Source organism: Hippopotamus amphibius, chromosome 7, assembly GCF_030028045.1.
Source record: "Hippopotamus amphibius kiboko isolate mHipAmp2 chromosome 7, mHipAmp2.hap2, whole genome shotgun sequence".
Taxonomy (NCBI): domain Eukaryota; kingdom Metazoa; phylum Chordata; class Mammalia; order Artiodactyla; family Hippopotamidae; genus Hippopotamus; species Hippopotamus amphibius.
Genome location: NC_080192.1, coordinates 89,195,104 through 89,266,487, shown reverse-complemented (window position 1 = coordinate 89,266,487; position 71,384 = coordinate 89,195,104). Strand labels below are relative to the sequence as shown.

Below are 71,384 nucleotides of genomic sequence, written 5' to 3'. Positions count from 1 at the left end.
TGGTGAGTCAGATACTGAAGTAGTTTCCTAGGGCTGCTGTAACACAGTTCCATGAACCCAACGGCATTAAACAACAGACGTTCATTCCCTCGTGGTTCTGGAGGCTAGAAGTACGAAAATCAAGATGTGGGCAGGGCCACACTCCCTCCAAAGGCTCTAGAGGGGGATCCGTCCTCACCTCTTCCAGCTTCTGGTGGCACCCGGAGTCCCCCGGCTTGTGACAGCCTGACTCCAATCTCTGCCTCTGCCTTCACATGGCTGTCTTCTCTCTGTGTCTGGGTATCTTCATGTCCTCATATGGCGTGCTCCCCTCCTACCTTCACATCTTCTTTTTAAAAGGACACCAATCATATGGATTAAAGGCCAGGCCTACTCCAATATGGAGTATAGCTTCATCTGCAATGAACCCACTTCCAAATATTCTCAGGTGGCCAGGGTTAAGATGTGAACATAACTTTGCAGGGTATGTTCAATGCGTAACAGCATGGAAAACAGATTTCCTACCCCTGGCCTACCAGGTTTACCACTACATTGTATGGCTGCCCCTCTGTCAGGGCTGGACATCCTGGCTTTGCCTGGCCCCACCCCCAAAACTCCGCTCATCCAGCTTGCTGATAGGAATATCACTACTTAAAGTTGAGTTTGCATTTTAAAGAGGCTCTTAAAAATCAAAGAGTCCATTGACAGCTAAATAAATGGAATCCGTGAAAACTGAGAGACAGAACTTCAAATTCATTGAAAGACAGTGGAGGAGACATTTGAGAAAGTATCCTTCCTGGAATCCCCCATCTTACTTCCTGAGTTTCCACCCTCTACGCAAAGCTCAGACGTGAAGACGGGCCTTGGGGGATAGAAACACACATCTGCATCCCAGAGGATGGACCTTCCCTTCTGCTTCCCACACCTCAGCATCCCCTAGCTGGGGCTTGAGCTGCGGCTGGGCGGTTAGAGAAAGCAGATGGCTGCAAACGCTCCCAGCAGGCTCGCCTTTGTCCTGCGCTGTGGGGCTTGGCTGCACTCGACGGCCCATTCCCCTCCAGTTGCCATCATGACCTAACCAGGCCCACAATGACACAGAAATAGGAGCGCAGGGTCACGGGTTTCTTTCTTGCTGTGGAAGAGTGAGAATGATGGTCTCACGCGTACAGGATGACACCATCTTTGTGGCTGGGACGTGCTGTCTTTTTTTAATGGAGACCACAGGCCTCCGCGGACAAGAACAGGCTGTCAGGTCACCCTGGCCCTGCGGTGTTTATTTTAAAAGCCACGAGAATACATCTGATTCATGTCTTTCATGATTCAGCCTTCCCCGTAATTGTGAGGGAGGAGGTTTGTCTTGAGGCTTCCACTTCCCCCTCCTCCCTCCCCATCTCCCCTTAGTTTCCAGGAGTTGCCAGTTCATCTAAAAGCAGTGGTCGACGCCTTTGTGTTGAGTGACGGAGGAGGTTTGTCTTGAGGCCCACACTCCCCCCTCCCCCAGAAGGCTTCGCACTGTTAGAGAGCAGAGCAGCGAGAGCAACACAGGAAGACAAAGCCTCTTATGTGAACAAGGCGAATTGGGGGGGTGGGGGGGGGCTTCCAGTCAGCCCACCACTGACCCTGCTCAGGAGACAAAACTGCCAGCTGCAGGAGCTCTGGAGGGGGTGCCGGGGGCTGGCAAGCGTGGTGGTGAGTTCAGGGCCCAGGGGACTAAGCCATAAGAACCAGACCCAGGGAAAACATCAGGTTCTTCCTCCAAAACAAACTTCAAAGACAGCAAGCGATAAGACAAAAACTCTGGGTAATGACATGCCTGTGCTTCCTTTCATCTGGGCATCTGGAATCTCTTGAAAGCATTAATTACTCCTTCCTCCTTTTGGATGGAGGAGAAACCATGGGGTTGTCACCATGGCAGGACATCTCAGGTCAGAGCCCTGGGCTGGAGTCAGGAAATGGGGTTCCAGCTTCAGTTCTTGTCAATGTAGCAGTTCTTAGGCAAATACCTTAAGCGGAGCCTTGGTTTTCTTATGTTAAAAATGGAAGGAATAATAATGATGATGATGGTGGTGGTGATGAAATGGTAGCCTCTGTGAACCACTTGCTGGTGTCAGATATTGTGTAAGTGCTGTACCTGCCTTATCTCAGGACGCCAGCACAGTACCTTGGGGGGCAGGTACTGCCATGGAGCCCATTTTGCAAATGAGAAAACTAAGAGCTGGAGAGATTGACTGATTGCTGGTAAGTAGAGTTGCTGGTATGTGAATGCAAGTGTTCCAGCTGGCCAGCCAAGGCTGATAGGCTGATAAGAAAATCTAGTGAGACACAGCATGTGGAGTGCCTGGGGAAGTTCCACATTACACAGACGTATAAGAGATTTTCAGGACCAGGGTTCCAGCTGAGCCACGGTCCTCCCTCCACCACAGGCGGCAGGCTGTTGTCTCTCTGGTCCAACTTCCCTGCTGCTGGTGCTTGTGCAAGATTTAGTCAGATTTCCAGTGGCTTGATGATGTGGGAGGAACAGCATAGAATGTCCTAGATTAAAATGTTATTGTGTTCCTTTTAAAACCCCCACAGGCTTCTGAATCCTTCAGTCTAGGAAAGCCAAACCATTCTACCCTTAATCAGGTCCGGGAAAGCAATCATCAGAGATAACTGAGAAACAATATACTGTGTGTTGCTTTCTAGCCTTGCCCAGGGCATGGGAAACATCCAGGGGTGGGAAAAAAAACCGAGGGTGGGCTGAGCCGTGTCTTTTCTCCTTTTGTTCCTGAAAAGATGATTGATTTTGTAATTAATGATGGTGCACTTTAAATGAGCGACATCAGGCTTCCACAGCTTCAGTGCCTGTGAATAACCAGCCAGGAGAAAACTCTCCAGGGCCCTCACGCCCCCTTCAGTGGGAAAGGCAGCCCCTCCAAGCACACCTTGTTCGATTCCTCCCCCTCCACATGGGTTCACAGGACACCATGCTGGACGCTGCAGTTACCAGAGGTGGAGGATGAGGGGACCCCTGCTGTGTGGCCAGCCACAGGAGCCCACGCTGGAAGGGCAAGGTGGAGAGTAGGAGGCAGGTACAGGATGGTTGGGGCCCAGGATGGTGCCCCGGAGTCCAGCAGGTGAGGCTGGCGGCACGCTTGGGGCCACGGGGACTGGGCAGCCCTTGACGGACCTGAAGCAAGGATGTGAACGGAGGGACTGGATTCGTGGGGGGGAGGGTGCCCCCTGGAGGCCGCGGGGCAGTGTAGCGAGCCTGGGAGGGCTGGCGCAGCCCCAAACCTGGGGAACAGGTCGCAACTAACTCCGTGGGGACCGAGAGGCACATGTTAGTTTTAACTTTTCATCCATTTTCCTGCAAAAGAAACTGCTGCCTATTGAATATTCTATTTAGTTAGAATTTAAGATAAAAAAGCAAGATTTCCTCAAAAAGATTTCCTCTGTGTGATAGTTGTAAGGGTCAAATGCAAACTGGAATAGATGAAATCAAACATTTATCGCGCGATTTTAAGATCTTTATCTTTAAAAAAATTTTGTTGCTTTTGTTCTTCATTTAGGGGTTTACTTGCTGACAATGATAATAAAAGGGGCTTCCCTGGTGGTGCAGCGGTTAAGAATCCGCCTGCCAATGCAGGCGACATGGGTTCGAGCCCTGGTCCGGGAAGATCACACATGCCGCAGAGCATCTAAGTCCGTGCGCCACAACTACTGAGCCTGCGTTCTAGAGCCCGTGAGCCAAAACTATTGAGCTTTGCAACAAGAGAAGCCGCTGCAACAAGAAGCCTGCGCACTACAATGAAGAGTAGCCCCCTGCTCTCTGCAACCACAGAAAGCCCCCACATAGCAACAAAGACCCAATGCAGCCAAAAACAAACAAATAAATTAATTTAAAAAAATAATGATAACAGCTGCAACAGTGAACACCTAGCGCACGATGACATGTCCAGCTGTGTTCTAGAAGCTTTCAACAGATCCAGTTGTTCAATGTCCACAGGAGCCCATTGAGGTGACACCATTATGATCCCCAGTTTACAGGTGAGGAACTTAAGTGATCACTGAGCTGGTAAACGGCAGAGCTGGGACTTGAATCCAAGCACTCTGGCCCCAGACCCCCCTCTCAGCCCCTTACCTGCAATTCATCACCTGACAATTGGAGCTTTCCCTTGGGATTTTTCTAAGTGGATCTAATGGGAAAAAAACTCCCTGGCCTCTTGTGTTATGAAAGCTGCAGGGATAAGAGATGGAGGGTCCTGGAGAAAACATGTCTGCAAAAAAGAAATTGGTGAGTCCAGGCAAAACGGAGGGGTCTGGGGCTGCGCGCTTATCCCAGTTCCCCAGGCTCCTGCCTGCCTTCCCGCACTGCGGCCCTCGGTTTGTTGAGCACCGCCATATCTACCCGGTAAACCCCCTTTTTTGCTTAAGCTGGTTTTAGTCAGGCTCTGGTCACTGGCTGCTAGAGAGCAGTGACCACTACGGCCCCGCCCCCACCCTATCACAGCTGCTGCCAGTTAGGCTCCCGCCCAGCCCTCACCAAGACCCCTGCACCCGTCTCCCACTCCAGTCTGCCCACCGCACAGCAGCCCAACCTGGATAAGGAGGAGCATGGCATCTTCTATGTCCAGAAGTGCAGAAGGCAAGTCACAGCAGGACTGATTTTTGTTATTTGGGGGAAATTCACTTTCCCGTGTCCTTCCAGCCATATACATGGGGGGCAGAGTGCACCTCTTACCCTGGGAAGAGAGTACAACCCAGACGCAGGGACCAGCAGGTATGACCTGTGATCTGCAGAACTTGGGTTGGGGGTGGGGGGGAGAGCCAGGGGTTGTTGGCATCCAGACCTGGGGCATTTATTTAATACATTGAACTTCCTGTCTGACATTAAAATACTCTTTTATTTGAGTCATAAAAAAAAAAAAAAAGACCTGGGGCACTTGGAGAGCAAAGAAACCAAGACAGACCAGTTCTCCCTGCCTCTTTCATTTTTTAATTTTTTTTATTTTTGGCTGCATTGGGTCTTCATTGATATGCGCAGGCTTTCTCTAGTTGTGGCGAGCAGGGGCTACTGTTCATTGTGGTGTGTGGGCTTATTGCGGTGACTTCTCTTGTTGCGGAGCACAGGCTCTAGTAGTTGTGGCATGAGGGCTCAGTAGTTGTGGTGCATGGGCTTAGTTGCTCTGAAGCATGTGGAATCTTCCCAGACCAGGGATTGAACCCATGTCCCCTGCATTGGCAGACGGATTCTTAACCACTGCACCACCAGGGAAGTCCCTCCCTGACTCTTGAAGTGAGGAAAGCACCCTTAGGCAGATTAAAGTGTATGTGACCTAGGTCTGTTGGCTGGAAAGGACAAGCAGGCCCCTAAGGAGAGTGTGGCTGGTGTCCAGAGCCCACAAGAGCCTTAGGGGTTGGTGGGAGCCGAGGTTGGATGCTCTACAGAGTCCAGATCCCCAGCCTAGGGTAGAGCCTTTAGGAACAAGCAGAAAGTCCGTGACCTCTGTGGGGACTGGGCCAGTGTGGGAGCATCATTGCAGCTGTAATCAAGTGATATCAAAGCCACGTCGAGCCGCAGCAAAAGTCACAGTGGCAGAAGTGGACTCATGTCTCTCTAGCTGTCTTCCTTGTGTTTGAGTGCCAGACTTCAGACCCGGTCCACCCCGGGTGCTAGGACAGTTCTAGATAGAGACGGCTGGGGCCGGCCTGAAGAGGGCAATGCTGGCCTTTCTGCCAACACGATTACATGTAGATTAAATGATCAATGGGAAGAAAATGAGACATGGTCACATCTGTACCCCAAGCTTAGTTACGGCTCGTGGGTGACATTTATAGACAATCCAGTGAGGTTACAGGCCCAGAGCTAGAGGCCAGGGCAGCAAATGCTGCTGCCAGCAGTAGCAGTAACAACCTCTGCCAGGCGGAGGCTGGGATGGGGCCTTCAAAGGAGCCTCGGTGTTGGGGAGATGGCTAAAGGATAAGATGAAGGTGCCTCTCTACGTGTCACCAGGAAGTAGCCACTCAAAAATGCCACCTGTGGAAAATAAGCTGTGATGCTGGGCCGGAGCACCCCTGGGTGATCTGATAAAGGCAGTGTTCTGGCCCTACAAGGGGGACAGTCAGATGGGCAGTGAACCAACCACCAGGCCTGTATTTATCATGCCAAGAATGAGAGGGAGAGAATTGAAATGCTCACCATTAAGATTTTAGTGCCGTGAGAGGCTTCCATGTCTCCCTGCATTTCAGTATCACCGAAAGAAACTCAGGGGAAGGCAAAGGTCCCTTGGTGCCTCAACAACCCGGCAAATCCAGCAGCCCTCTTAGCCCAGACCTTGGCAAGTCCTCCCTCATAACAACACACTTCCAGCCAAGCCCGTGGTGAGCTTTGTCTTGTTAATGAATGGGACTAAGGCTACCTTACAGCCTTCTCAGGAGCTTTGCAGAGGGTCCTGCTGCTTCCCTGCCCTCCTTAGGACTTCTGCCCTTAGACCCCAACAAGGGGGCCGCTGGCCTGGGTCCTGCACTGACACTTTCTCTGGCCTTGTCCTCCATGGGGGTGGAGTATAGCAGGGCCAAAAGGACACGCCCATTGGTGCTACCCCATGCTCTGGAAATCCAGGACCCCAGAATTTCCTGCCCCAACAGCCCCTGACCCACTTCTGGTGTCTGCACAGTTTCTTCCCAGAGCTCACATTCCCAAGGACTTACAGAGTGGCCAAAGGGCAGCTGTTTGCACGGAGGGTGTGGACAGAGCCTGAACGTGAGGTCTAGGTGTCCGCACGTGTGCACACAAGGACACTTGTGGCATGGAATGGACCCCACATTGGGAAGAAAAGGCTTAGGCTTAGGTTAGAGACTGGGGATCAGCTCTACCTACACTGTCATTTTATGTATTTGTTTTTTCGCCGGACTCCAGTGAGCCTGAGAATTCTAAATCTAAACAAATTCTAATTCTAAATTCTAAACCTGGCCTTCCATCCTATTATGAATGTATATTTATAAAGGCAGGAATTTAGAACCTATGTAACTGAAAAAGTTTAATTATATAGGATGTGAGCTCTGGTGTACTCTGACCCTGCACTCTCAAAGGTCCAGAGCAGTTATGTTGGTCAGGGGTGCCCCTTGTTGGCACTGCTGAGATTGTAGGAGGCAAAGACCACCTCTAGAGAGAAGGGGCTCCTGTTGCACGCTCCGAAGTCAGGATCTTCTGAATGGATAAAACAATGGAAACTGAGATCATCAATTTTAACTTTATTTAGAATGATGCTAAAGGTGTGTGAGTATGATGTGTGTGTGTGTGTGTGTGTGTGTCTGTGCCTGTGAATGTGTGTGGTTGTGTGTATGTTTATGGGGGGGTGTATGTGGAAGGGGGTGGGGGTGTGTGTGTGTTTATGTCCATGCATTAGTTTTTTTTTTTAATTAATTAATTAATTCATTTATTTATTATTTTATTGGCTGTGTTGGGTCTTTTTTGCTGTGCGCGGGCTTTCTTTTTAGTTGCGGTGAGTGGGGGCTACTCTTCATTGCAGTGCGCAAGCTCCTCATTGCCGTGGCTTCTCTTGTTGCAGAGCATGGGCTCTAGGTGCGTGGGCTTCAGTAGTTGCAGCACATGGGCTCAATAGTTGTGGCACACGGGCTTAGTTGCTCCGTGGCATGTGGGATCTTCCTGGAGCAGGGATCAAACCCGTGTCCCCTGCATTGGCAGGCGGATTCCTAACCACTGCGCCACCTAGGAAGCCCCAGGCATTAGTTTTAACAATAGCAGAAGATGTCCTTTAGAAGTCTGAAATAGTGAAAATTTTATGGTGTCCCTCGAGGTATCATTCAAAATTAATCTTAAATCACCAAAAATTAGTCCCCCCAAATTCTGTGTTTTTTCCCCCCATATTGATTATTTCTTCATTTTACAGATGAGAAAACAGTAGCTTAGAGCTGTTAAGTGACTTGCCCAAGGGCACAGAGCTCATGAGCCCAGGGCCAGGATTCAGTTCAAGCAGCGTGGCTCCAGAGCTCTGGAACCCTACTCACTATTGTGCGTGGCTTCTTGGCCAGGAGAACAGATTCCGATGAGCTGGGCCATCGTGCAGGCTGCCCAAAAAGGTGGGGACTCTAGAAGCCAGGCAGTGAGTACTGGATATTAGATAAGTGTTAAGGGGTGCTCAGAAATCAGATAAGTTCTTAGGTTTTAGATAAGTAAGGAGGCTCACAGCTCATCCTTGATCCCTTTGCTGGTGACCAAAAGGGACTAAGGCCCATGACAGCACTGCTGGGGGTTGCCTGCCAAAACATGGAACAGCACTGCACTGCTTAGGGCTGTTTCTGCGTTGGCAATGGAGAAAGGAAATGTCGCCTCCCGGTGGACATCTTTGGTAGTGTCAGTAGGAGGCCTGCCAGCCTTAGCAGGTATGGCGCAGGTGGCAAGGGCAAGGAGGCTTTCTTGTGTCCTAGTGGATGATCATTTTCAACTGTCTTAAAAACCATTGTTTCATATATTTTATCCATTTCTTTTTGTTTCTTTAGGCAGGATAAATGTCTCTGTTACTCCATCTTAGCTGAATTTCCAATGACTCACTTTCTGTTGTTATTTTTCTCTTCAATGATTTGGAAGCTATAATTGCCTTTTAATGAAGATTATCTCTAAATTCTTATAAATCATCTCTAAGGTCATAACTTTATATGTAACTGAACCAGTATTCCCATAACGGTCTTAACAATGAAATAATCTATTAGGTCCCTCTCATCAATAATGATAAACAGCATATTTTACTTCCCTGCTGTTCATGTGTGTGTATGTATTTCAATAACTACTTTTTAAATAACTGCTTTAAGTTTGTTAAAAACAATGAAAAACCAGACTTAGGTATAAACTTATCTGATTTAATTGCTCAAGACCATTTTTCATCCCATGTCCTTCCCATTCTTGAGTTATTTACTTACATTGACTTCCCAATCAACTAGACACATGATTGGCTAATTATTTTGAGTGCTGGACTTGGGATGCTTACCTGTCTAAACATATCTTTATGCTCTCCTCATTCATCAACAATATTCAACCTTCTGCTGACTGCCTATGCCTCGTTTTAAAATATGGCATTGTTTTTCATCATCAAAAAAAATTTTTTTTCTTGATTTAAAGTGCTTCCTGGACTTCCTAGGTGGCGCAGTGGTAAAGAATCCGCCTGCCAATGCAGGGGACACGGGTTTGAGCCCTGCCCTGGGAAGATTCCACATGCCACGGAGCAACTAAGCCTGTGCGCCTAAAAAAAATAAATAAAAAATAAAATAAAATAAAGTGCTTCCTTTTCATGACTGGCTGGTCTTTCCTGGTAAGTGGGTATTAATAAATATTTTCTTAACCTTCTTCCTGCTTTTTGCAGTAACTCACCTACATTGAAGAGCATGCCTTCCCATTTCTCAGACTGGCTCCTGCTTTTGAACTACTAAATCCTTACCACACTATTTTTCTCCGTGCTTATTCCTGAAAGAGTCCCATCTCTATCCAATTAAAGACGGTTCCCATCAGAGATGTGTAGCTCCCTGTCCAAAGGTCCAAAGGAAGAGAAAAGGAAAGATTTCTGTTTCTAATGGTTACATTTTGTCAGATTAGAGATTATCTGTGTGGCAGCAGTGGAATCTGCAAAACTTGGCTGAAAATTTCCTTTTTCATATTTATTAGAGTAGCTGGCATTGGGGGAGGGGTCCCTAGCACCCTGACTCTTCTCAGGATCCTGGTGCTGGGGCATGCCCTCTCTCCCTTCCTTACCAGGACCTTCCAGTTATGTGAACCCTGCACCCGGCTCTCTGCCTTGAGGCCAGGCTTGTCCACGCTCCCCCCACCCCCACCCTCGCATTTCCCCAGTGTCCCGGGCGTCCCTCACTGTTATCAGCTTTCTGGCTTCCACTGCGGGTCCTTTCATCTTCCTCGCCAGGCAGGCTCTCCATTCTCACGTGATTGGTTGACCCTAAGTCTTCCCTCCAGCACTACATACGCTGAAGAAATGTCTCAGCGTTTCTGGCCGGTAGAGGGCACTCTGCTCCCATGGTTGGACGCCTTTACTCCCCGCAGCAGAAAGCGGGGCGGGGGGGGGGGCGGCGGTGAGGAGTTGTCCAACCTGTGCATTTGCATCAGCGCCTTCAGGGGCAGCCGGCCTCGTAAAGTGATGTCAGCACACTGACTGTGGCCCTTGGCCTCATCAGTGCACACAACTGTGCGACGACAGAGCTGAGACGTTGTGTCGCTTACAGTTTCCTTAGTGACTTCAGGAGAGGAGAAACTGATGGCTTTGGGACGGGGGGAACCTCGGCTCCTGGCGGCAGCCTGTGGGGGCTTCGGGGCACCTGGATGCAGGAGGAGACTGCATTTTGGGAACAGATGGGACGGGGAGTGATGATCGAATCCGCTTCCGTGTAGGTGTCTTTGCTCAGGACACTGGGCAGGGGGCGGTAGTGGGAAGAGCTTGGTTACCTAGAAGACCTCGGTTTGAATTTGGGCTTCACCACGTATTCACCTGCGGCTCATGACAGTTTTCTAATTTCTGAGCCTGTTTCCTCACCTGTAAGATGGGTAATGATAAGAGGCTCACCCTTCTGGTTTTATGGGGATTAAATGAGGTGCTACATGTAACACACTGAGCCGCTGACTGATGTGTGCGCACCCTCCACAAACACTGGGCTCCTTATCTGAGTAAAGAGCTGGAAGGGGGCAAAATGGCTCTTTCCTCCTCTTCTTTCTCTCCCCTAGTACTTCTGTTCCCCTTTCGCCCTTTGGGGTGACATCTTAGCTCTCCCCGGGCCTCTGATCCTGGCCTGACCCCTCTTTCTGTTCCAGCCTCTGAATCTGCTCCTGCTGCTTCCCTCTGGGGACCACCTACATGTTTGTTTCTCCAACCCCCTCCCCATCCCAACCTATCTAAATTGACCTTCCTCCACAGAGCTGTTTGCAAATCCCCACGGCCTTCCCTTCACAGAGGACTGTGGCATTTTATTATCTCCCTCCCCAATCAGAACTCAATGATTCACAGGTCCAGCTTTCCACGCGTGAGGTTTCCAGGATAAAAGTTTCCATACGTGGGGCCCCTCTCTGGCTTCTGCTCCCCAGGGAGCTGGAAGAACTGGGTGGCCAACAGAGATGGGTCACGCACTGGGAAGCCAAGCACGGTAGATTTACTAGGGTAATATCTGCAAGGTGAGAAAACAGCACGTACATACAGAAATCCACCGACAGAGATACCGCCCGGCATCACAAACACCAAAGCAGTGGGGGTGGGGTGGGGGGGAGGCTCAGGAAGTGGCTTTGGAAAGTTCTCTTGAAAATCCAAGGGCAGCTTTGGTGCTCAGAGATTCAAACAGAAAACTGTACAAAACCAACCCATAAATATATATATATATTATATATGTGTGTGTATACATATAAAATTGCAAAATAAAAGCCCAAGAAACTAATCAATCTGCACATCAGTGGCTCAAAAAGTGTTAGCGTAAAGGCAAAACCATTTGTGGGGAGGATGCATGATCCGGGGGGCTGGCATTTCAGGAGCAGAAAGAGTACTTACACGGAACCCCTATTGGACACGTCACAATACTAGGAAAGCTAAACACAGACCATGTATGTGCAAGGGAAGACGATTGTCAGACACAGACAATTCACCGAAACCATCCACAGCTTTAGAGAAGACTACACTCTACCTAGACCCCCCCGCCCCCGCCAGGTGAGCCAGGCTCGGGACTATTTCTGCTCCCTCCCCTACCTCTTCCTGGGAGAGGGCGTGGGACGCAGCGGTGTAGTGTAGATTACAGGAATTTAAAGGTGGAGCAGCCGCAGAGATCAATCACCCACAAAGCGGGACCGATAGGCATGGGGTGGAGCCGAAATGTGGGGGTTGGGGTACCCAAAACCTATTCCCATTTACGAAGGCTCTGACGTCCTTAAACGGAGCCCCTGTCCTTGGTCCAACTGTCTTCCTCCTTCTGGGTCACTTGAAAAGAGACCTGGCCTTTGAGCTTCTCAGAATTATACAAGATGATTTGCTGGAGGGGAGAAGAGTTTAGGGTTTTCCTTGCTATTCTCCTACCACCCCCTAAGCCCTCAAAACGTTTTCTTCACACTACTTAGAGAAAGGGGATTTGCCAAGTCACAGCTGGCCTCATCCTGCTGCTTGGAAATAGTGGGTCAGAAAAATCAGGGGCCAGCTACACAGGGAAAGCTACTGGTCTTCCCTGCAGCGAGACTCTGACTCCAGCTACACCCGAGCCCCTCCTTGTGTCAGTAACGGCAACCACTTCTCTTCCATCTTCAGGCCCCAGTGTCTCATAGTGACGACCCAACTTTAGGGGCAATCTTGAAGGCAAAGGGCACCAAACATCAATTTGACAAAACTTCCTACCACCTAAGTACAAACCAATGCGAACCATAGCGTCTGTATTTTTAAGAAAACCCCCAACCAGAGATTCTTCCTAATCAGTCCTAAAAAGAGAAGCCTGTCTATGTAAAAATGATGAAAGGTGCTTTCTCCACTCAAGAGGGACACCCCGCCTGAAACCCCCACACTGAGTCCTGGGTGAGGTGGCGTCCCACCGTGGGAGGCTGAAGAGGGTTGGGAGTGCATCAGTGACAGGACTCTACGTGTGGCCTCTTAGTTCTGGCAAAGAGGAGGCCACGTCTATGTGCACAGGTTGCTTAGACGGGGCACCTGGAACTCATCACTGTGCACTGTGCGTGCTTTTTCATGTTGCGGCACCAGTGGAGCTGCCCACAGATAACAACCAATGAGCGTACATCATCAGTCAGTTCAGGCCTCTGACTTTTTAAAGTATCCCTCTTAGAAGAGATGTGGAGCAGTGATGATCTAATGTCCCATCAGGTTTTGAATTGTGGGGGGCCCTGCGCTTTCTGCGGGGGTGGAGAGCATAGACTTGTCCCCTCCTTCATTTCTTCTTAGACTATTTGAACGTTATCGTCTTAGAGAGTTGGCTTGGGCTCATATGGTAGCGAAGATTTTAAAAGACCTGCTTCCTTTGTGCTCAGAGAGGCAACTGCAATGTGGCAGCCACCTCAAGGGCTGCTGCTGACCTGCGCGAGTCCCTCGGGAAGGGCTGTTCAATAGTCAGAAATGGAATACTCCTGCCTGGAGCTGAAGCAGAAGAGTCACACTCGTGCAAAAGATGGCCCAGAGGCCGAAGGTAGGCTATGTGCCTCTCTACCCCTCTTCATACCTCCATGGAGAAATCCATACTTCCTTTTCATCTTTTAGGCTTTCAGAAGTGAATTGTGCTGTTGGGCGAATGCTTCTTCCAAATCCACGGCAACCAGAGAAGTGGCCTCATGGCACTTCTCCCTGTGTTGACAAGGGCAGTAGCCTCTGTGACGACAGTGCCTAATGACATCCGTGTGACTGTCTTGCCACATTCAGGAGTGAGTGACACTGCTGGACAGGGGGCAGGATGCAAGGCTCAGTGTACACAATCAGTGGTATACGGGTGATGCTTTCCAGTGGGGTTCTTACTGGACCCAGGCTTCTCATCCAAATCCCCTCAAGTCCTTTAAAAAGAATGTACCTGTCTGCAGAGGAAGAGCCCCATTTTCCTTACAAGAGTGTTGAGGGAGGTTATTTTTATCTGTATAACCTGGGCAAAGTCAGACAGTGACTTGGGTCACCTCCAGACCAGGAGGCTCTTAACAGAGCCCAGATCTGGGCTGTTCTCCTGGCAGTGCTTTTTGCAAAGTTTGAGGAAAGGTCATATGGTGTGGATGGTTCTCACATGTCACTGTTGGGTGCCAGCCGCCAGTGCACGGAGAATCACTGGCTCCAAGCTTGCATCTCTGTAACAGCCTCTGCCTGCTCACTCCCACCCGTGCCGGTCTTTCCAAGGAAACAGGCTCAGAAACCTCTCCACTCTCCAGCTTAGCATCCATGACACGGCACACTTGTCCACATTTCCTCATCCTTTCCTGCAGCATCTCCAAGCTTTAGTAGAAACCATCCTATCACCTAACGATTCTGAGCTCCCCATATGTACGTTTTTCTCCAGACAGATACTGGCCAACTTTTATTCGGAGCCAGAGAATATGTCCCTTCCTCTCACCCTGAAAGACTGTGGTCTCGTTTGGATGCCACATCTGCTTCAGCAGCACTCAGCGCACAGCCTCGAGTCTGGAGCCATGCCAGCCACATCCTACACAAGGGGAGGAGAAGTGGGCAGGGTGACTCGACAGCTCTCCCAGCAACTCTCCGCCAAGACGAAACAGAACCGGAAACTGCACTGAGCACTAGCTCTTTGGATACTCCCTCTCCTTGTCGAAAAGCTCTCTTAAGATGCCTCATCCAAAGAATTGTACGGGAATGAATTCTGGCCTACAAGCTCACTATCTGCTCTAAAGGAAAAGGCAGCGTCAGGCAGGCCACCAAATCCTTTCCAGTGCTGATGCTTCCGAAAGGCCTCCTCGTGGAGACTTTCCACGCCTCCAGGGCTGTCCCCTCCACTCGTTCTCCCCGCTCAGCCACCAAAGGAAATTTTCTAAAATGCAACCTGCTCACGATCTACCCTGACCAGAAGCCTTCAGCAGCTCCAAACCCTGTCCGTGATAAAGTCTAGCTCCCCCACACCTTCTACAAGTTTCCTTATGATCCACCCCTGCCCACCCACGAAGTGAACCCCATCGTCCGCCTCACACTTTCTGTCCTGGCAGCACTGAATTACTCCATGGCCGCATCTTGGCGTTTCACGCTTCCATGCTTTGGCACCTGTTCTTCCCTCATCACCGATGTCCTGCTAATCCTCTTGTTCTCCTGGAAAATTCCTCTTTGTTTTGAAAACCTAACTCAACCATCACTCCTTTCAGGAAAGTTCCTCTGGCCCAGAAGATAGTAAATCAATGCCTCCTTACACCGCCTCTGCACCCTTGCCCATCCTGTAACTTGTTTACCTGCCTCCTAGACGTAGGAACCTCCCCCGAGCAGGGACGACGTCCGGCACCTCAAGCCTGGCCCATGACCAAAGCTCGTGTGTGGTTTTTGCACGCATGAGGAAAGGACAGATGGATGGATGTGAGGTGGCCCCGTGGCATAAACTCCTGCAAAATTTGTTTAAAGCAAAGAGTCCGTCGACATCATCTCTGAGCTACAACCATTCAAACACAAAGAGCTGCATCAGTGGTTGTGTCCACTCTACCTTTCTCTGAACACTGCCTGCCACGCATTATTCCGGCCATGGCGATTGTTTTCTTTTAATGTCAGCATCATGCCTGCCGCTTAGTGGATGCTTGACACATATTGGAATGAATGAATGACTGTGAAGTCTTTTTTTTTTAAAAGAAGGCATCAAAGGAGTGGCTTTGAAAGGCATTTCCTGTATCACAGACTTTCTGACTTGAGTTATCCATCACAAGACTCGATCAGAAGCAAAACAGAGACGGGGGTCTGGGTAGCAGCTAGGAATCTGCTCTAGGGACACACAGTATTGGATTTTGCTTAGTCACGTGTCAGTTTCCTTTCTTCTCTAGAAACAGCCCAGCTATGATGGTGTTTCCTACCCCAAGCAGAAGTCTCTGGCCTCTCGGGTCCACACTGGCCCCGCCACAGCCCACATTCACCAGGACTAACTGTGCACTGATCGGGCAGAACCACGGGTGGTTTCCTACCTTTGCTTCAAGTGCTAACATTGTGCAGTGGAGAGCAGGCACAGAAATGAAATGGTCCAGGACACTAAAACCACCACCCTTGGGGGTTAAAGTTTTCTGATCATCACAGCTGCTAAGTGCAAAGGCTCTGGACGTGGATGGACCTGGGTTCAAATCCAGGCTCTGAATCTTTCTAGCCAAGTCACTGGAACAAGTCAATTATCCTTTGGGGGAATCAGTTCTTTTACCCATACAATGAGAATAATCTCACTCACATTACAGGATTATGGCGAGGGTTAAAGATATAGTGTATGTGAAGCCTGCACAGTGTGTGTATGTGTGTGTGTGTCTGTAGTAAGTGCTCAAAAATGGAAAACTATGATTAAGAACTTTCAAAAATACTTTGACAATATTCAGAGCAGAGAGGGAAAATATTCTTTGAAGACACTGTGCTTTAAAGAGGATGGATTGTCTATTTTTTAGGAGCCAATGATGCTTATAAATCAATGCCCCAGGGAAGAGTATGAAAAGATAGGGATGGCATTTAAAACAATAGCTGTGACTTCTCACAGGACCCAGGATGGATGGACAGACAGTGACAGGGCCGGGGACACCCAAGCCTTTCTCTGAGAGCTGGTCCAAGAGGATTGATCCTAAAGGGCTCCCCTCATTCTCCTCTGCTGGACCCAAAGTGACTTGAGTCAGAACTCAGAGGAGCCAAGGTAAAGGGTAAGATGCCAGTTTCGGGCTGTGAGCTGGAGCTTCTAGGTTTAAGGGAAGGTCAGGGGACCCCTCATGCTGGACCGGGGGGGAGACAGGGTGAGTCGCCTTGCTCCGAGTGTCAGGCAATGCTTGAAAGGCATCGCATATCCGTGCTGTCCTGATCCTCCTTGTACAACCCAAAGCCAACAGAGGACTGAAATTTCCCCAAATTTCGGCCCTGCACATGAGATAAGGTTTTTCTAAGCTAAATTTGGTTTCAGTTTTGAAGCGCCTGAGATGCACGATTCAAATGGGTCAAGTTCCTGGCTTCTGCTATTGATCAACCCATCCCTCCACCCCATGGCTGACCGGGCTGCCCTCGGGTCTGCCCGCTCTTACAACAGTTCCGGCCTCGTTCCAGAGGTTCCATGAAGAAAGCTCAGGGTTAGTGGTTGGGGAAGCACGAGCTAAGCCATGAGCCCTTGGGAACAAGGATTAACTTCCAGTGGAGGGGATGGGTCCGCTTGTGTGGTCGCCGTGCGCAGCAGGGCAGTTACCCCATGGCACAGAGAAGAGAGATTTCTATACGTAGTGACAGCTCCGTCAGCAGGAGACTGGGTCCCCGCAAGGACAAGGACCTTGCTCAGGGAGGCCTCGACCTGTCTGATTTGGGTCTGAGTTGTGAGGGCTTGCGGCCGCCTTTGGCCCCCTGCCCTGGGCTCAGATCGGGGCAGCATCCTCACGAGGGCGGCCCACAGCCAGGCAGTGTCGCGTAGTGGAAAGGGCACTGGCCTGGGAGCCAGGAGACCTGAATTCTAGTGCAGGCTCTGCCACAAACTAGCTGTGTGACCTTGGGCAAGTCACCTGATTTCCGTGGGGCAACTGTGAAATGAGGGGTTGGCAGGGCAATCGCTAAGCTTCCCATCAGAATGTGATCCAGGGCCTATCCGACCCCTCCTCGGTCCGTGCTTCCAGGGACAGAGATGGGAGAAGGGGGGCGGGGAGGGCGCAGATGGGAGCCCTGTGGGGCTGCGAATCAGGACTCCACTTTCTCCTTCTTTTTGCTCTTCTTCAGGAAGGATGGGGTGCGGAATTTCTTCTTCTTCTTTGAGGGAGACTTGGAAGGCGAGCCCTCTGGGGACATGGGGCCGCTGGTGACGGATTCGGTTTTGTCCTTCGAGGTATCGACGTCCGTGTCGGCGGTGGTGGTCATCTGGCTGAGGCCTTTGCTGAGGACGTCCTCTGCCGTCTGCTCATCCTCCCTGCCGTTGACCACCACGCCTTCGGGCTGCGTTGTTTCTGGCTCTGTGGTGGTTTGGCTTGTCTCCGTCTTCTTAGTGTCTTCTAGAAAAAATCCAAAGACATGACCCATGAGATTTCGTTCAGGTGAGAGCTTCAACCTGGGGCTCACGGAACCATTGCTAGGCAATTCTATGAAGGAAGTCTAGAGCAATGAGGGGGTGGGCTGACATTGGAAGAGGAAGCGGGTAGGCAGGGTTCTCTCCCAAGCAGGAGAGAACGGGCCCTTGGCAGCCCAGGGGCTCTGGGCTCCTGTCTACAAATGTCAGGAGGTAATGATCTCTGAACAGGGCAGCAGCCCAGCGAGGGCCAGGTTGGGAGCTTTCCTGGGTACTGACAGAACAAGGGAAGAGTTGTGGGCTACAGTGAGGCTGTAGGGAGAGGAGGGCGGTGTTGAGGACAGCTCAGGGGAGGCAACTGGTTCAGTTTCCCCAGTAAAAATACGGAAATGACATGTTTTCATACCCATTTCATTTCCTACACCAGTGAGGAGCTTTTGAAAAATGGGGGGTATCTTCCCAGTAGGCAGAGAGGGGCAGGCAGAGAGAGGGTGGACCCCACAGATCGCCACCCTGTTCAAGGCCAGAAAGGAGACCCTCGCACCCTTTCTCCCCCTCCCCACTTTCACCCCACCCTGCTTCCACTCAAGCTTTGAAATGCCTGGGTGGGGAGGGGGGAAAATTCTAAAACCGTAGGCTTTGAAAAGTAGAAAGGAAGGGAGAGATCATCTAGCTCCACCCCATTTTACAGATAGGAAAACTGAGTAAAAGAGTAAAAGCAGGCAGACCTCAGTTTCTTGCTGTCCCAGCTTAGTGTTCTTTTCACTGCTTGAAACTGAGAGGGGTGTGTGTGGGTGGGCTTGTGTGTGAGTGCGAGTGATATCACGTCCCAAGAAGGCGGGAGTGTGGGTACTGGGGAAGGTGGGACTGGTGTCGCTTATAGACAAAGCGGGGCAAGATAGACATCTTGGGAAAAGGCTAGGGTTCTTCACGGGGTAAAGACTGGAGATATGTCTGGTTACGTGGAAGATGGGACAGAGGGGTGTAAATCTGGGGACAGTTAGAATGGGCTAGTTTATCTGGGCAAGCCAAAGTCCTCTCTGACAACTCCTGAGGACTGTCCCCTCAGTACTGAAGACCTTGGCCCCGGCTCCCTTTCTTCCTACTGTCTGGTCCACATCCTGCCGTCATCCAGCTATCAAGTCCTCTAATGCCCTTGATTCCTATGGGCCTTACTGCCCTCCCTCCTACCGTGCACTCCCATGGTCATCACCGGCCATCCTCTTGAACACAGTAAACCAGTCCAGACACAACCCTCCACCTGACTGCTCTCCTCTGCTCTCTTCACCTGCTTTTGGCCTCATCAACCCTCTGGTCCCTGGACCCCTCCCTGCCATTGCAGCCTGCTTCCCTCTGTCTGGACTGCCCTTCTCTCTCTCCTCTGTGTCCCCAACCTTCACCCACGTGATCAATCAGCCTGAGTGTTACCCTCCCCTTAAAGTCTCTCCTGGTTCCACCCCTGCTTCCAGGCAGAATTTGTCACTCCTTCCTTTTGGCCCCCACTAGATAAATTTCCATCACAGTAACTGTAAAACAATCACTTCCTTTTTATGCCGATCTCCCCCCTCAAAACTGAAATAAATCAGGCAAGACTGTGTTTAATTACTTCTGTGACTAGCTTCCAGGAGGTACTCAAAAAAATGGCTGTGGAATGCATGAATGGTTGAATGCATAAGTGAACAAGTGAACATACGAGTGGCTTTATTCTAACCAAGCTAACACCATTCCTCATCTTCTTTCTTCCGTCCCGGCCTGAGCCTCCTATGCTGAACTGGACCCAACCTTGTAAACAAACAGCAGCCCTGTGTGCTGGCCTCTGGCTCCTGTACCTGTTCTCCTGCTCCCACTCTCGGCCTCCTGGGCTCTGGTACCTCCCATGGCCCCTCACTGGATGACCCATGAGGACGTGTTTCTCAGGTCTCACCCTCCAGGTGACTTTGTTACCTGCCTTCTAGCTCCATGAACACCGCCGAGGAGTAGAGGGCTCCCCACTTCTGTCCAGGTGCCGTTTCCTGCCCTGGGGTGACAGGCATCCTCGCCCCAACAGCGCCCTCCACCCACACCCGCCCCTTCAGCCTCACCCACAACCACAGCCCTGCTGCGTCTTGCCTTAGGAGAGCACACCCAGCGTGCTTCTCCCCACCCAGAAAACGAGGCCACAGCGAGCACACCCCCAGCAGCTCCCAGAGCTCCCATACCACTAGTCGTTCGGGGAGCAGCAGCTAAGGGAAAGTGGAGCTGGGAGGCACCATGGGCCCTGGAGGAGTCAGGTCCCAGACTGAGGTCACCACAACCTCGGCTGGAGGGGAGAGAGACCATGGGAGGGTGCGGTTGGCCAGGAGGATGGACAGCAGGTCAAGGCTCTAGAAATAAATACATATCGGGCCCCAGTAAGGAAAGTATCAAGGACCACCTCTGAGAGCCCAGATCCCTCCTTTGTCAACAGCCCATGACAATTAAGGTCAGAACTACATGGGTCTTCAGCTATTTGAAGGGCCCCAGGAGCTGCGGCAGATGGGAACCCACTTTCTAGCATCCCCTGAGAAGAACCACTGGCTTTCTCTCCTAGATGGGGCACTTGGAGCTCTGGGAGTAGGAGACAGGTGCAGGGTGGATGGAATGCGGTGGAGGCTGGCAAATTGGGGCTCTATCCAAGGATGGTGGCCAGGAAGCATGAGGAATAGGGATAATGGATTTGGAACAAGACTGGACTTGGCAGCCAGGGTCCATATCCACATCCTTGTGGCTCAGAAAGAGCTGAAAGGCTTGCAGAGGCTGGAGGAGGAAGGGAGGTGCTCTGGTAGGGAGGTGCTGAGCTTGTTTGGGTGCCTACCTCTCAGACTGCATTTCTCACTATCCTTCAGCATCCAAACACTTGTCTCTCAGTCCTCCAATGTCCTGTTCCAGAAATGGCACTCCCTGGACAGCCCACTCTGTCAATCCAAGTATACATCTCCCCAAGGTCTGGTTCAAGCCTCCCTTGACATTGGACAGTGATTTTGCCCTTCTCTAAACCTACTATCAATATACCAATTTTACACTCGAGTGTGGTCCCCTCCCACACTGAATCTGGGCTGGCCCTGTGGCTCGGAGGAACCAACAGAATGCAGAGGAAGTGCCACTGAGCCAGCCTCAGGCCCAAGAATTAAGAAGGCCTAGCAGCTTCTGCTTTTGTAGTTTGGGGAGCCTTAAGGCACCATGTATAAAATCCAACTACCTTGATGGAAACACAGATGGAGAGGCCACACGGAGAGGACCTACAATCACATGGAGAGACAGACAGACAGACAGACAGAGAAAGAGGCCCAGCCATTCCACTGTCCCAGCTGAGCCCAGCCTTCCAGTTGCCTCTGCCAAGGCACCTGACATGTGAGTGCACCATCTTGGAAGTTCTAGCTTAGGCACCCAGATGACTGCAGCCCCAGCTGACATCAGTGGAGCAGAAGAACCATCCCACTGAGCCTAGTCAACCCACAGAAGAACTAACTTCCATAAACCAGTTCTCATTAAGTGCTATAATTTAATAATTATCTACTTCTGCATAACAAATCACTCCAAGACATAGTGGCTTAAAACAGCAAGCAGCATAGTATCTTTCACAGTCCTGAGAACACAGTATACAATGCGAACTCACTTATGAAAGCACATTACAAGGTCCCTTTGTATTTATGAGCTCATTTTATCCTGATAACAACGCTGTGAGTTAGGAAAGGCAAGGATTCATGTTAATCCCCCATTCTGCAGTGTTGTTATGTAACTTATTTGAGATGGCTAAATTTGTAAGTGACAGAGCTGATCTTCTGATGTTGAATGCAGGGCTATTTCTTTGCAGGCTTGGCCAGTGCTCCAGAGGGGCCCCGAGGGGATGGAGTGAGCAGGGGCAGGGGCAGTCAGGAGCCAGTCACAGAGAAGGTGATGACAGAGATGGCCAGATGTGAGGGAAAAGGACTGGGAAGACTCCTTCAGAGAGGCTGAGGGTGTAGGAGTCAGGGAGACAGATGAGGTGTGACACTGAGGTGACTTAGCACAAGAGGATTTGAGAGCATGGTGACAAATGGTGAAAAAGCCCTTCCTGATCTGATGGGTGAACTACATGTAAAAGTGCAGATGCCGCTTGTGGGGGGTGGGGTGCAGCCCTGTCGCCCTGAAGAGCTGAGTAAGTCACTGGGCAGCTGGCCAAGGCCACCTAGCTCCGCTGCACACCGGTCATCCCAGACAGTTCCAGCTGGTGCCCCATCACACAGGGTGGCTCCAAGGAGGTTCACACACCCAACTCTATGTTATAGGAAGACTCTTTTTCTAACAACCCAACTGAGGTGTGCCTCTCCATGGAGCACAGATTTGCGCCAGAGAGAAGAAGGGATCCTGCTGCAGTGGGAACGATGTCAGGCGGTGGGAAAGCAGTGGTCCCACCCCTCACACCCCCCTCCTTCCACCCTCTGTTCCACTGAATAGCAGAGGTCACTCCAAGGGGCTCCCATCCCTTGTCCCACTCCTGCGGGCTCGCCTTCCTGCAGCTGGTGCAGCAATGTTGCAGATGGAGTCAGGCCAGGTGCTCTCTGCATCCCGATAAGGCAGTTGGTCCCCAAGGCCATTCAGGCTCTGGCTCCCAGCCCTAGAAGGGGTCACGGGCTCCTTACAGGGGCCCATGCACTAGGAAAGGGGGGTGCAGATGTGCTCCTGAGGGCCACAAGCCCTCCAGCACAGGGGGCACTCAGCAGCTGGCCTCACAGCCCATTCACTATAAGGGCTTGTTGCTTGTGAGTGGCATGTCCCGTGTGAGTACGGGAGTGTGTTGGTGCACGAGTATGTCCTATGTGTGTCTATCCTAGAGGGATACCTAGACCATGCACAGCACATGTGGAGTTGGTCATGACCTTTATGGTCAGGAAACCTTCCAAAGGCAGGGCTGTGAGCTGCAAAAGAAAAAACTGAGGAGAAACACATTTCCTTTGAAAAAGTCCTCCCACCCCCATTGCACATGTTGGAGTGAGTTAGTAAACGGCCTCTCTATACTTACTACAGAGATAAGTATTCAGAATCAGAGGAAACTCCTTTGATGAAGGCACAAATGGGAAGAGAAAGGAAGACATTGTGGAGACAGGTTGACAACACCACGATGAGACACAATGGACACAGTCATGGGACATCCACGTGGGGCTCTGGCCTCAAGCAGATGGGTTTCCTCTGGCAACGCTGGGCCTGTGCTCAAGGCAGCGATTCACTTACGGAGGGACTGTTGGCATGGGGTCCAGCCCTCCTTGGTGAGGGCTGGGGCAGGGGGTGGTACCCAGGGAAGGAGGGTTCATGCCCCGGAATGATTCCAGGAGCTCATTAAAGACCCTTTCATGATCCAGGAGGTTTGGACTATAATATTATCCAATATACGTATATTATTAATCATAACCACAATTAGATTTTATATTTAAATCATGCTTTTACTCTTTCCAAGTACGTTTTCCATACCTTACCTTATGTATATAAGAACCTTCAAAAGGGAAAATAACTGTAGCCCCATGTGACAGACAAGGAAACGGAGGCATGGAGATTATCTGATTTTCTAAAATCAGCTGTTGAGTTGTTATCAGTTAGCAGTTGTGTCTAGCACTCAGTTCTCTAAACTAGCTCCTAATGAAGTGGTTTTCAACCTGGGCTACACATTAGATTCGCCTGGAAAGATCTTACAACTCCAGGCTGCACTCCCCCGCCCCCACTGCTAGACCACTGTACTCAGAAACCACTGGGGTGGGACCCCGGCAGGCAACAGGGATTGTAAAGCTCCCCGGGGAATCCCAACATGCAGTCAAGGTTGAGAATGACACCATCCGCCTCACCTGGGGGCTTGCTGGAAATGCAGGGTCTCAGGTCCCACCCCAGACCTACTACTGCATCTTCATTTTCACATTTTAATCTTCATTTTAACCAGATCCCTAAGTGATCCCTGTGCACATCAAAGCCTGAGCACTGAGCTGGTGCATCTAGAAAGACCCATCAGCCAACCTGGCCTGAGTGAGAGATGAGGAGGCTGTAGGTCAACCATTAACTTATTCAGCATTGCTGAGACCCGGCTTAACCCAGAAAGTGTACTGTCACAGCTTGTGAATGGAACAAGCTTAAAATTGGTAACCCCTATTTCAGGTTCCCTAGAAATAGCAGAGGGGAAAGAGTTTCTGGTAGGGGGGCAACATCTGTTGAAAGGCAGGGGCCCTGCAGTGCACACCTGCTCGCCCTCTATGCAGACCCCTTTCTCGGCCTGTGGAGGCGCCCCCTCCCTCCCAGCTGCTCAGCTCAACTTACCGTCCACAGACTTGGAGGGAGAGCCCGCGGGGCTCTTCGTCTCTGACTTGGCTGGACTCTGAGCTGGAGAAGCAGGTGCAGACTTTGCAGGTGAGCCAGGCTCCTCTGGGGTGGGTTCTTTCTCTCCTGAAAATACAGAAAACCAGCTCAGGATAGAGGTCAAGCAGAGGAGAGATGGGCAGAGAGAGAGCTTTAAACTAATTGCTTTCTTCTGCTTGGTCCTCATTTCTCCTGGCTGGAGTTAGCTGCTTCCTCTAACTTTTTAAATAATCTTCTGCTATATCCCAGGGGAGGCAGATGGGAGGAGTCAGAGTCCTGTTCCATTTTCTCCATCAAAGGACATCCTCAAATGGACTATGTTACCTCTGATGTGGCAAGACTGCAGGGGAACTCCCGCCCACGATTTGTTTGCATGCAGCTTATTTATCATTTATCTAATGTACACGTCCGCTGCAAACAATCTCTAGAGACAAAAAAGCGCCATATTTTTCTATCTGCTTTTTCCATTGGCACCTGAGAACTCCAAGCAAGCCAACTCCAAGCAAGCCAGCGAGGGTTCTTCTAGGGCCTCTGTACCTAGGAAGGTGGCTGACTCTGGGTTGGGAGGGGGGCCATGGAAGAAAGCTCTGCCCTGAGGGAACGAAAGCTTTGCCTGGTGGATAAAGCCAAGAGCTGGATTTTGTGTCTCAGACCCCAAGTGCACTTGAAGCAGAGAAGGGACAGCTCCACGTGGGGCACAGAGAGGGCTTTCCTGGCTGGAGGGGGGTTTGCCACAGAGCCTGAAGTGTAGACAATATTGGATCGGGCTAGCCAGGAAGAGAAATTGCCAGGAATGGACAAAGGCGTGGACAAGCTCTCAGGAGTATGACTATTTTGGAGTCAGCGTGGAGAGATGGGCTTGATTGAGGTTCTGACATAAAGGACTCAGTTCTGATTGCCAGGCTAAGCAGTTTATACCAAATCTGACCATCAATAAGGATGATCGCTAATGTAAGGGTCATATTATTACAGCTAACATTTGTCTGCTGTTTTCTGATCTAGGCCATATTTATAGGCACTATTCTAAGCACTCCTCATGGATTAACGCCTTATTTCCAGGTGAAGGGTCGGTGGGGTCGTGGCTTCACTGTGCAGCTGCCAGGCCCGAGCCCTGAGGGGCACCGATGTGATTAGCATGCTGAAGAAGAATATTCTTTGGTGATGGGGCAGGAAGGTCAAGTTGAGGACATGACAGAGAAGAGACAGAGAGAAGCAAATGACTGAAAATGAAAATGAGACAAGGTTGGATTGAGCCCTGGGTCCCCGGCAGGCAGGAAGGAACAGAGTCTGGGCTGCAGGCGGGGAGTGAGGGCTGCGGGTTGCTCTGCTGCCTCTGCGGGTGCCCTGAGCTCCCCCCTCCCCCCTGGGAGGTCCTGAAGCGCTGGGGCCCCGGGGTTACTTACCATCGAGTTCTAGCTTCTTCCTCTCCACCTCTTTCTTGTACTCCTCCAGCTCCTGGTCTGTGAGTTGGCTGAAGGGGTTGGGCGCCGTCTCCTCGGACTCGTCTTTGGTATCCGCCTGGCCCTGGGACATCAGTTGACTCTCTGTGGACTGAAAGTTAATCACAGAGGGTGTTGCCTTCTGAACGCCAGGGTTGAGGCCCAGGCCCGAGTTTCCTTTCAGACTCATGTGGCTGCCAGTGGTCTTGCTAGGGACAGTGTGGCATGCAGCTCCATGGCAACAGCTCGGGGCCTCGGGTAGGGGTTGCTCACTCCTTCCCACGGCTACCTCACCCCCAGACCCGGATTCTCTGCAACCGCCTGGATGAATGCAGGGGGTCCTCCGTCTGCCCCAGAAATAAAATCAAAGGATGCTCCCAAGCAGAAGGAAGACACACCTTTACTGCAGTCTCTCCTGTGGATGCTTGCGAGCTGTCACTACGCGAATACAGTCGGCGGCCCACAGTCCGTCAGCCAAAACCCCGCAAGCAAAGCATTGGCTCAGTCGGTTTCATGCCCGCCGCTCCCCACCACCTGGCCCACCATCCCGCACCAGCAGCACAAGCCATGGCACACAGCAGTAAGTCATATGCAAAACACACAGCGGCTTTGGCATTCTCCGTCCAAACTGTTAGTCCTGTTTTGCACACAGTCATAAATTGCAAGGAGACCAAGCTCCTGAATCTTGGATCTTCAACTTGCCTGTACTGCAGGTCCCTGCAGGGACATTGGCAAAATCACTGTGTTTCACCACCTCTGGGGAAGCCCTGGTTCTGGGGAGCTCACCAGCTGGGCCCTGTGTAGGCTTTGGGAATCCTCTGACCCCACCAGCTCAGGACAGAGACTAAAGTTCTGACTCCACAGTCCTTTATCCTAACGCAGCATCCTCATGTTGGCCTTTGGGAATTCAGTGCTCTGGAGCCGAGGAGCCAGAGAAAGTGGCCCCCAGGGGAGGTGAGCCGGGGCAGCTGGCCCACACCACACTCTCTGGGCCACCTGTCCCTGGCCCGTCAAGTCCTCTGATGATGGGCCCGTGGGCTCCTTCCAAAGGAAGGCAGCTCTGGGCCTATCTTGAGGAATCATGGGGTTTGAAAGAGAGTCCAAGACCAGGATCCCGAGAAGAGGGACTCCAAGGAGAGTCCTTGGTATAAATGGCAGAGTTTTTAACAATTTTGCTCGTTGTATTGAACTCTCCCCTCCCCCCATCATCATGGGGTATTTCTACCCTTGACCCTGCAGCACATTTGACGTTCCTCCTCTTGGCTGAGCGGAGGTGGGGTGGAGGTGATGACATACACGTCACACCTCCCCTGCCAAGGGGCACCCGCCTTGTGGGTTGCAGCGCAATCTGAAATCATAACATCACCCCTGTCTGCTCTGCAGAGGGGAATGGTCCCTGTATCCCCTGCCCTCCCCACCCCCTACTGCTAAGGAAGATGCCATTGCTACTTTGCAATAAGCAGCGGTGATTTCCAACACAAGCCAGAATTCTGACCTTCACCCCTTTTGCTAAGCACTAAACGAACACTGTTCTATCTCAAGCGTGGAAACAACTTTATCTTTTCTAACTCTGTGGGTTTGTGTGGGCAACTCGCTGCCCCTTCCCATCTTGTAGGAGTACCAGTCCTTAGGTACATGTCTGCCCTCTGAAAGCACGTGAGCCTCTCCCCAGAGCTATGGCCTGATGAGGCCACGTCCGTGCACGGAGGCCAGGACCGCTCAGGGCACACAGGTCTGGAGTGCTGGGAGTGGCCAGCCGTGCTCCTGTGAGCCCACTCTGCGGGGCACACACAGAAGGCAGAGGGGAGTTCCATGGGGAACTCACTCCCATGGGCAGGCTGGGCTGCTCCTCCCCCACCCGGTGCCCATGGAGGGCAATGAGACACTGTCCCCAGTCCTCACAGCATCTGTTCCGCAGCCAGAGCGCCAGGGCGCAAGATCACAGCAGGGGCAAGTGGGCACATAAGGACTCAGGGGTCCTGCCGCCCAGCCCCGGGCACTGCAGACCCAGAAGACAAACACATTTCCCCTCCAGAAAGGGGCAGCGTCTCCTGTACCGGGCTTCGGCTCTTCTCAGCGATGACACTGGCCAGCAGCTGGGACTGGGGCCCTGCCGACTTCACGTCCTGTCGGTTTTGTTCTCGGATCTGTGTGGAAAGGGAGCGGGGGAGTGAGCTGGCTGTCCAGCATCAGGGTGCGGCGTAGGGACGGAGCATCCCCCGGGCCCACTAGAAAGGCCGCCCAGTGGTGTGGACGGAACACACCACGTCCACTCTGAGACAGCCTCCATGTCTGCTCCGCAGTGAACGAGTGGTTTATGTAAAACACCAGATTCACGGTAACTCTGAGCAGGTCGTTGTAAGACATGAAGAGTGAAACAAGCTATAGTAGGTCCTTGAGGGAGAGTCTCAATTTTTAATATTCCTATGCAGTCCCTGAGGAATTGGTTTAAGCTACAGATTTCTGGGGCGCCATCCCCCACACACTGAATCTCAGTCCCGTGGGAAGAGGGATGCGGGTGACCCAGGAACCTGCATTTCAGAGGACCACACGCTGAAACACTGTTCTGTGAGCATACCTGACTTATTGGAGGTGGTCTGTCACAAGTTAAGTTTTTAAAGTAACATTAGCAATAAAAGTGAGTGAACTGTAAAGCAAAGGTAGAGAAATAAACATAAAGGATGCCGAAGGGAAAGAGCATAAAATTTGTAAAAATTCCATTTGGGGACTGGTCTCTTAGACACATCTAATGTCTAAAGCTAGCAGCTCTCTATTAGAGGGTTACACAGGACTGCAAAAGCACAGCACTGAGCACTGTGCCTGCAATATGGCCAATAAATGGTAGTTTCTTTCCCATAAGAGGCCTCTGGGATGCTGGTAGGTCAGGTGCATCCTGTGGACCCCCAACCTGCATTGGAGGGAGAAGAGACGGGAGGGAATTAGCTACCAGCTTACCTTGTTGCGCATGTCCAGCACTTCTTGGGGGTCGGTATAGAGAGGCACAAATTGGTTTGGGTTTTCAATCCGTATGGGCATGCCACTGCTGGATTTCTCCACCTCGTCAGCCTTCATCCACTGAACACACACAAGGCCCGGTGGGTAAAGCAAAGTCATATGGCTCTCCGTCCACCCCAGTGGTCCACCCCATGAGATCTGGGCCGACCAGCCTACGGGGAAGGTCAGCAAGCCTAGACAAACACGTTCCCTCCTCCTGGGCCTCTTTGATGTCTGTCTCCCAGAGCAGAGATGGGCAGCAAATGACCCAGCAACCAAAGAAAGGCCCCAGATCAATGGCCATAAAGAACATTTAAGAGAAGGGACAGAGCCTTGGTGACCAGCTTTGACAGACAGGTGGCCACTTCCATTTTAGTATTAGATGACTTGTGGATGTTAATTTGTAGGGCTTCATTTTGTTTTGTTTTAATGAAGAGCTATTCTATTTGGCTGCCAGCTACTTTGCTGGTGAAAATCAAATGAAGAGTCAGGGTTGTGTGTATGTGGGAGAGAGAGGAAAAGAGCATAAAGTTTGTAAAAACTCAATCTGTGGGCAGGTCTTAAATATGTAATGCCTAAAGCAAGCACCTCTCTACAGGAAAGGGTTGAAAAGGGAGCGGACAAGGAAATAGAAGCAAGTACATCCCACCCACCTCCCGGTTTTGCATCAGATGGTCAGTTCAAACGTTGGGTACCCATCCTGTGAACTTCCCAGAAGCCCCTTCCAGATGTGGGTGCAAACAGCTACCATGCTGCTGGGAGCGACCTGGTCCAGCCACCCTCTGGACCCAAAAACTCAGCACAGTGGTGAAAGAAACAGGCGACCTGCTCTGTAGGCATGAGCAGCTGCTCCCAGATGCCCAATAGGAAGTCCTAAGGGGCGACAGGAGGAGTGCAGGCCCAAGGGAGGTTTGCGCTCCTCCCCTTTCAAAGCGGCTTCGCCCGCACCACACAGCGGTGGCCAGGCCCTCTCCCTCCCCACCCCCATTTCCCCAGCGGAGCCCCCTCTGCCCTCCTTACTGTGGTCTTGGGCCGGGGGCTGCCCATGCTCCTCTGGACCTCGTCGGCCACGTTGACCCTCAGGTAGGTGTTGGGCGTGTTGAGCCAGCGGGTCTTCTCCTTCTGCTGCTTCTGGGCGTGTTGCCGCAGGGTGGGCACCGGGGTGCCATCCTCCTCAAACACGAAGGCTGTGACCGTGGCTGGAATCTCCACCTCGCTTTTGTGTTTGGTTTTCTCTTGAACAAAGGGGTAGCGGTATGTGTAGCCAGTTCTGTAACCCTAAAAAGGATAAAAATAGAACCACACGTGGTGGGGAAAATGGTCAGCACCATGCCTGTTCACCTACCCACACACTATACCCTCTTCCTAAAGGACTCAGTTTAACCCAAAGCCTCTGTAACACAACCCAGGCCTTGCCACACCTCTGGTGTATTTCAGAATTGTTCCCTGTCTTGGTCCCCCAACCCTTCTCCTCCGCTGCCCCAACAAGCCTTCTGGTCAGGGATGAGAGAGTCCCCAGAACCTTGTGGAGCAGATAGAGCTCCAGCTTTTGGTCTGGTCCAGTAGTTCTCAACACGTCAAAATCATGCGGGAGCTTTAAAAATGCAGATGCCTGGGCCCAGGCAGAGTTGCCCCTTTCACTGGACAGCGGTGCAGTCTGGGCTACAGGATTTTTTTTTTTAATTGTCTGCGTTGGGTCTTTGTCGCTGCACACAGGCTTTCTCTAGTTGCGGTGAGTGGGGGCTACCCTTCCTTGTGGTGCACAGGCTTCTCATTTTGGTGGCTTCTCTTGTGGCAGAGCACAGGCTCTAGGCTCACAGGCTTCAGTAGTTGAGGCACTGGGCTCAATAGTTGTGGCTCACGGGCTCGAGAGCTCAGGCTCAATAGTTGTGGCGCACAGGCTTAGTTGCTCTGCGGCACATGGGATCTTCCTGGGGCAGGGATCTAATGCATGTCCCCTGCATTGGTAGGCAGATTCTTAACCACTGCACCACCTAGGAAGTCCCAGGGCTATAGGATTTTTAAAAAGCTTCCCGGCTGACTCTAACAGTGGCCCTCCCTTCCTCAACTCTGAAGTTTCTTAACTATTTCTCTCTTGGAACCTGACTCAAGAGCATCCCTGTCTCCTAAGCAAGGCCATGTGCCCCAAAGGTAGACTGCTTTTCAGAATGAACGTTCAGGAATCTTAGCAGCTGCTGGAGCAATTCTCAGCTCTGCCTGTCATCTTTTTTTAAATTAAAGTGGCATTGAAAAGAAAGTAGATTACAAAGAAAGTACAGAGCCATGTAGAAAAATTAAGCAATATGAAAAAACATAAGGAAAAAGTGGGTTTCGTGCAAAATCTCATCCCCAGAGACAACCACTAAAAATCCTTTCAGTAATCTCTCTAGGCATGCATATACATATGCATGTATGTAAATATACAGACTATATAATTAGTGTATAATATAATTATATAAAATATATAAAACAGTATATAAATGGGACTGTACCACATAAGCAGCTTTTTAAAAAATTGAGACATAATGGACATGTAACTTCACACTAGTTTCAGGTGTACAACATGGTAATTCAATCTTTGCATGTATTATATGTGTAACTGAATCACTTTGATGTACACCTGAAATTAACACATTATAAATCAACCATACTTCAATTAAAAAAAAAATCTGTGTATTGCAAAATGATTACCACGTGCCTAATTAACATCCAGCACCTCCCATAGTTACAATTTCTTTTCTAGTGATGAGAACTTTTAAGATCTACACTTTCAGCAACTTTCAAATATGTTACAATATTAATAACTATAGTATTAATATTAATACCATATTAATAATTATAGTCACCATGCTGTACATTACATCCCCAGGATTACTTATTTTATGTATGGAAGTTTGTACCTTTTGACCACATTTCTCTCTGCCCCCTACCCGGCAGCTACCAATCTGTTCTGTATATCTGAGTTTGAATTTTTTGGTTTTTGGTTTTTGGTTTTTGAGGTTTTGGGTTTTTTTTTTTTTTCATTGCTGCATATAAATGAGATCATAGTATTGTCTTTCTCTGTCTGACTTATTTCACTTAGCATAACCCCCCCAAGGTCCATCCATGTTGTTGCAAATGATAAGACTTCCTTCTTTTTTATGGCTGAATAATATTCTATCATATATAAGTACCACATTTCCTTTATCCATTCTTCCATCAGTGGACACTTAGGTTGCTCCTATTCCTTGGCTATTGTAAACAATGCTGCATAATCAGCTTCATAAGCTGCTTTTTTTAGCTCATCAATGTGTCTTGGAGATTTTTTTCATGTTATTGAACCTATAAATACACAGCAACCTTTAAACAACTGCATAATATGCCAATGAATGGGCATATCGTAATTTATCTAACTAATCCCAGTGGACACTTTATTTTCAAAATATGATAAACTACCCTGAAATAAGTATCTTTATAAATTTTTGTTTAGGCAATTAACATAAATGCCTGGTAATGAAAATGACTGAGTCAAAGGGTGCGCAGTATAAGTTTTTATATATTTATCACATCCGTTTCCCCAAAACACTAAGCCAATTTACACTTCTGCCAATTGTACTGGAGTTCCCAGTTCTCGTCTCCTTTCCCCAGACTGAATATTGTTGAGGTTTAAAAAAAATCCTTGGCAATCAGATGGGTTAAAAGGAAAATCCTCTACTTTTGTTTTGTTCTTTTTTGGATTACTAGTAAGACTGGCATTTTTAATTACATTTAACAGTCTCTTGAATATCTTCCTTTGTAAACTGGGTTCTCAGTTCATTTTTCTACTGTGATGCTTATCTTTTTTATATTGATTTGTAATACCTCCCTTTACCGTAAAGATATGAATCTTTTTTTTTATTTATTTATTATTTTCTGGGGGGTACACCAAGTTCAATCATCTGTTTTTATACACATATCCCCATATTCCCTCCCTCAACTCCCCCCCCACCCTCCCTCGAGTCCCCCCCACCCTCCCCATCCCAGTCCTCTAAGGCATCTTCCATCCTCGAGTTGGACTCCCTTTGTTACACAACAACTTCCCACTGGCTATCTATTTAACAGTTGGTACTATATATATGTCTGTGCTACTCTCTCGCTTCGTCTCAGCTTCCCCTTCACCCCCCGCCCCCCCCAAACCTCGAGTTCTCCAGTCCATTCTCTGCATCTGCATCCTTGTTCTTGTCACTGAGTTCATCAGTACCATTTTTAGATTCCGCATATATGAGTTAGCATACAATATTTGTCTTTCTCTTTCTGACTTACTAAGATATGAATCTTTTGACTGTCACAGATGTTGCAAATATTTCCCCCATACTTTGTCTTTTAGTTTGGTGGGGTGGTTTATAAAAATGCAGATTTTGGATTTTAATGTAATCATATCTGTCAATACTTGTCATCATGATTTCAGACTTCCCATGCTGGACAAGATCTTTCCTTCCAACACAAAGGCATCAAAGTATTAATTTATGTTTCTAAATACCTATACGAATCTCCTTTTCATGTTTAAATTTTTGACAAATCAGGGATTTATCTTGTTGAAAGGATAAGGCAGCAATCTGCCTTAGTTTCATTTGCCAGCTGGCTAGCAGCCTATCTTTCCCTACAGATTTATAAGATGGCTGTTAATCTTGAGTTAAATTTTCATGTATTTGGGATCTATTTCTGGATTCTCTAAGCTATAGCATTGATTGGCTTGTCTATTCTGGACTAGTGCTCCTCCTTTTAGTGACTAAAGCCTTATCACGCTTTACCACATGATGGTAATCACTCTTCTTTTTATAGGATTTTCCAAGCCATTCTGAATTTCACCTGCAAGGACACGTTGCTAAGTCCTTATACCTTCCCCCACTTTTGAGGAAATTACATTGAGTTTGTCAGTTAATTTGGAAAAGCAACCTCTACCCTACTGCAATTTTTAACCAAGAATAAATTATAGCTCTTCACTGATTTTAAGTTTTCTCTGATGTCCATTGGTAAAATTTTACAGTTGTCTTTAAAGGGGTTCTGATTAAAGTTTTATGATTTTGCTGCATTTGCAAATAGGATTATTTTCTCTCATTATATTTTCAAATACATTATTATATGCTAAAATACAAAAAAAGCTACTAATTTTTATACATATTTTCATAATTGACCACTTCAAAATGCACTCATTTCTAATTTTTCTCAGCTGACTCTTTTGAAATTTAGAGGCATGTAACCATACTAATTACAAAGAAGAGTAATTTTGTTTCCTTTGCAATATGTACACTTCTTATTTTTATGTCTCATTGCCTTGAATTGAGTTCCAATATTACTCCAGAACATTAAATAATAGTGCTGAGAACAGGCTCATTGTTTTGTTTCAAAATTTAATGGAAATTCTTCTACCATTTCACCATGATACTGGTGCTTATTTTGAGAAAAAAATCATTTTAATCATGTTAAATAAATGGCTTCCTATCCTACTTAACAGCTATTATTTTTATACATAATATTAAATTTTTATCAAATACCTTTGATCTCAAAGCGATCAGAAGGTTTACATTCTTTGACTCATTGATATCATGAAATATATTTAAAAGATTTATAATTTACAATATTAAACCATCCTTCAATACTGGGAATGAGCCCTCACTTGGTTATTGTGTATTATTATTCTAATGTTATGCTGTATACTATTTGCTAGTTTTCATGAAGCATTTTTCTTAAACTCAAAGTGAGGTTGGTCTGAATGTGTTATAATTGTTATGGTTTGGTTTCCTTCTTTCACTCTTCTCTGAGACAGTTTAAATAGCATAAGACTAGTTTGTCTCTTAAAGGTCTGAAAGAAATTCTGCATGAAACTACTTCGTCCTGGTGCTTTATTCAGGCATAGTTACTCACACAAATGTTAACAGGAGTTGTATTTTCATTGTGGAGTGTACCTTTGACCATTATAAAGTGACCCTCATGCTCAGCCTGGTAATAAAGTGGAAATGATTTGGAGGAACAGGAGGCAAGAAGAAAAAGATTAATTATTGCAATGACCCAGACACAATAAAGAGAGGGTCCAAAACAGCAGTGAGGGGGAGGGGTGGTAAATGATATAGAAATGTTACAAAGATAGGGTTCATCTTTGCTTTTCAAAGCAATCTAAGAAGTCATAGGCTCTTCCTGCAATTAGCTCCTCATTGTATATGCTTTCCTCTTATTCTTGAGTTGTCTCCTATTTACATACATATCATCAACTAAATTGTTAGCTCCAGAAGGAAGGAGGTCTTATAATTCTCTTGCATCCTTTAAAGCGCACTCCTAGACACATACCAGTTAACTCCCTACCTGATTGATTGATTCATTACAATAGGATATTGTTATAATGCTGCTCACCAGGAATACGGAAATTAATGATTTTATATGCCTTCTGCATTAAAGTCATGAGACTGAAAGAAAGGCAGAACTAGCTACAAAAGAGGAGTGAACCAAGCCACAATATGAGAGAGGCTCTGTGGTCCTGATTTTTACTGGATTACCACCTCTCATACCAACCAATAGCTTCTTACCCTTTCGCCAAAGAGCACCCTGCAGGTATCATGACATCCACAACCCTTGGAAAAGGGGTGACAAAGGCCATCATTTGAGAAAACTCAACTACTATTAGAATGACCACAAATTCCAAGTCAAGTTGCCAAACAAGGGATTTGAACAACTTAACTGTGATGCTGGCAGTTCTCACACCCACCGAATGCTTCATACAGACTGGTTTTGGTGGGGCTAAGCCACAAAGGACTGGCCTGGAAGGACAATGGCAGAAGACTCACCAGGTTGTCCAGCATCCTCATGAGGGCCTCGAACTCGTGCTCCCCCAGCCGGCTCTTCTGCATGGGCCCGAAGGTACTCCCTGCCCACTGCACAGAGCCCACCTCGTGGGGTCGGTGCTTCTCCTGCTCCAGGAGGATGAGATTCTCCACGCCCCCCGCACTGGACAGAGCGGACACCTGCAGCAAAGCGCGGAGAGCCGTCAGCTAGCGCACACGGGTGTGCGTGTGTACACTCACATCCCTGTGCACGTACCTGTGCTCCTATGTGTAACAGAGAATGGAGATCGGAGAAGATTAGAAACAGAAATGTCTGGAAAACTGAGCTGTATTTGGTTTTTTCCTCCCAGAGGAAAGCTGCTCCAAACTTGTAGGGCACGTGCCCATTTACAGGGAAACAGGTATCAGTATTTCTTTCCTAATGTCAGTTCTTAGGGGGACATAGCAAGTGTTAAACCTTAAGAATAAAACAATGAAGAGGGCTGAAAAGTTACCTGGGACACAGACCAACCTCAAATTGTGATTATTTTGGGGGAAGGAGGGAAGATGAGAAAAGGGGACTTCAATTCTTGTCTGTAATATTTTACTTCTTCAAGAGGAAAAGCCTGTTGATATTTGTTAAATCTGGTGGGTGTCTATTATATTATTCTCTGCAATTCTCTGTGTGTTTGAAATATCTCCCCTTAAAAAAAAAATAAAGAAGTCACTTGAAAGAAATAACCTGGCTTCTAGGCCAGTGAAATATGAGTGTAGCTTATTGGGCTGAATTAACAGGTCTAAAGGAAGAAAACCCTCCATGATGGGGTTAGCCAGTTGAGGAAGCCCAGAAGGAGACAGATGAACTGCTTGACAGTCACAGTCAGGCACTGTGTGGAGCTTAGGAAGCTTTCACCAGCAGACTCAGAGGGTTTGCTCCACTGTCAAGGCTCCATACGGAGGGGACAATACAGGTGGCTGCCGGCAGCAGACTTTGACTTTTAGGGCAAGTGGTGTGTGTATAAAGCAGCCATTATTAGAGTGATCCTAAAAACATTCATGAATCCAACTAATCTCATTTTCTAATTCCATGCTCATCTAAAAGTATGTTCTATTTACTTCCTGTATCCACCACTCAGATATAATTGCTTATGATTTGGCTTCCTGGGTAAGTCCAGAGAGAGATGGTGGTTTCCAAGTATTGTAGGTAGTGAAGCTGGAGTTTTACACGGCACACCAAGACCTTAGCATTCTGATTCATATTTGACATCCCATGTAAACCTGCTTGTTATGGGGGAACGGCTCTGATTATGTAAACTTTCAGTGTTCCGGTTTTTGTGCCAGTTACTGTTTTACTGAAAATGAAAAAATCCAATGTAGCTTGCGGATAAACACAGGTCTATGAACCCGTGAGGACCCTGGACATACTCCAGAGTGTGTTAAATTCAGCAGTGTAACACACAGCCCCGTGAGACTTCCTAGAGGTCAGCCAGGCAGCCTTTCCAAGGTGACCCCATCACTCTGTAAAGAGGAAGAAGCAAAAACAAGCATTTCCATGCCCTCCTTATCCAAGACATGTGTCCTGTGGAAGCCTCCATTTTTATCTTAAAAAGATGACTCCACACCCTGCAAACATAGAGACTTAGAGGCCTTTTAATTCCACTGTCTCACCAAAAATGAGAGTCCTTGTCTCATATCCCTAGAAGTGGTCAGCTCCATGCCTGGGAAGGCAGCCATTATCCTGTTGTCCAAATTTTAGAAGGGTTACAGTGTGTTGATACAGATTACACTGAGTTGAAATCTACCTTTTTGTTATGTTCATTCACTGGTCCCAGTGCTGCCCTCTGCTGACCATGTTTTGTAATTCTGAAGCCCCTCACATGAAGCACTGAGGCTGAGCGCATGGAAACACACTCTCAAAGGTAGTGAATCCCAGCTGGTTGATCAATTACCGAGTTCATCCTAGACCCCTACCTGGCCAAGGCAGGGCTTCAGCTCTGGGACCCTGAAACCCTGACTTAGAATGCCAGCTCCCTGAGGAAAGGTCCCAACCTGTCAGCGGACCTTTCCCACGGACCCGTACTGCCCTGATAGGCAGTGAACTGTAGTGTTTAGGACACAGGACTTGGGTACCAGGCTACCTGGGTTTGGATCCTGGCTCTGCCACCTACTTGCTGTGAGACTTTGAGCAGCTATTTACCCTCCCTGTGCCTCAGTTTTCTCATCTGTAAAATGAAAGTAGTATCTGCCTCATGAGGATTATTTAAGGTAATATTTGTAAAGCACTTAGAATAGCACCTGGTGCATAGGGAGTGCCACAGAAACATTTATGATAAATAGATTCTGAGGTTTTACCGTGAAAGCCTGAGAAGCAATATCCCCTAGAGACCGGTCATTCATAGAGGAGAAAACTGCCCACACCCTTGCAAGAGCTGCCTCCTCTCACCTCCCCCTTCCCCCATCCGTTTCCATGGCTATGGGTAGCAGATGGAGAACTGCCTGAGCTTCTTCTCATCTGCCTGTAAGCAGAGCAGGGAGCTGCCTCTCTCAGCAGAGGATGACCCAGTTTCCCGGAATCCCAAACCGATGGGGAGCAAAGAGAACGTTGTCCCCAGGAGAACGGAATAGGCACTCAGCCTTGAACCACTGAAATGACCACGGATACATTTGCTTGTTTGCCAAGGTCACCAAGGGAGAAAACTAGTCCCATGATGGAAACAGAATTTCAGTGCTGGTCATTTGGCCAGAAATGACCCTTCCAGAGGCTGCAGTCCCAACAGCATCTGCAGGCTGCTTGTACCTGGGCTCTTCTGAGCCTGGATCCGCCCACACCCTTGGTCTAATCTCTCCTGTTTTTCTTACACACCTTCCAGCTTCATTTCTCCCCGCAGAAGCCTTCCTGCTCCACCTGCTGAAAAAAATCCACTGGCGCTTTCTTGGGGTTACCTGCCCCCATCGCCTGATGAACTTTAAAGAGGTTACATCAAGCCAGTTCCGACTGAAAAGAAAGCGACAGCAGGCAGGGCCAAGAGAAGCAGCTGGGTCTGTCCGGGAAAGTGGCTGGCAGCTCCGCCCTTCATCTCCCCAGCTGCCACAGGCCATCCTCCCTTTGGTTAAATTGCACAGTGGCCATTTCTGGGGATCTGGAGCTGGAGGAGGTGTACTTCACTGTGTGGTGCGGAGACACCTCTCTTCATTCATTTTTAGGGCTGAGCTATCCTTGCAAAGAGATGAGGCTTTTTCATGAGCTATTTTCTCGTGGAAGCCTCTTCTTCTGAAGAAAGATGGGGAACTCTTCAGATGTGGAGAAGAGAATGTGGGCATATCAGAGGCTCTGCCAGGTTCTAACATCATTCAGGGGTCAGAGTTCAGGGCCAGCGTTACTGGATGGTAGGAGGGGATGTAGGGAGTGTCTCTCACACTGCTTCCTCTAACACCTCTTCATCACTGTCTTCTCAACATGTCCTTTAAAAACCATTGAAAAAGTCCCATTTGTAGAGCCTCCGCTAGTGATGCTTCTGGGACTATGGCATTCTTCCCTCAAAACACCCAAGGGAAGGGCAGGCCATCTTCCTTGGGACACTGCTCTGCCCAGACCAGCCAGGAGAGGGCAGATGGGACACCAAAAGGGCCCTGCAAAGAGCTGACTCACCCTGGAGCAGCTAGCCTCCCCGTCTGTCAATTGAGTCCTAAAAATACCATCGGCAACACCTCTCCTTGTCTGAAAGGCCATCCTCACAAGGACTCTATAGACCCAGGTCTGCAATTGAGGAAATGGCAAATGGAGGCTTACAGAGGCAAGTCCCCGACCCAAGGGCACAGAGCCCAGGGCTGGGAAGGATGGAGCCCAGTCAGCTGTGCAAGGCCCCCTATCGCCCCCCAAAAGCCTGCCACACTGAAAGGAGCATGTGCTTGACTCATCCAACACTACCTGGTTATTTGATAAAACTACAGGTTGTGTGTTTTCCTGCTGCTTCTCCACCAACTCTTCTAGGGGGTCCCATGACTCCTGACACTCCCCACCCGCCCTCTATCTCACCCTTTACCGGTTAGGAGAACTTCACCATGGGCTCCCTGGACATCACCTTAGGGCTTCCCTGGTGTCAGGCCTGCTGTGTCAACATTCTGCCTTGGCCTGCTCTTCACTTCTCTTTCTGGACTTGACCACGTTCATGGTCTTTGCAAACTACCCTCCTCCAAACAAAGAAAAGAAGACCTACTGTGTGGTGTCCATGGGGCACAGCTAGAGGTAACAGGTATACCCCCAGGTAATACAGGAGCATGGGAAGTATGGTTCCTCCTACTGTCCTACTGATGGACCCAGGCAGCTCCCTGGCCGGAGACTAATCCCCAAGAGTTGAGTGCCGGTTGTTAGGCAGTGGTGATAAAAAAAAGTTTAGAGCTACAAAACTGATTCTAAATATGAAACTTTAGAAGAATAAGGTGATGCCCAGGAAGAGAAATAGGGCAAGGCTTTTAGAGGGCTCTACTCAAAGGTCTCCCTAAATCACAGCCCATAGGGCCACCACCTTTGCCCCCAGGCCCCTGTCAGAGCCTCTCCTGGGCCCACAACCCAGAGGAACTTGCTCACCTGTATCTCACACGCAGCCTGCAGATGGAAGATCTTATAAAATGCCTCCTCTACGGTGTCACCCAGAGCGACCACTCCATGGTTTCTTAGCACCAGGATCTGTACAGGAGCAAACAGCCAATTAAAACTTTAAGCATTCCAAACTTGAGTTAAGAGAAAGAGATTTTCCATTTTATTCAGGTCAATTCCAAATCCAATCCTGGAGCATCTCCTCCCAATTCCTTACTCATTCTCCCTATACAAACACCCAATGCTACCCCCCATGAGTTTTCATATCCATCCAAAAGAATTTTTAAAGTATCCACCCTAAAAAATTGAAGATGCTTTTTAAAACTGAGACTGAATAGTTTGGTGGGTTTCTTTGGGCAAGGCCGGAGTTTTTAGGCCCTGAAGAGCTTAGAAGCCTGAAAAACGAATGTTTGTGTTAAAGTGAATGAATTATTTGCTGTCAAATACAAGGGTTCAACCTCAAAAACAATCGCTTGTCTCCTGTGACTCAGTCGACTTGTGAATCAAACCCAAGGGGCTGGTCCTCTGAGAGGTGACTCTTCAGACACAGGTGAGTTGGGTCCCCTGTTCTCTGGCCCTCAGGCTTTCTCTCCACGAACTCCATGAGGCCTTGGCAGCTCTAAGATCCTATAGTTCCATGAAAGAGGCCACAGCGACTTTCTAATCTAACTCACTAGTTTTACTTATGAGGAAATAGAAGCCTGAAGAAACCGACAATCTCCCAGCTAATTAGGGGCAGAGTCAGAACCGGAACCCATGCCGCCCTGTTGGTGCAACGTTTCTGACTCAGCCAGGAGCAGGCAGATCTAAAAGGGGGAAAGAACAGAAATGAATTTATACCAAGGTCCAGGTGCACCCTCCCTGTCGGGAAGTCTTCTTGGTTGGTTTTATCCACAAGAACGCTCTGAATGATACCCAGGTGATATCCACCTGGGAGCCGGGACACAGACCCACATATCAGATCTGTCCTTGCAGCACCTGGGCTGAGGCCCGGTGGCCTAACTGTCACATCCTCTCTTGCCGAAAACAGCTGGAGTTTTTTCCTCTTCAGAGCCAGAGAAATGATAAGAGACCTTGACTTTTGCTCACAAGATTTCGCTGCTGTTTTGTGAGTGCCCCATCTCTCAAATTTTTGTAGCATTTCACAGATGTGAACATCACCCCTCTCCCGGCACTGCTAATGAGGTGTCAGAGAATGGCAGGAGAGGGTGGAAGGGATTTCTGCTCTGTGTTAGAGATGGAAAGACAGGAACTCTCAGAGGGGAAGTGACTCCGGGAGTGAGTGCCTTTCAAGGAAGGGGGCAAGTGTCCATCAACCCGGGCTTGGCTCTGAAACGCCCCATTCTAAGCGCACCTGCCTGAATTACATGCTGTTATAAAACAGGTCTTCAGACTTACATCAAGTAATAATAATGAGATTCTGTTTATCTCTATCAAGTTAGCAAAAAAAAAAAAAGTGATAACACTCAAGTTTGGGGAGTCTACAGGAAAACAGTATTCTCAAGTACTAGTCATGGCTGGAGGAGAGGGCAGTTTGGTCATATGAAGTAAGAGTTTTAAAATGTGCATCATTAGGAATTTATTCTAAGGAAACCATCCCAAGCAAACACAAAGATGTAGCTGAAGGAATTTTCATCACAGAGTTGTTTATGTTAAGAGAAAATGTGGGGGGAAAACATTTCAATGTTTTTGTTTAGGTAAATAGCGGCACAGCCATTCATACAATGAGGAGTAATTTAAAATAGTGACTAGAAAGTATTGAATAACATACAAAGGTGTTTGCTGTATATCACTAAGGGGAAAGAGGAGAGTATATTTTATAATCCTAGTTTTGTAAATCTATATGAACAGTTACGGGGCTGTGCACCCAAACCGCAGGCTAGAGTGAAAGTTATTATTTCATGTTTTGTGGCAGTTGTTCACCTGCAACTTATAAACATTTTCCAATGAATATTTATCCCTTTTGTGATGTCAGTTTCTGACAACCCCACCCGGAGCATCTTCCCAGAACAGCTGAGCCGAACCTTGCAGGTGGGTCCAAGGCACTTCTGCAGGTTGATCCGATCGGCTTCCTGCTCCATCTCACCATTGAAGTCGTAATAGGCCATGTCCCCCACCAGCAGGGCGTTGTGGGACACAGGCAGGAGGCCCCACTTCATGGCCGACACCTTTAGTGAGAGGACCAAACGGTTAGCGCTGCAGCCCCACCCCCATCCCCGGCCCTCTGTCACAGCCGGCCCTTCCTCAGAGCACACAGTCAAGTTCTGTCTGGGACGAGTCAGGGGAGGGAGTGAGCACAGGACAAAGGCACACCCTCCCCCGGGCACGGCTCTTGCTTTCTCGCGGCTTCCTCTAAAGACCTCTCATCACTGTTTCCCCAGCTGCCATGGCAATACATCCCCTTCTAAAACTGCTGCAAAGAAAGCACTTGGGGGATGGTGTGCTGCTGCCTGCCCCTGCTTGGCTCTTGTCCTAGGACCTGGGAAGAGGCCGGGCCGGTGGAGTTGGCACCAGGCGGGGCTGAAGCAGGGTCCAGGGTCCCTGGGGCTTGGTCGAGACCCTCAGCCTTGGGTCAGCGCAGAAACAGCCACAACTCTTCACTGAAAGGGAGGCCTACTGGGAAGCCCCCATTTTGCAATGGGGCAATGCAAGTGCCAGGGAACAGGGTTAAATCCCGGGCTGTAAGCGCCATGCCCCAACTCCTGTCTTTTATTAAAAGCAAGGAGCGTAGAGAGGCTGGGAGCGCCTCTTGCCCTCCTTCACTCATCGTGCATCTCATGTAAGCCCTGGCTCTGTAAAAATGCATACATGGCACGAATACATCATGCAGTCTTAGTCCAAATTCTGGAAGGTCTGAGTGCTTGTAACAGGTGTGATTTAGGGAGAAAACCACAGGCCAGTGACAGGTCTGCTCTGCCCCTGTAGGTGTGTGGCCTGGGGGGGTCAGTAAGATGGGGTGAGGGTTGAGGGAACACCCAAACTGGGTGTCTGTTGTCCTTCCAAGTGCATTGCAGCATCTCAGGTAGACATGGAGAAACGCCCAGAGACCCTTGGGGGACAGCCTGCTCCTTGAGGGTCTTCCCTCTGCTCTCTCCCAGTTCTCCTTGCTGCTGTGCCGGCTCTCAGCCCACCCTGCGCTGTGAAAAGCGGGCACAGGGCAGGGTCCCACCCTCTGATCTCCTATCGAGATCTCCGTGCCAGAGCGTGGGCTGCGGGGGCAGATGCCAGACTGATGTGAGCAGAGACGCAGAAGCCGCCCTCACCCTGGCAAGTGCGCCGATTTTCGTAGGTAGCAGGTGAGGAATGCAGTGGCAGACCTCACACATCTTCACCTTATCTCCCCTCACCTAGACTTCTACCGTCAGAACAATGAAGAGGAGGGAAGCTCCCATGGTGGGTGTCCCCCTCCTCACCTTGGTCTGAGTTGCCGGGAATCTTTCCAGAACTGTTTTATATGGTGAGTGTGCTCCTAGCTTGGGGGGCTTATTCTTTCTTCAGGGAGACTCTCAGAGGGACAGGTGCCGTGGGTGTGCTGCCAGCCTCAGGGACCGCAATGCCGACTGAGAGCGGACACTCACCGCCGCCGTGGCCGGAGTATGCAGGTGGATGACGCAGCGCACGTCAGGTCTGGCGGCATAGATGGCCGAGTGCAGGCAGAAGCCCGTGGTGTCCACTGGGAAGCAGCTGCTGCCCTTCTCCACCACCTCTCCCAGGATGTTCACCTTGATCTGGGCCGGGGAGGGCGGGGGTCGGTAGAGGAAGAGAGACTTCCGCCCACCGGCAGGCAGAGGCCCCTCACTCCCCTCCCTGCCAGTGGGCCAGGCACAGGCCCACCCACCTACGTCCACTCTCCACCACACTACAGACAATGGGTGTGCTTGGTGTCGGGGGTCAGAGACCCGTTCCTGCCTGCAGGGTGAGCACACAAGCTACTGGGAAACAAAAGTGATTCTAATTCAGCACGAAAAATGCTAGAGCAGAGTTCCTCAGGCTTTCCTGTGCGTGCGAATCACCTGGATGCAACTAGAGATGACCATACGAAGTGAAGCAAGTCAGAAGGAGAAAGACAAAGACCACATGATATCACTTATCTGTGGAATCTAACATACAGCACAAATGAACCTATGAAACAGAAACAGAATCAGGGACGTAGAGAACAGACTGGTGGTTGCCAAGGGGGAAGGAGCTGGGGGAAGGATGGAGTGGGAGGCTGGGGTCAGCAGATGTAAGCTTTTATACATAATATGGATAAACAGCAAGGTCCTACTGTACAGCACAGGGAACTATTTTCAATATCCTATGATAAAGCATAATGGAAAAGAATATATAAAGCAAGAACGTATACAAAGGTATAACTGAACCACTTTGCTGTACAGCAGAAATTAATACATTGTAAATCAACTATACTTCAATTTTAAAAATGGATGAAAAAAAGAATCACCTGGAGATCCTGTGAAAATGCAGATTCAGCGTCAGTAGGCCAAGAACTCGGCCCGAGAGTCTGCACTTCTAATAAGTTCCCAGTGATACCCCTGCTGCTGGTCCACGGACCATACTTTGAGTAGCAAGGTGCAAGAAAAGAATTATTCACAGAATTCTCTAGAAGCAGACAGGAGGAGTCTTTAATCCCAGTAGAAAAGGGGGAGTAGAGAAGCCTTCCCAGAGGAAGTAACATCTAAACTGAGCCTTTTTCTTTTTTTTCCCACTTTTTATTTTGAAAAATTTTTAATCATACACAAAGGTAAAGAGGAGAGTGTAATGAACATCCCTTTATCAGTCACCCGAAAGCTCGGTCTTAAAGGACAAATGGGGAGCAGTCACTGGTCTTACAATCTGCTTTTGACTCCAAGGGGTTGTGGGTATCATGGTGAAAACAAACACACGTGCACACATGCACGTGCACACGCACACACATGCGCGCACACACACACACCTGTTGGTGGCTGTGGCTGGCCTGGCACACCGCTAAGCCATGGCACTTCCTGCATGAAATAAACAATCTCACAGAACATCATCATCAGAGAAGACCACTTTTGACGGTGACACAGAAAACAAGAGCCACTCCTTAATCACATCTAAGCACAGACAAAAACAACTTTGTGTAAGTGCAAAAATGAACAACACATAGGATCATAAGAGACTACTATAAGCAACTATATGCCAATAAAATGGACAATCTAGAAGAAATGGACAAATTCTTAGTAAAGGTATAAGCTTCCAGGACTGAACCAGGAAGAAACAGAAAATAAGAACAGATCAGTCACAAATACTGAAATTGAAACCGTGATTTAAAAACTTCCAACAAACAAAAGTCCAAGAACAAGTGGCTTCACAGGTGAATTCCATCAAACATTTAGAGAAGAGCTAACACCTATCCTTCTCAAACTCTGCCAAAGTATAGCAGAGGGAGGAACACTCCCAAGCTCATTCTACGAGGCCACCATCACCCTAATACCAAAACCAGACAAAGATATTACCAAAAAAGAAAATCACAGACCAGTATCACTGATGAACACAGAAAAAAATCCTCAACAAAATACTAGCAAATCAAATCCAATGACAGATTAAAAGGATCATATACCATGATCAAATGGGATTTATCCCAGGGATGCAAGGATTCTTCAATATACACAAATTAATCAGTGTGATACATCACATTAACAAGCTGAAGAATAAAAACCATATGATCGTCTCAATAGATGGCAACACTTCCTCCCGGCTAACAAGAGACACTCACCCCTGCCGCACCAATGGCAGCTTCACATAACTCTAATCCTGAAACACGCCCTTCTGGACACCCTGGGGCTGAACACACCTCCTGCTCCTTGTGCAGCCTCCTGGCAGCTGGTAGGTAGCTAATTAGCCTAACTTATTGACTAGAGGCATTTGCTGGACATTAACAAGCTAGATTTTTGTTTCTAAAAATCATGACAGCTTTGGCCCTCAAAACTGCAGCACGGGGACATCCTAAATGTAGCACCCAGGGCAGTTCCACACACGCCCACCACGGCCAGCCCAGAGGCCCAGGCAGACAACGTGGTACTAAAGCAAGGAACATGCTACTGACAGCATTGGCTCAAGTAGAAGCGTGAAGATGTTCAGCAAAACCTCTCTTGGGTGCGGAGGAAAGGGAACTCTCCTGCACTGTTGGTGGGAATGTAAGTTGGTACAGCCACCATGGAAAACAGTTTGGAGGTTCCTTAAAAAACTAAAAATGGAACTACCATATGACCCAGCAATCCCACTACTGGGCATATACCCAGAGAACACCATAATCCAAAAAGAAACATGTACCACAATGTTCATTGCAGCACTACTTACAATAGCCAGGACATGGAAGCAACCTAAATGCCCATTGACAGATGAATGGATAAAGAAGATGTGGCACATATATACAATGGAATATTACTCAGCCATAAAAAGGAATGAAACTGAGTTATTTGTAGTGAGGTAGATGGACCTAGAGTCTGTCATACAGAGCGAAGTAAGCCAGAAAGAAAAAAATAAATACCACATGGTAACTCATATATATGGAATCTAAAAAAATGGTACTGATGAACCCAGTGACAGGGCAAGAATAAAGATGCAGATGTAGGGAACAGACTTGAGGACATGGCGGGGGGTGGGGCGGTGAAGGGGAAGCTGGGACGAAGTGAGAGAGTAGCATTGACATATATACACTACCAACTGTAAAATAGATAGCTAGTGGGAAGTTGCTGCATAACATAGGGAGATCAACTCAATGATGGGTCATGACTTAGAGGGCTGGGATAGGGAGAGTGGGAGGAGGGGATATGGGGATATGTGTATAAATACAGCTGATTCACTGTGGTGTACAGCAAAAACTGGTACAACAGTGTAAAGCAATTATATTCCAATAGAGCTTAAAAAAAAATCTTTCTCTTACAAAATTCTGTTTTAAGTGAATTTTACAGGATGAACGTGACTTCCAAGTGGCCTGACCCATGGAAGTGGCAGCAACCCTGCCGTCTCAGGAACTTAAACTTGCGAGGGTCCAATGCAGATCTTGGTTTCCTTTCAGCCCAACTCCCCCTCCTCCTTGGCTGCATGGCCTGCTCCGACTTCCCTCTCAGGGGTGGGCTCCCTCTGCTCTCATGTGTTCCTTATCTCAGCCTTGGATGTGTGATCTGTTGTTACTTAAGGATCTCTACAGCCACTATCCCATGCAGTGCCTTTGTCTGGTGGGAAAACGGTACCCTCTCTTGAGGACAGCTCCAGGGTCATAGGGTATGTGGATGTTGCCACTGTGCAAATTTGAAAAAGCAGCCCAGTACCAGGACATGCTTAGAGAGCGGAACACAGGCTGGAATTTCATCCTCTCTGTGCCCACCACCAATCAGTTTCCCTTGCACAGCACACAAGCTGCACAACCACACACAGCAACCCTAGGTTTACACACATCCTGAATATCTCATGCCCATGACTTGCAAACCTGCATCTCTAGGCCAGATCTCTTCTGAACCCAGGACAACCAAATGCCAGCTGAATGTCCCACCAACTCCTCAAACTCAATCCTACAACCTAACTCAACTGTTCACCAGGCCCACTAAGACTGCTGGCCCAGAATTTCCTTCCCAGGTCACTGTAACAGCCCCAACCAGTTGGCCCACTGTCGGTTTGCCTGCATACAGCTGTCAGAGTGCAGTTGCTACAACAGGCACCTGACTGCATCACTCACGTGCCTCATGAGACCTCAGTGGCTCTGCATGTCCAGCAGAATAAAGCCAAAGGGCTGTTTATTATCTCATCCCCTTCTCCTTCCCAGCCTCACCTCCAGATGGAATATGTAAGTCAGACTCGGCCACTCACTGTCCGCAGGTGCACCGGGATCTGGCGTGCAGCTGGGCTTGGTGTGCTCCTGCCGAGGACATGGTAGCCTCTGCCCAGCCCCTCCCTGCTGCCCTGCCGCCCTGCCGCCTATCCCATGGGCTTCCGAGGACGCTCTCCTTCACCACCATTTTGACCTAGAAGTTCCTCCTCGTCCCCTCCACCTCCCTCAGCACGTGCTGGGCTCGGCGCCCCCTCCACGCTCCCCAAGCTTCCTCCATGCTCCCCAAGCTTCCTTCGTCTCTAGTGTCTAGGGAGCACTCTTCACTCAAGTCTAAACACTGATTGCCTCGCCTGTCTCCTCTTCAGACCATGAATGCCTTGGACAGAGCCTATGCCACCCTTGTGTCGTGTCCCAGTCTGACTTGGCCATGACTGCCTTCGGTCACCGTGTGCAAGTCGCTTACCCTCCTGACCACCAGTGTCTCTCCTGCCTGTAAAGTGGCCCGGGCAGTCCTCCGGGTCCCGCCCTGCCCAGGTACTCTGAGACTTCGTCAGCCTGCTCTTTTAACTGAGTGCCTGGACTCAACATCTGAGTGTGTCTCATGCCTGGCAGAGGCCCCAGGCGGCATCCTCCCCTCCCAGGCACGTGGCATAGCAGCCGCAGCCCCTGTACCTAACAACATTTGGCTTCTTCTGCTTCTAAGACAGTCCCTTCTACTGCTTTCTTCTCTCCCATCCACACACCTAAAAACCTTTCCTGATCGAAACTGATTCTGGAAGTTTCTTCCTACCACACCTAAAAGGAGCAGGAGGATGGAAAGGGGACCCAGAAGCTCCCTCTCATGGCACCGGCACTAGAAGAGTCTTGCATTGCTTTGGGACAGAGCATTGGCTGTGCTTCTAACGTATCCCCCCAGCCAGGAAGGCTTCCCAACTCCTAGCCTTTGCGGTCCAATCCCAGGCTCAGAGGCCCCCAGGCTCATCTCTTCTCCTCTCACCCTCCTACTGTGCTGGCTGCCTGCACCTCCCATTTCTTCTCCTGATCACATCATGCTCTGCCCTCTCAGTCTGTTTTGGTGTTCACATGACTTCTCTGTCCCACTAGATTGCAAACTACACAAAGGACAGGATGGCTGTGGCTACCTTGGAGATGACCTGTCACCACAGAAGCAGAGGGTACTGTCATTTCAGCAAGAAATGGGTAGTGAGATGCCAGACTGGACTCACCAGGCTGGATGCTGTGACTTCGCTGCAAGAAACTCCCTTCGGGCTGATCAGGAAGTGGTCCTGCTCCTTGCTGACTCTCAACTGCAGGAAAGACATGTGTTCTCAGTGGCAAGGAGGGAGAGGGGTCATTTCCAACAGCACATTGCTTGAATCCCCTCTTCCCCTAAATCCACTGCACCCCAATCTCCCCCTCAAGAACCCTTACCTCCTCCTGACCCATGAGAGACGAAGAGGACTCAGCTTTATTTGGAGCTGGGGCAATGAAGCTACAAGAGGAATCTCCCAATGGTCAAGGGTAGCCCTAGAAATAGGATCCTGAAATTTGTGGCTCCTCATCCAGAGAAGTGCCCACTGGGCAGGCTATCTATCTCAGGAAACCACAGCGGTTCGAAACGTTGGAAGGTCTCATTGAATTTTGGCCAAAGGCCACCAGCAGTGCCACAGCCATGCCAAGGGTCAGGAGTTCTCTTTTCGGATTTGGTGGGGGCCACACGCAGTGCCCCACCCCGCTCCCAGATGCTCCCCTCACCGTGACGTAGGTGTCGCTCAGCTGGGCCCAGCCGTACAGGTCCAGGAGGCGGTAGACGCTGCTGATCTTGCACCGCATGAGCCGCTCCCCCTTGGCCAGGTTCAGGGAGTCGGCTGTGTGGAGGTCGTTGATGGGCGTCATCATGGAGAAGTCTGCAGGGGCACGGCGCAGCTTTCGGGTCAGGGGCTCCCGTCTGCCCTCCCCTGCCCTGCTCCCCATCCTCTCCAAATTCTCACTGGCGCTACAACCACACTCGAGACTTCAGGGAATTCACCATCTTTGACCCTGACTCCAGAGGAGAAAATTCATAGAATGGACAGTTGTGCCCAATGAAGCCCTCTGCTCCTTTGGGGAAGGATGGCACTGCTTTGGGTCAAAAATCATGGGCAGACTCAAGGCCACGGAATGAAAGTTTCTCAGAAGGCCAAGCTGACCATCAACCCTACATAGACATTGAAAAAAGCATAAATAAATTTCTGAGTGGAAATATGGGTACATTTTATCAGTAAAGTTTTTTTTTTCTTTTTTCTTTTTTTTAATTTTTGTTATCAGTAAAGTTTTAATGAAAAAGTTACTAATCATTATCGTATTGTTTTAACTATACCATGGAATATCACTTCTTCTCTGATTTGGAAACAGGGCAGACAGAAAGCCAAGTCAACCAGGGAGCAAATTCCTCAAGTCTGTCTGACAAGTCATAAACTTCCAGAAGTCAGTGTGGCTGTGACTGGCTGAAGGGCTGGAGGCCTTGTGTGGACCACACATCTGTTCCCCTCTGGATATGCAGTTCCTTGGTTATTTATGGCTCTCTTTGGGAATTTAGGAGGATGTGGAAGTAATATGGAAATGAGCCTAGAGCATTTGATAGTCTTATGCTCAGGGCACCTAAAGGGTGTAGCAGTTGACACCTAGTATGTCCCATTAACCATGATGACCACCGCCTGCATGCCTCAAGAAGGCAGAAGAGGGCATCTAAGCCCCAGAACTCTGATTAATCAGTGTCTGGGAAACAATAAAAGAATCAATAGGGGGCTTCCTAGGTGGCGCAGTGGTTGAGAATCCGCCTGCCAATGCAGGGGACACGGGTTTGATCCCTGCTCCAGGAAGATTCCACATGCAGCGGAGCAACTAAGCCCATGCGCCACAACTATTGAGACTGCGCTTTAGAGCCTGTGAGCCACAACTATTGGGCCCATGTGCTGCAACTACTGAAGCCCACGCACCTAGAGCCTGTGCTCCGCAACAAGAGAAGCCACGGTAGTGAGGAGCCCATGCACCACAACGAAGAGTAGCCCCCACTCACTGCAACTAAAAAGAAAGCCTGCGCACAGCAAAAAAGACCCAACACAGCCAATAAAATAAATAAATAAATAAATTTATTTATTTATTTATTTAAGAAAAAGAATCAATAGGGAAGGGTTCTGGCTTAAAATGATGTCTGGCTGGGAGCCTCCTGATGTTGCCTCTCCCAGCATACCACGAAAACCTTTAATGGATTAAAATGCTCTACGGAAGCTTCCACCATCTCTGCAAACCTCACTGCCACAGCATGTGATGTACGTCCTGTATCAGGTTTGCCATTAGTTGAAATGACGAGATGGTCTGCGAATATGAGGGTGGACTGGGGGCACAAAACAAGCAGAGCAAGCCTCGAACACCCCATGTGAGGAAGATGCCCCCAAAGGGCCTGTGCCCACCAGCGGTGGTACGCCTCCAGGGCATGTGTCCAGTACACAAAGCTGACGGGGACAGAAGTGGCTCAAAGGCCCAGCTGAACTGGCAAGGAGACCAATAATGAAGCACAAGACTTGAGGATTTCTAATTCAAACTGACCAATCTGGGATCCCTGGCTCCTCCCTGCTTCCCCAGATAAGTATTTAGCTCTTTGCTTTACCCCTGGCAGCAAGAAGGGAGGCATATCAAAAGCATAAGGCCCCCAGGCAAAGCTGGAGGGGGAGGGAGGCTGTTGTTGGGAGAGTCTTCAGACCCAAGTTCTCTGAATCCTTCTCTTAGAAATAACTATGGAGTCCCAGAGATGGCCAGGAGGCCAGAATAGGACTGAAAACACTCACTCTGTCATGTCCTCTGTGCCCCGTATCAGAGTCCCCTCCCTAACCTTGTGGAACTTCCCCATGAGGACTACCCGCCCACAGGCCCGGGAGAGACCAGAGGGATCCTCAGGAGTCCCCGGTCCTCTGTGCTCAAGGTCTCCATAGAAGGAACACTTATTCTGACCAGCCTCACTAAAGTGAAGATCTAACTGGGCCAACATTTCAGAATACCTAAGAAAACACAGAAAAAGATGAAAATCCACCAAACGCCCTGAAAGCTAAGACTGAAGGACACACTATTTAGAAAAGCCAAAGAACAACCCTCCCCCGCCAAAACCCCCAAACCAACCAAGCAAACAAAATTCTAAGGCAAATGGAGCTGGATAAAGAACAACCTCTCCAGGCTTGAACTCATGACACTTCAAGTTTTCCCTCTCCACATCCCCTGACTCAGTTTCCCTGGCTGCACCAACCAGATCTGCAGGCATTCAAGTGTCTTCCTGGCAGATGCTGATGAGTGAGGCACTGGGAATGCTGGTCAGCCCTATTTCTTTCTCAAAAGGGAGAGTATAACGTAAGAGATGTGAAAGTGAAGAGAAAGAATATGATAGACATGGGGGACAAAAGACCAGGGGACCTGGCATATAAATTGTCAGTACTGACATAATAGAAGAAAAAATTCTGAACTGAAAAAAAAAAGACCTATATATACAAACTGAAAGGACTTACAGCATTTCAGGGGAGAAAAGTCCATTAAAAGAAAAACATACAATTAAATGCTTCCTGATGCATTTCTGAAATGCAAGGGTAAGGGGGAAAATCCACAAGCATCTAGAAAAAAAAAACTGGTTACTTACAAAGGAACCTGTAATAGACTGTTTCAGACTTCTCTGCTATAGCAACAGGTGCCAAAGACAATACTATAGGAGATTTATAAAAACAAACAAATCCTACAACAAAGTGACACAAAATAGGTAAAAATAAAGGGACCATCACAAGTATGCCAAGGCAAGTATAAAAAATAAAAAAATAAATAGAGGCCATAACACGATCAAAGTAGAAGCCATGGAAAACAATATTCTTTTGGACAGAAAGGACCATTTTGTAGGTCATCTTGTATGGATTAAAGGCATAACCCATAATGAAGCTATAGCTATAAAAACATGTATACTTTGAAAAGCATTTCATCAAGATATTCAAAACAAAAGTTACCAGAAACACAGAGAGAAATGAACAGAAATCAAATACAGTGGGAGACTAATTTTTTATAAAATCAAAAACAATAAATGAAGGTATAGATTAAATACTATGTCCCAGAGATAAGCGTCTACACGCATCCATCATTTAAATATATCATTAGGCCACAAAGAAAATCTCAAAAAATTCCCAACACAGACATTAAGTAGGCTACGTTTTCAAAACATGATGCAATAAAACTAGACATTATCAACAAATCTTTAAAGAATACAAATTCCACCACTCAGAAATGGGGAAATACTCTCAGAGTGTGTTTATTTTATTTTAGAATAAAAATAAAACCAAAACAGCAACTGCAAACTATCTAGAAATTAACAATAAAGGAAATACTACGTGTCAAAATTTATCGGATGAGACCAAATTTATACTGAGAAAAAAAAAATCTATAGCCTTAAATGTCTTTATTATTGAATTAAATGGGAAAATAAATCAAATCCAGTTTATTCTATTATAGAAAAACCTAAAGAACAAAATAAACCAAAGAAAAGTTATGGAAAAGAATTAATGAATACAAAAACAAAATCAATAAATCAACAAATAAGAAAATTAGTAGAATCAATATGTAAATCCTAGGATTGGCTTATGTGAGAAGATCTGTGCGGAAACCAACATCCGGACTGGCCAACAAACAGGAAGCAGGAATACACAGCACCAGGAATGAGAATGTGACGTCACATCCACAGCAGGAAAGTTAGATGATAAACATAACATTGCCAATCAGGCTAATAATTTTTAAAGCCACATGAGATGGATTATTTTACATAAACTGTGACCAAAATTTACTCAAGAAGCAGCAAAATAAAATTTTAAAGAACTTCAGATAGAACAGAAAAAAAATGTTATTCAACTATTCCATATCTGGATAGCTTTACAAGTGAATAATAAATCTTCAAAGAGCAGAGACTTCCTATCTAATTCCAACTCCATTAGGGCAAAGAAAAGGGTGGAGATCACCTCGATGCATCTTAGGAAATTATAGCCTTAATACCAATACTAAAAAAGGCTGCCCAAAGAGTGAACTGCTTTTTATCATGTGTGACTATGGATGCAAAAATTAATAAAATTCCAGCAAATCAAATTAAGAGTATTTTTAAAAGAATGCATCAAAACCACGAATGATTTGTTTCAGGAATGAAAAAAGAGTTCAATATTCAGAAATCTATTAGTATACTTCATCACATCATGGAAAGAAAAATCAATAAATGCCCAAAATGCATTTTATAAAATTCAATATCCATTTCTGAGAAAAACCCATACTGAACTAGAATACAAAGATATTTCCTCAATGTGATAAAGAATAACTTATCTCAATTTCTTGTGGTAAAAGAATTTCCATTAAAGTCAGAAACAAGACAAGGATGATTACTCTCTAATCTATTATTAAACATTGTTCTGAGAGTTCTGATGAATGCAATGAGAAAACTGGAAAAATAAACCAAAGGGTAAATGTTGAAATGAAGGATGAAAAATTACTATTATTTGCAGATTATGTGATTTTTCTATATACACAACCCAAAAGAATTAATTGAGAACATATTAGAATTTAAGAGTTCAATAAGGGGCTAATTTAAATAATATATATATTTCCAATGATTTCCCTAGATGACCAGCTATAACCAGAAAAACAGTTGAATGGAGAATCACTTAAAATGACAAAGTTACATAAAATTTCCAGGATAAACTTAACAAGAAATTAGTAAGGACTATAAGAAAATAACTACTAACTTTTCTGATGGACATTAAAGAAGATATAAATAAATAAAAGACACATCATTTCTGAAAAGATTTAAAATTCATTCATACAAATACTTTTTAAGCACTTGTTATATGCCAACTACTTTTCTAAGTCCAGGACACTAACAGTGAACAAAACTTACAAATACCCTCCCCCCCACTGTGGAGCTTACATTCTAATATAAAATTGTACATTTATAAATTCTCCACCAAATTAATCTATTCATTTAATGTAATCCCAATCAAAATCCTAAAAGGAATTTTTTGAGGTGGATGGAGAGACGACAAAATACTTCTAAAGTTATTTTAAAGAATCAAATTGTACAATGGTTGAGAAAAATTGGCAAATGAATAATTAAGGGTATTTTATTGGATGATAAAACATAGGGAAGCTGTTTCTAAGCATGCAATCAAAAACAGAAAACACAAAGGAAAATAATAATGGATCCAACTATGTGGAAATTGAAGAATTCTACAACACAAAAATATCATGAACAAAATTAAAAGGTGAAGGAGACGGAAAAATCTGCAAGGTATTTGACAGGTAGTAGGGAAAGAGCCTTACTTTATGAAGATTTTTAAATCTGTAAGAAAAGAATATGCAAGTAGAAAAATTGGCAAAGGATGTGACAGGCTATTTACTACAAAAAAGAAAATCATGCCCAATGTGTATATGCAAGTATATTCAATCTCATTAGTAATCAAATAAATGCACATTAAAATACAAATGTGCATGATATGTGATACTATTTATCACTTATCACATCATGAGTCTGAAACAAATGATAACACAGACTACAGATCAGGGTGGAGGAAATGGGCATTTATGCATTTCTGGTAGGAATGTAAGTTCTTTCCATCTTTCTCCAGGGTAATTTGGCATTATGCATTGGAGTCTTTAAACCATGCATATAATTCAATCTAGCAATTCTACCTCTAGTAATTAATGTTAAGAAAACAGTCATGGATGTAAGCACAGATTTATTTACAAGGATGTTTACTGCATTGTCGTTCATAAGAGTAAAAAGTTGGAAACAGCCTAAAAGTCCCCACATGGGAAACTGATTAAATAAACTATGGCATATTCAGCCACACACAGAATAGCGTACATTCACCAAAAATTGTTATAGAAACATATTTTATTACGTGAAAAATTAGTCAAGATATGCTAAGGCTATTAAATTTGAAATATAATGTGATTCCATTTTTGTTTTTGTTTTTGGCATAGTCTGTACATGTTAAGAGAAAAGGGCTGGAAGGAGATACACCAAGATAGTGATAATAGTAATTTCTTTGTTGTAAGAACACAATGCAATGATTCTTATTTCCCTTTCTCAACTATTTTCCTAATTTTCAACTATAATCCCATAGTCATCTTGCTGAGGGGGGCTATTTTTCCATGTTTGCTTCTTAAAGGTTGTGGGCAGAGCTCTGGAGCTGAGGAAGATGGGTTCACGCCTAGCCCTGGCTGCTCTTGGCCCCGTCTATGGGGTCAGGTTGGCTGATCCAGCGTGGCGTGGAGACACTGGCTCCAATGGCCTCCTCCCATCTCCCCAACTCCATCTCCAAGGCAGTGACTCCAGGGGACTGAGGAAAGAGCAGCCTGATGCTGTGAGGACACAAGGATTTTCTTAGGTTCTGTACCCAAAGCTAGAGCAACAGGGAGCAGAATCCTCACTTGCCACTGCACACTCCTGGGCCTCAAGCAGAGGCCACGTAAGGGACCTTGAGTTACAAAGCTCTTCCCTTCGTGCTAAGCCACTTACGAGGGTGGGGGTGGCGGGATCATACATAGGCTGTCCCGCCTCTCATTGCAGGGACCCCGTGTCGCCCTCCCCCCTCCCCCAGCAGAACCAGACCCAGGTTCTCCCTTAAGTGTCCACCACCCCACCGCCCTCCTACTTCTGGGCATCAGGGATAATTCTCCTGTGAGTCTTTACATCGCAGCAGCATCAGAAGCAGAGCCAGGTACCTCTCTGGCTGCTGCCCAGCTCCCCCAGGTGTGCTAATGCAGCTGCACCACTCACTTCGTAGCCTGGCAACCGAGCTGCTTCTTATTGCACCTCTCCCCCCACTTCCTCCACCCCTGCTTCTGGCAGCTCCCCAGCACCCCACGTACTCATGGAAGATGTCGGAAAGACTGCGTGGGAGGTGCTGGCCATGAAGTCCGCGATCTGCCGCAGGGCCCAGATGTTGGAGGAGTTGTTCCCCTTCTTCATCTGCTCCTGGATGAGGCCTTCCAGCTCCTCCCTGAAAGACTGAAGCAGGCCCCCAAGATGCTGGTCCTCCCAGTGCACGTCGTGCAGGAGACTGAGTGCCCCTCTTCCAAGTGCCCACCCCTAGCCCCTGGGTCGGCTAGGCCAGGGCCACATCTGGGACATCTGGGACCTCAGGAGCCTCCCCAAACTGCTGTGTGGGGAGCAACAAGGAGATGCTGGGCATGGATCCTGTGCCCTTTGCCCGGTGGGCAATTCTCCAGATTCTAGGTCTCAGTGATAGCCTAGACCCCCCTCTCCCCCATCTGGCTTCACTTTAGTAATTAAAAGACATTTTAAAAAGTAGAATTGAATGAAAAAGTATGCTGTCTTTCCCATCCATTGGCCAGGCCGATGGCTCTTCTGCGCCTCTGTTTCCTCATATACAGGATTCGATGACCTCAGAGATTGCTTCCACTTCTGATGTCCTGCTACTCTAAGCCTGGCTTTTCAGACCATCAGGCCACAAATAGGGCATGCCTGCCCACCAGGTGACAGCGGGGAGCACGCAGGAGGAAATAGGGAGCCATTTAGGTGTTGGGGAATCTACAAAAGGACAGAAGAAGGGTGACTTCCTCCTGTCCCTGTCTCCTGCCTGAGAATAGAGTCCCATCCACCAGGCCCCAAAACCTGGGTTGGTACTAACTCTGCCACTTCTCCTACCACACCCGCCATCCCTTCTAGTCTCACTCAGGTTTTCCGTCATCCCAATGCTTTTAAGCACCTACCATATTCCTCCAGACTCCCCAGCAGTGTCACCTGTCACCAAGACCTCGGGCCCATCCCCCTTAGCGCTCCTCTGTGAGGCCTGAGCACTCACTGTGTGCACTCAAGCAGGGTCACACACAGCCCACTGCATGCCCTGGCTCTCCAAAAGCCTGGTTGGGGCTGAGGCAGCTCCCATCCTGGTAGGTGCCTGGAGAAGCCAGCTCCAGCCCCCCCAGCTTCCCGACACTTAGAATCATGCCCTATTTCCTGAGGACCCCTGCCCCGGGCTCTACTGCCCTGAGACTGCCTCTTGCCTCTGTCCACACTGCTCTTCCTCCCCCTCCAAGGGCCTGCATCCCCCTCCTGAATCACTGGTCCAGTAGGCCCACCCTCCATCCTTCTCAGCGCACCACCTGCCTCAAGGAAGAGCTCTGTGTCCACGCCAGGCAGGCGCCAACTGACCTCCAGACTGGGCCACAGCTGGGTGATGCGGACTTGCCCCCTGTGCCCTCCACTCCCCTACCTCCTGGGAATTTCAGGCCCACCTCACCCCTGCCCTGGTAGGTCAGAGCCTTATTTGCCAGGACAGAGTTCTTTGCGGCAGTCAGAAAAGGGAGCCCCAAACCTCCCACGTGGCGCCCCGCGTTGGCCCCTGGTTTTCCTAAGTGGTTACAGATTTTGGTGAAGAGGGAAAGGAAGACTGGAAAGTGAGACTCAGGAGGGGCACAAGAAACTGAGGTGGGGCTCCTGTCTCTCAGACCCACCTCCCCCAACCACCGACCCAGATCACCGCACATAAACCAGGTTGTTGCCATCCGCCAGCGACTAGGGAGAGACTCAAACAGCCACGTTGCCTGAACATCTCGCTCAGGGAGCTGAAATGTGCTCCGACCCTGAGCCAGCGGAAGCGGAGTTATTTACCTTTCAGGTTCACCGGGTGAATCAGCGTCCCCCCATCCCCCCCTCCGACCCCCTTCCTCCTCTCCCGCCCCGCTGGAGGGCAGACCCCACGCACCGGGCTCTGCAGGATCATGGTGACGCGCTTCTTCTGCTCCATCAGGTTGAAGTCCTGCCGCAGGTCGGCCGCACGGCTGCGAAGGCGCAGGTACTCGGGGTCGTCCTCAGAGAAGCGCTCGAAGTACTGCTGCCCCTGCGCGGGCGGCGGGGAGGCGGCCTCGGGGACAGCCTCTTCACTCATTGTCCTGGTGGGTCTACAGTCCGCTCCTGGAACCCTGCAGGGAAGAGGGGAGGGTACCCCCAGTCGGGGTACACGCCTCCTAAGGCAGAGGGCTTGGATGCGGGGGGTGGTTCGCGGTGGGATGCGGCTGCTCCCCGGAGGGTGCGAGCCGGGCCGCGAGTCAGAGGGCAGGGCGCCGCGGCTGCCGGCCTGTAGGGGGCGCTGGTGTATCGTCCGACTAAGTGAGAATATGCGGCTGGCTCGGGGTCCCCCCGCCCTTCCCGGCCTGACCCGCGCGGCTGCGGCGGCCGCACTCGGGTTCAGGTCGACTGGTCCCCCAGGGAGGGGCGCGACCTGCAAAGCTTTGGGGACATTCTGTGATGCTTATCTACACAGTGTAAAGCTATTCACTGGGAATTCGCGCTTGATCTAAAATGTAAACCCTCTAAGAAGCCTCCTGAAAACATTAGGCGGGAAATCCACAAAACGGAAAAGAGAAGGGGAACTTCTAAAAGGCGGGAAACGCTTTGAGCAGTGCTTTTCTTCACAACTTTGATTTTGCTCTGGCCTCTGGAAAAGAAATATTGGTGAAACTGTTTCTGTAAAACGTGTCTGATTGGAGAATCAGATTCTTAATTCCAAGTTTACAAGAGGGATGCAATGTTTATTTATGGAAAATGAGTTTCTCTGAAACCCCAGTAAATAAATACTGAGAAACAATAAAAGAATAAATAGTTTGAAGGGCACCACATTGTCGAGCTGCCCAGAGGCCCCTATATCTAGACCTGGTCCCTGGAGCAGGGACCAGGGCAGCTTTGGAGTGCTGGGCTGGGGAAAAGCCACATATTTTTTTAACTGCCTGAATGATGAATGGAGTGTGTTCTGTGGCCCTATTGGAGCCCTTCTGAAGAGGCAGGCTGCCATTCAGCCTCCGCTTCCCAGCTGTGGGACTTTGGCCATGACAGTCTCCCTTTGTGTCAGCACTGCTAGGCCCTCAAATCTGGGTTATGCCCCTTCAACATCCAGAGGGGGTGGGGGCTTACAGAGCCTCAGCCTTCTCCCAGTTGGCTGAGCCCCTTCTCAGCAAAAGAAGGCAAGTGCCTTGTTTGAACAATAGTTTTTGAGCACAAGTACAGAGATACCAGCAAAAGAGCTTTACCTGGGATCTTGGCACCAGGCTTTCATCCTTAACCTGCCCTCCCTCACTTTGCCTCTGGGGGCTCCTATTCCAGGAGGAGGTGGAGCCTCTGTTGTTCTCTCCAAGCGGCTCCTGGCCTCCCTGGACCTGATCTGCTCTGCCCCTCCGGCTGAGCCTTAACCTTCGTGTGCCAGCAGCTTACTATGAGGCCTTTCCTGTAACCAGGAAAGCATAATCTTGCTGTCCATGAGCTGTCTGTGACCTCTTCTTCCATCTCCTGTCAGCACTTTACCCTCCACCTTACAGTTCCTCCGAGCAGGGTGGGTGGGGGCACTAGGCAAGAGAAGTGGGCGTCCATCCCATCGGCCGGAACATTCAGATGATTGATTGGTTTTATTATCATTATTTGCATCTTCTCCTTTGGGGAAGGCAAATAGCAAGTTTGAGGGAAGACACATGGACAAAGTCCTTCAAGCATCAGCTGAAGCTCTGAACCCTTGGCCTAGAGCAGGGATCTCAATCTTGGGTCCACGTTGGAATCACCTGGAGAACTTTGAAAAATACTGATATCAGAGATTTTAATGCTATTAGTCTGGCATATGACCTAGACCTCAGGATTTTTCAAAATTCTCTGGGTGATTCTAATGGGCAGTCAGGGTTGAAATAGCACTGGCTAGATGTTAGTGGTTGTATCATGTAACAGAAGGCATCCATTCCAAGTGCTGGCCATTTCTAGGAAGGCTGCCAAGATGGCGCAAAGCCTCTAACGCTAGTGTCAGGCACCACTTCCCATGGCTGTCCAGGCCCCCTCCTCCCACTCTAACCACCATCTGCCACCACACACTTGACCTGGGGTGACAAGAATGCTCCAAATGCCACCGCAGCCCACTTTTGTAAGTTTATAAAACCATGACCTCTAATCTTCATTCTGTCCCTAATTAGCTCCTTGGGAATGCCCTCACCAGATCTCCCCCAGTGAGCACCACCCTTACCAGCCACGTCAGTGGGATGCAGGAGGGAAGGAGGAGTTGCCTGGGGATGGCAGCCAAAACAAACAAACAAAACAAACATTCTCTAAAGGAGTATTTTGGAACATATTCCATACCTGGAATGTTGCTAGAATGTTTGAGGTTGTACTTAATGATATTCATCGCCAGATTCTTCATCTAAGTGGAGAGTGATTGAGGCCATCAGGGATATTTCTGGTTGAATTAGCTCTGGACTAGAAGTCAGAGCCTGCAATGTCATTGCAATTCTGACATTCTCTAGTTCGTGGACTTGGGTAAGTAATTTCCCTCTTTGGGTCTCACTTTGTCCATCCCTAAGTAGGGGAGTGAACAGAATGGATGCTGGGGCCCCTTGCAGCTCTGACACTATATGGAGAGTGACAGACTCATGCAGAAAAAGCAGAAGGATGGAGGATCTAGGTTTCCTGGAGCAAGAGACCTCCTTCCTGCATCTCCCCTGTGCCTCTTCCTCAAGCCAGATGCAAAAAGAAAAACATCTGCAAAGAACACACATGACCTAGTGAGTGTTGCCTTGTGGTTTCCAGGCAATCCCACACAGGTGGGATGAGTTAAGAATACTTCACTCCCATCATGCTCCCAACCAGCCTCATCTCTGGAACTTGGGAAGAAAGAAGAGGCCGCAAGGTCAAACACAATGGGAATGTATCACAGCCATGCAGACATGGGGTCACCACCCAGATTCTTCTGGGCAGACACCGCTGCAGATCAAAATTCTTCCAGAGGCATTCCCACCCCCCTGCACCTACCCCTTGGAATTCTCTTTGGCACCTTCACAGCCCCAAATCTTTGATATCATTTCTAAAATAGCAACAAGCACCCCCCCCCCCCCCCGTGAGTACACTGGATGTGGGCATGGAGCTCCCTGTGTTCCTTACAACGAGAAGTCCCACCCACTCCAGAACCACCAGGGCTGTCAGCTTCTCTGGGACTAGCACAGCCTGGTACTGAACCTTCCTGGCCTAAACCTTTTCATCCCAGCAGGAAAAGGATGGTCCTCTCACTTCCCTTTGGAGTGGCTGCATTTCCCAAGAATGCGTCAGTGAAGGCACGGAAGTACTGGATTGGCCAAAAAGTTCATTCGGGTTTATCATTGCATCTTACAGAAAAACCCAAACAAACTTCTTGGCCAGCCCAATAGCTCTGCCCCACTGAGGAACGAAGACATTCGGGGCCTGACGGACAGGAACCCTCATGCCTGCCTTCACTTGTTAGAGCCCAGCTCCACAGGTCTGCTCCAGAGGTGCTCCCATGGGGATGGGATAGGAAACGGGAGCCCTGACTCCCTCTCCACGACAGCAGGGGCCTGGGCAAACTCTTAGGCTTTGTGAACCAGAGGCATCCTTTTGTGCTCCTTCCTTCCCTTCCCAAAATGTCCCAACATCAAAGTTGTGTGCAGCACAGCGTAGTGGTTAAAAGCATGGACTCTGGAACCAGACCATGAGTTTCAATCTCAGCTATGTCCCTTATTAGCTGTGTGATCTTGGACAAGTTACCTAACCTCTCTGTGCCTTAGTTTCCCCATGTATTAAACAGGGATTTCAGGGACTTCCCTTGTGATGCAGTGGTTAAGAATCCACCTGCCAATGCAGGAGACATGGGTTCGATCCCTGGTCAGAGAAGATCCCACATGCCACAGAGCAACTGAGCCCATGAGCCACAACTACTGAGCCTGCACTCTAGAGCCCATGAGCCACAACTACTGAGGCCCTCGTGCCTAGAGCCTGTGCTCCGCAACAAGAGAAGCCACCGCAATGAGACGCCCATGAACCACAAGGAAGAGTAGCCCCCTCTCGCTGCAACTAGAAAACCCTGTGCGCAGCAACGAAGACCCAAGGCAGCCAAAACTAACTAACTAACTAACTAAATAATAAATAAATTTAAAAAAATGGGGATTGCAACTATGTAACTCCTCTTTAGGCTGTTGTGAGGATTGGGTGAGTCAATGTCTGTGAAGTAGCTCAAACGGTGCCCAGTGCAGAGCAAGTGTTATTAGCATCTGCTCTTACTATGTGTCATTTAGGGGCTAGAATCATCGTAGCATGAGGAACTCGAGTGATGAGAGGCTTCTGATTCAGCTGTGAACAGGTGCACACCAAATAACTGCAATTATATGTTTTAGTCCCCATACGAATTCAATCTTAGGCTATAGTAACAAAAGGGAAATCCAGAAAAAGACTGATGAGAATGCCTCTTTCTCTGACCGGATGGTGGGAACATGTCAACCTGGAGATCACAAAAGGGGGGTAAGCAGGGTGCTGAAGATCACAGGAGGCTGGCGCTTGCAGGAGTGGGTGTGGCGTTAGGAAGAATACACGGGGCCTTTGGCCCTAGCTCCTGGCAGAGAGCTTCAAAAACACCTGGGATTTCTCAAATGTCCAAAAGGCATCAGGAGTGTCTTTTCTTAGTGGTAACGAGCACCCTTCACCGAGCCTGAGTTTTTACGCAAATAAGGTGACTTATGATGGGCACTTAGGTATTTCAAGGGAGGGATGGCCACCGAGAGACCAAGCACGTGATTAGAAGGTTGGAACTTCAGCCCCATCCCAACCACAGAGGGAGGCGGGGAGAGGGGCTGGAGATTGCATTCAATGAAGTGGCAAATGATTGACTCAATTGTGCTTGGTAGTAACGCTCGCCCCCATTGAAGAACCCTGGACAGCGAGGCCTGGGGGAGCTTTTTGGTTGGTGAGCACGTTGCTGGGCTGGGTGGTGACAGGTCCCACAAGGAGGGGCTCTGGAAGTTCTGCACCACGCCCTCGGCCCCCAGACCCTGACCGGCTTTCGTGTGGCTATTCCTGAGTTGTATCTTTATAATAAAACTGCAAATGCAGTTACAGCGCTTTCGGTGAGTTCAGTGAGTTATTCTAGGGAATTATAGAAACTGAAAGGGAGGTTGTGGGAATCCCCAAATTTACAGTCAAGTCAGTCAGAAGTACAGGTGGCCTCAGGACCACACCAGTAGCTGGCCTCTGAAGTGGGTGGAGTCTTGTCCAGGACCTTGCCTTTTCTTGTGTGCCCTTTTAACCCAGGGTAATGTCAGAACTGAGTTGAATTGTAGGACATCCAATTGGTGTCAAAGAATTGGTGATGGAATAGCACCAGGCAATTTCTATTTGTGATTTATTTTCATTCTCAGGACCACTCTATGAGGCTGACATTATTGTCCCAGCTTTACAGATTAAAAAAAAAAACTGAATCAGAGAGGTTAACTAACTTGCTCAAGATCACACAGATAACAGTGGAGTCGGGATTTCAACCAGGCCTGTCTCTGGCCCCAGATCCTGCATTCCTCCACACAGACTGTCTCTAAATATCTTCTGGACTGGCACGTGGAAGAGGGATTAGGCTGATTCCTTAGATCCTCAGGGGCCAGAACCAGGAAAGCAAGTGGTTGTTGCAGGCAGCAGGCAGATTCTAGCTGAGGGTGTGAGGGTAAAATTTCCACCAGCAGGAGCTGCTCAGTAATGAGAAGATGGGACAGGCTGCCTCATTAGATGGTGAGCCTTCTCCTTGGAGTCAGTGTGACTACAGGATGCTGTAGAAGGGCTTCTGCCCTGCTAGGGGTTGGACCAGCGACCTCTAAGGTCCTTCTGATTCCATGGTAGCTCTTTTTTTTTTTAATTGAAGTATAGTTGATTTATAATGTTGTGCCAATCTCTGCTGTATAGCAAAGTGACTTAGTTTTAGACATATATACATTCTTTTTTTAATATTCTTTTCCATTATGGTTTATCCCAGGCGACTGGATATAGTTCCCTGTGCTATAACAGTAGGACCTTGTTATTTATCCATTCTAAATGTAACAGTTTGCATCTACCAATCCCAAATTCCCAGTCCATCCCTCTCCCTCCCCCTCCCCCTTGGCAACCACAAGTCTGATCTCTATGTCTGTGAGTCTGTTTCTGTTTTGCAGATAGATTCATTTGTGCCATATTTTAGATTCCACATATAAGTGATATCATATGGCATTTGTCTTTATCTGACTTACTCCACTTAGTATGATACTCTCTAGTTGCACATGGCAGCTCTTGAGTCAGCAGGATCTGGGGAGTTCATGGCAATGACCTGAGAGTCTGGAAGCTCATCCTGGTGAGATGGACCCAACCAAGACGTGTGTCTCATGCCCCCATCACCACCGAAAACTACTGACTAATTACCAGGAGGCTGGAGCAGCCTTGCCCCAGGCTGCCTCTTCTCAGCGCTCAGCCTGCACACTCCACTCCACTCCGCTCCTGAGGTCGCTGATCACATCTACAGGATCTCAAACATCTGCGTGGAAACTGGAAAACACAAACACGACAGATATCAGGGTGCTGTCTGCACCACCATGACTCTTCACCCTGTTTTTGCAGCACGATTAGGTGCTGACTTAAGGACTGCTGGGAAATTCTTGAAAATGAACTGGAGAGGAATTTTTGAATTTTTTATTTTAAAAGCACATTATATCTACAAAACCGTAAAGAAAGCTTCATTATCTTTATAACTGGGATGAAAATTCCTTTCAAAGAGAGGAATTGGAAAATCCCTTTGCTGAGTGTTGGCCAAGGGAGCCCAGAGGAGGGCGGCTGCTCTGCACAGCGGAGGGAGCAGAGGGTGGAACTCCGCACAAGCCCAGAAGGGCACACGCTGCTGGGCTGGAAGGGATTGACCCCTTCCTGACCTCCGCCCGCCCCCCACACACACAAAAATGCTTTACTAACAGCTCCTAATCTCACAGATGCTGGCTGTGACTGATTTTCTGCCCCCAAAGAGGCAGAAGAATCCTGAATATCACACCCCAGGGAAGTGGGACGGTTTTGGAGTTGCACAGGCTGTGACTTGGTGGATTCAAGACAATGTCACCTAGAGTTCAAGGGGAAGAAAGGCCCCGGCTAGTACCTGGGTAACAGGTCATAAAGTACTACTGAAGGAGGAATGTAAAGGGTGAGTTACTAATCTAAAAATCCTTAAGATTAAGGTCATCAAAGCGTTAATCATCAAAATGCTTTAAAAAAATTTTTAAAAAGTGATAGTTATTGTTTTTTTTTCACTTGGGTTGTTCAGACCCAGGGATGCTCATCTCCCCCAGAGCCAGTGTCATCCCCACCCCCACGCCAAGCTCCCCCGTGGCTCTGAGGGTCAGGCCCTGCCTGTCCTGCCTCATCAGCAGCCCAGCTCCACGCCAGACCCCATGCTGCCCAGAGAGGAGCATTTGGGAAGACTAGTCTCACCAAGGAGAGGCAAGGAGAATTCATCTTGGCAGGCCCCGTGTGCCCAAGGGAGTCCAGGATGCTGTGTGACCCCTGAGGCACAGCGGCCTTCTCAGCCCCGCCGGGCACCCACAGCCCAGCATTCCAGTGCTGAGAGGGCCCCTGAGCCCAGTCCCGATGGTCCCACAGCTAGTTAGGGACCTGGCAGTTGCTTCCAAAAGCTCTTCTCCATGCTCTTTGTGTCCAGCTGCCAGCAGGGGCTCTCCTCCCATGGGTCTCATTTTTAGCTAGAACAGGGTCACTGCCACCACTTAACACTGCTTCTCTCCATTGCCTACCAATATGAGAGCCTTCCCTATTGGGGTTTACTGACATACCTCTGGTGGCTCTTCTTTCTATAGGTGGCCACTGACCCACCATAAAGACCAATGCTGCAGCCAGGTAAGCTGTCTTACATGAAGCTCCAGCTCCCTCCCCTTCACCAGCAGCCCCTGCCACAGAGATGTGAGGTTGTCCTATCCCTGCTGAGGCTTGGATTTTCAGGGTCTGAGCTATTTCTTATGTCCACTTGGAGAATTAATTTTTTTGTCCCCAGAAGGGACATATGCCATTCAGGTAAGAAGACAGACATCTGTCCCACAGGTAAGTATACGCTGAACACTGAATAATTCCCTCCCAATCTCCATCTGTGTTGAAATTCCACCATTAGAGTTCCATTCCTTGGGCTATAGCATTAACACCGGATTACAATGATAAGAGCCCTGAGAGGTATTGTAGGCAAATGCATTATTTTAAACATTCTCCTGAGTTACCAAACCTGTCAAATCCCTGATTGCAGAGTCAGGCTGGGTAGGACCAGAACAGGTACCAGGTCAGCAAGTCTTAATGAGGAAAAAGGAAAAGAAAAAGGTCTGATGTGAGGGGCACCCAGGAGGGTCCAGCACCTGGGGCAGAGCTGTGGTCCTGGGTGGGCCTCCGGAGACCCCGGCTGGACAGAACCCTCTGAGCTGTGCCTGCTGTGGTTTCGAGGCCAGGATCACAACCCACTCAGCCTTCAGCTTCCCCGGCATGTGCTTCAAGAGCCAAGCTCACCCCAGCTTCCAGCCACCCAGGCCCCGTGGGCAGAGCTGAGAAGCAAAGGGTGCCCCATGTAGTGAGAATGCCTGACACCTCCTGGGAGGCCCAGCACCTTGGGGCCACCTGCTTCGCACTCTCCTTGTGCAGCCAAGCTGGCTGGGAGGCAGGGAGAGTGCAGACATGCGATTGCAGCCCTAGCTGGCTGCTCACTAGATGTGGCCTTTGCCCCCCACCCATATGTCTCACAGCTACCTTGAAAATGACCTGTCCAAACTGGCCAACCCTGCACCAGAGCCTCCCTCCTAGAGCCAGCGCCTCCTCCCTGCCCCCCACCCAGCTGGCCACCCACCAAGGTCCCCAGAAGTCAGCCTTGACTCCTCCCTCGTCTGGCCCTGTGCACCTACTCTGTCACCAAATTCTCTGGTTTTATGTCCTAAATATCTCCCTACCCAGAGCACCACCCCCTGAATCAAGCCAATATCTTCCCCGTTCCTAGTCTTTCCTTTCTCATACCCCCTGTCCAATCAGTAGCCAGTCACTGTTCTAAAAATGCAAATCTGGCCCATGTCTGACATTGACCTGCATCCCCCCCACCCAACCCATCCAGGGCTCCCTGCCACCCAAGGCAGTGTTCCTGTACCTTTTTTTCCCCCTAATTTCTGCTCCTCTAGCCAAAATTTAGTCAAATTTAGATTGGATTACAAAAGTGACAGCTATCCTTTTTATACTTATCAAGTATAAAATTTTAATTCTGAATTTGTTTTTTCAAACCAAATGCATTCTCCATGTTGGAAATTCAAACCCAGTCAGGGGACTGGGGACGTGCCCTTCTCCCTCTGGCCACTCCTTTCCTTGAGGACTGCACCCTGCAGAATGAGGTCCCTCTTAGCTGGTATGCAAAGCCCCAAGGGCCTCCCACGGCCTGCCCCCACCCTCCCTGCCTCCGAGGACTATTCCCAGCACCTGGCTATTCCCAGGTGTTCCGGGGGACTATTCCCAGGACGTGGAAGGCACCAGGCTGGTCCCCACCTTTGTCCTTGCTGGTCTCTGCCTGGAGCACTCTTTCCTCTTTGCTGTCTCCCTTCAGCTCAGGTTGTCCTCTCCTCCCGGAAGCCTTCCCTCCATACCCCTGTCCCTTACGCTCTCCCATCACCCTTACCCTCCTCTTTCATCCCACTTACAATCCAACAGCAGCAATCTATTACCATGATCTCCTAGCAGGCAGGGCCTGTGTCTTTGCCATTTCTCAATTCCTTGTGTTGCTATAGGGCCTGGTGCCAGGTAGGTGCTGAATAAATGTTAGTTGAACTAAAACTCAACTAACGGTGAATTGGGAGGAGTTAGGATGGCTCAGCAAAACAGCACTGTCCCGGCCCTGGGGTCCCGGAGGGGAGGAAGGCCCTAGGGGAGCTCAGGGAACAGTATGGGGAGACAGAGCCCTGAGCAGCCCATTTCAGAGTCAGGTCCTGAGTGATAATGGGGCCTGCGTGGCAGGCACCATAATGCCTAAATCACCTCCTCCAAAATAACATGTTCTTTTGTTACGTAACCCAAATGACTAGGCCTGCTCTGGCAGCCATTCTTCTTGCCTATTTTGAGACGGAATTCCAGCAGTTGATTGGAACTCTAACAAAGCCAACTCCAATATAACACCTATCGTGGGGAGACAAAGGAGAAGGTAATAGACACCCTTGGCTCAGCCCCACCCCCTTATCCCTCCCTCTCACCTCTTCCCTCCAGTAGCTCCTCCCCTGTCCAACCCCACCACTGCAGGACCCTCAGCTACCCGCTCAGGGGAGCCCTGGCGCTCCCTCTGGGCATCTCCAGTTTGCACCCTCACACTCTTGAGACTACTCAATAAAGACTTTGCTGGGATTCATCCTCCTAGGAGAGCAGCCAGGGATCACAAGTCATGAAAGATGCTCCCTGTCACAGGTCGTTTCTTCCCTGTCCCACAGAAAACCAAGTATGTGTCACCACTGGAGTATGAAATCACATTTCTGTGGGTCATTCCTTGTAGCTATAAAAGGAACAGAAGGTCTTCAAGAGGATGCTGAAGCTCTCTGACTTTTTGTTAAAATCTGTTACAGCCCCGTGCGCACACAAGGGAGCCAGGTGCCTGTCTCCTGCCACTTCAGTGGGATACATCAAGATAGGAGCAGACAGTCTGTATCACCTGCACCCCAAGCCCAAAGCCGAAAGAAGCGGCAAGTGGTCCTTTCCCAGCTGCTCCCACAGCTGCCACAGGCATGGCTGCCCCCTGGGTGGTGCCAGCCTCTAAAGCCCCAGGCCTCCGGCCCCATGGGTCAGCTGTAGACAAGGACAGCATAGCATTTGCTCCAAGCCTGAGACTTGAAGTCAGAGCCCAAACTCACCGATCCCTGAATGAAACTTCCAGAAGTGAGGGAGGAGCTGGTCAAGGCCTTGCTGCTGGTACTTTGCAGAGTAAATGGAGACCGTTGAATAAGGGACGGGACCACGCCCTGCCTGGTCTGTTCAGATAAAGAGAAGCTCATGCCCCTGGGAGGTGGGATTATGGCTGAAGCTTATCATCAGTTTCTTCACGTACTTCTGAATTTTCCACAGTTCTACATAAGGGATTATCTGCTGTGACCACTTAGGAGGAAAATAATTTCAAAGAAGAAAGGGAAAAGGAGGAAAGAGACTCCCTCTGTCCATCACTGGAAACCCCCTTGGCTGGAAGAATGCTTTAACCCCCTGACTGCTGCAGACCTAAGAAGGAAGTCATTATTCAATCCAAAACACGGGGGCCGTTAAGCCCAAACAGGTATGGGAGCCGTGCCCGGCCCTTCTCATCAGCGGTCCGGTTAAGGGCCCATCATCCTGGTTTTCAGGTAAGGAAACTGAGGCTCAGGAAATAGAGTGACTTGATCAGGGCCACAGAGCTCCTGGGGATCATTGCATTACTGAGCGATACACACATAGATCATTACAGCACTAGGGGTGGAGGTGTGGACAGTGCTCCAGTACAGGCTCATGAACCGTGGGGTTCCAGGGAGGCCCCAACCTTGAGGTTCCAGCATGAGCTTTAACCCACTTGCCAGACACCTCTGCCACCAGTCACAAAACCATGCAGACTTCATGCCTTCAGTGAAGGGAAAGAAAGGGGGATTCAGGAAGCCCTGGTGAGGCAGAGACAGTCCTGAACTGGCAGGATGGCTGGGCTCAGCCTTCAAATACTCAGTCCTTCAGTGAGGAGGTCAGCCAGACTTGCATACTATGTGGATAAAAGCTCATCAGAAAGCCTGTCTAACTGAACTGACACAACCTCTAATTCACTGTTCCACACCACAGGCTGTCCTAGAATCCAATCACAGGTACTTTTACGCGGTCATCTCGTCTACCTTTTGCCTTCAGGCAAGACTGTACCCAAAAACCAATGGAGCCATATTTCGAGAAGTTTCACCTTGGTCAAGCTGAAACATAAAACAGTTGATTCTGCTTTGGGGCCTAATCTGAGAGCATTTGTCCTTCATGTGGCAGGACTACTCTTGCCCCCAACTCTACCTCCAGCCAAGGAGTCCAGGGAACAGCTATTGGATGATGTGTCCTTCTGTGTCTAATAGAATAAACCATATCCTTGGCCACAGAAGTAGAAATAAATACTCCTTTAGCATATTAAGTTCAAGATTCTTATGTTGGGTTTTTAAAAATTGGTTTTGTTGGCTTTTCCCCCCCACTTATTGGGCACAAGAGAAAATGATAAGGACACCTTGCATCTAGGACCGGAGGGGGATCTGACCCCACCCCTCCCCTCTTCATACTGAGGAAGCTATAAAAATTCCCAATTCAATGGGATGTGGGACTTGCTGGTTTGGGGAGAGAGACAAGGAGAGGCAATAGGCCCAGGAAGAGGGGATGTTGGGAACTGGAGGGAACATGCAAAAGGTTGAGAGGGTCCAAAGGCTCTTGTGGAGAACCCTGCCGGCCCCTGGAACATCCATGTGGAGACAGCCCAAAGCCTGAGCAGTCAGGCTCAGAGTGTCACAATGTGTCAGGAACAAGACGGAAACAATAGCAGGTATGTTGTTTGGCTTTCCACTCCTCTCCGTGATCCTCCCTGTGATCCTGTATGGTATGGATTTTATCATGAACATATTAAAGAAAGAGCTCTTTCAACTTCAGTATATATTTGTATGTATATTTGCATATCCATGTGTCAGAGATAATGCCATGTACTCACCAAACTCACTTCCTTTTCTTCCTGGGCACCCACAGTTCCCACCCCACTTCCCCCTGGATGGGGCCATGTGAAACGTAAGCCAATGAGATGTAAGCAGAAGTGATGTGCATCGCCTATAGCACGGGCAATGAAGAGCAGAGCTGCCTTCTCTGCACTCTCGCCTTCCATGCCTCCCTGCTGGATGCAGAGGGTCCCGTGGAAGCTCTGGGACTCTTGGGGATGATGCAGCCACTGGATGGA

At 48.8% G+C, this 71,384-nt stretch overlaps 1 protein-coding gene across 1 annotated transcript; it reads right to left on the bottom strand.

The window, feature by feature from the left end:
• Window positions 1–15,992: 15,992 nt before the first annotated feature.
• ADD2 (adducin 2) lies at window positions 15,993–64,898 on the bottom strand. Its single transcript, XM_057741765.1, has 15 exons — window positions 64,832–64,898; window positions 58,347–58,563; window positions 56,488–56,626; window positions 49,327–49,478; window positions 48,798–48,878; window positions 43,358–43,507; window positions 41,804–41,947; window positions 39,771–39,869; window positions 35,207–35,383; window positions 29,430–29,687; window positions 28,371–28,490; window positions 27,473–27,562; window positions 25,380–25,527; window positions 23,938–24,063; window positions 15,993–17,626 (listed from the first exon to the last, which is right to left on the bottom strand). Exons 2-15 carry the CDS (start codon window positions 58,527–58,529, stop codon window positions 17,319–17,321), a joined length of 2,175 nt encoding a protein of 724 aa, XP_057597748.1. The 5' UTR covers window positions 58,530–58,563; window positions 64,832–64,898; the 3' UTR covers window positions 15,993–17,318.
• Between the last annotated feature and the right edge of the window lie 6,486 nt (window positions 64,899–71,384).

What these genes read in the sequence shown, in the direction of transcription:
- ADD2 (XM_057741765.1), bottom strand. Translation starts at nt 58,529, where the DNA reads ATGAGTGAAGAGGCTGTCCCCGAGGCCGCCTCCCCGCCGCCCGCGCAG. An exon ending in AAGTCACAGCATCCAGCCTG is followed by an intron (nt 43,508 to 48,797) that starts GTGAGTCCAGTC and finishes TCCCCGGCCCAG; the next exon opens with ATCAAGGTGAACATCCTGGG. An exon ending in TGCTGGACATGCGCAACAAG is followed by an intron (nt 27,563 to 28,370) that starts GTAAGCTGGTAG and finishes CTTTCCACACAG; the next exon opens with ATCCGAGAACAAAACCGACA.